Raw genomic sequence first — 71,782 nt, 5'->3', positions numbered from 1 at the left:
CTTTTAACAGAAATCTAGCTGACTCCGAAGCAGGGAGGCCCAAATACCGAACCCCAAACCCAGAGGCCCCGGTTTTAAAAGGGGGGAGGCGTTAAGACCCCCGGTCGTCGCTTCCCCTTTGCGCTGCAAGGAGCTCATCACCACTCGGAGGCAAGGAACCAAGTACTCCAGGCCACCAATCCGAAGTGCCACAGGAGACTGACTCCGGGGAATTGTAACACCGAACGAGGCCTGTCTCCGAGAGCAGCCGCTCTAATTAGCCGGCGCTGGCTCGCCGAGGTGCCAGGGATGACGGGCCACTCAGCCCAAAGAGACAGAGAGTGGCAGTAGGGTTATTGAAATGTGTGCAAAGCCCCCTTCAAGCAGGCTTTCAAGATAATTAGGAAGCAGAAGGACAATACATTAGTGGCCCGAGTCCCCGTAGCATTGGCTTCTCCTGCGTTAACACGGGCTTCCGCCTCTGCTTGTATTCGCTCTCTCATTTCTGGGCAAACAGTATGTAGTGTTTTTCAAACTTGTTGACTGTGGCCCACGGGGTGCGTGTGCGTGGGCACATACCCACAGACGCTGAAAGGAAAGTTCCGCGGTCAGACTCCCCTTTCTATGCGCGACGCGCTCTGCTACTTTCTTTTCTATGATATTCTATCCCATTTTTTTTAAATTTTTTTTAATGTTTATTTATTTTTGAGACAGAGAGAGACAGCGCACGAACGAGGGAGGGTCAGAGAGAGAGGGAGACACAGAATCCGAAGCCGGCTCCGGGCTCTGAGCGGTCAGCACAGAGCCCGATGCTGGGCTCGAACCCACGAACCGTGAGATCGTGGCCTGAGCCGAAGTCGGACGCCCAACCGACTGAGCCACCCAGGCGCCCCTATTCCGTATTTTTTTTTAACGCCAGCCATGGGCCCACGAAATTGAATTCGCCACCCACGAAGGGGCCGCAGCTGAAAAATACTGCTCTATAAGTGTACCCGTTTGCCGTGATGTTTCATCTCTACCCAGCGGGTTTCCGGGTAGGCGATGTGTTTGGGGTTTTACACTCCGATTATCTTGAGCTTCTTATATCTGAGATCCAAGATACAGAGCGGCATATTGCAGGACTGTTGGGACTGAGTCATTGTTATTATTACTTCGAGTATTATTGCAGTTATAAATAGCCCCGTGATGTCTGGTTAAAAAAGGCAGTGGGGATGCAAACACAATTTCCAGTCAACTAAATGGAATGGGTGGAATTTCTAAAGAGCAAGTGCTTCTTCTGGGTTCGTCAAGGAGCTCCGTCTTTCTGGAAACGGGGTCATTACAGAAAGACCGACGTAGCCTCATCCTCGTAAAGTAAGCTCAGAGGTACGTGTCAGGACACCGGGGTCCTAGACTGACTGGCTAGCGCGTGATCCTGAGCAAGGCCTCGTCTGCTGTGGTGGGTGCGGCGGGTTGCCTAATTCAGCGCTGGTTCCCTCCCTCCCTTTGCCACCTCCCGTGATGCAGCTGGAAATCTGATTCTTCCTTGCCTCCCCAGTGTCCTTTGCAAGCCGGGAGCGGCCACGTGACACGGCTCTGACCAATAAAAGGTAAGCAGAGGCCTAATGAGGATTGGATGGTCCAGGGGAGGTGGGGGCAGGGGGGGGGGGGCTTTTGGTTGCCTGATAGAAGGTACAGGGGTGCCCGTCTCCAAGCTTTCTCTCCATTCTTCCTGCTTTGACTGGACACGATCTGGGCACCTGCAGCAACCTGCTCCCAGCTACGTGATGACAAGCAGAAAGATAAAAGCCGGCCCAGGAGGGATCACAGAAAAGAGAAATAGAGCCGAGGTTTTCGGGTGACTTCACTGAGCACATAAACAGCCCCAACCACCAGCCTCTGGATTTCTGGCTATTGGAGAAAAAGAAATGTCGGTTCAGTCATAGCCCGGGCGTTTGGATTTCTGTTTCTGCAGCCAGAAACCTTCCTAGTTAATACAGCCTCTCTGAGCAACGTCCGATAAGGACACACATAAGAAATGTCTCCAGCCCTACTTTCCGCACAGCGATATCGTGAGGGTCAAAAACAGGAGTCCTCGCTGATCAAGAGTAATGATGGGTGTGACTGTACTTGAAAGGTTAAAATTTCCATGAGAGTGGAAGATAGTATTGTCAGCGTACGGGATTTCATTTTAGATTTTTCTCAGTTGTTAAGACTCCAGGTTTCTTTTCTTTTTTTAGATACGTTTTACACGCAGAGTAGCATTTCCTTGCTAAGTGGAGAAAACACAGCAGAGTTCCCGGGGATCAGAAGAAAAACCCAGCAATACATCCAACAGGATTTCGCAGAGGAACAAGAGTTCGTGGCCAAGGTGGCCAATAGGGCTGTTCTAGGACGTGTTGCACATTGATTAAAAAATGACATCGTTGGGGCGCCTGGGTGGCGCAGTCGGTTAAGCGTCCGACTTCAGCCAGGTCACGATCTCGCGGTCCGTGAGTTCGAGCCCCGCATCAGGCTCTGGGCTGATGGCTCGGAGCCTGGAGCCTGTTTCCGATTCTGTGTCTCCCTCTCTCTCTGCCCCTCCCCCGTTCATGCTCTGTCTCTCTCTGTCCCAAAAATAAATAAACGTTGAAAAAAAAAAAAAAATGACATCGAAGCAAGGTCAGCCTTGCCTCCTCCTGCGCTTCCACAATAAGAGTCTGGCAAATCTATGTGCTTCAGCAATGTCCCACTTCTCCAGTACCCGGGATACTAAGACCAGGCGCACTGTTTGCAAGTTATTCATTCAAGGAGTTGCCGCAAGACGTCGAACCTTGGGCAACGGCTCTCTGTCTTTTGAAAACAAAAATCTGGGGGCAGCTGGGTGGCGTCCAATTTCAGCTCAGGTCATGATCTCGGGGTCCGTGAGTTCGAACCCCGCACTGGGGTCTGTGCTGATGGCTCGGAGCCTGGAGCCTGCTTCGGATTCTGTGTCTCCCTCTCTCTCTCTGCCCCTCCCCTGCTTTCTCTCTCTCTCTTTCTCAAAAAATAAACATTAAAAAAAGAAAGAAAACAAAAATCTGTATGTCTTCTGGGTCTTCCCCACACTTTGCCCCCACCCCGCCCCTACCTGGCCCCATTTCTCACTCCGTGTGGTTTGGGAGGAGCCCTTCTGTTCTAAGCGCCGGCCGTGCCATGAGACCCAGGTACGAGCCAATCAGCACACCCCATCTTCTGACCATTTGGTTCAGAGATAGGCATATGACCCATCCTGAACCAATTAGAGACACTCCCCGACCGTTGGGAGAAGAGTTGGGAGCCGGAAGCCGTTGCACCAATTAAGGAGTCAGCGGGCCTGAAGGGAGAGCCAACAAAGAGACAGAAGAGGAGAGAGACCAGATCTTGTTAACATCATCTGATGAGAGGTTCAGCCCGGATCTAGGCCACCCCACCCCCACCCCGCCCCCGGGCACTTCTTGGCTGCACGAGGCAATAAGTAGATTTCCCATTTTTGCTTAAGGTAGTTCCGAGGGGGCCTTTCTCCTTCATAGCTAAAGCCAGTGCAGCCACAATGATTTCACGGAAGGTGGTCCTTCTTACAGAACAGCCCCCCCCCCTCCGCCAGGCAGGGAGAGAGGTGCTGATGCACTGGGGTGATGTGTTTCACATTCAACTTACTGTGAAACCTCTCCACAGACTTAAAACCTCGAAGAAGAAGGAGAAGGGAAAAAGGGAGAGAGGAGCAAGTTCAAAGCGTAAGGAACGAACGCAAAGAAACCCAGCAGTCCGTGTGCCCATGTCCCCCTCCCCTCCCTGCAGGAGATACCGGAGATATATGGGAGACTTGACCCTAAAAAGCCACACTCTGGAGTCAGCCATTAATAAAGATGTCTTTGGGGGACCTAGAAACTCATAAAACAGGATCTGGCTGAGTCTCGAGGTGTTGGTGGCTGCTTGCCCAGAGCACCGTCAGGAAACCCTGAAGCTTCTGAAACTCCAGAAATACCGGTTCTGTCTCATTCCCTCTCGCTCTCGCAGAGGAACCTTGACCCACATAACTCGGTCTAATGGCATGCGTTGAGCTTGCTGGCAGAAGTTCCAGGCGCCGCACCTGCCGTATTTTTGCCACCGTGACAAATAGGGAAGCCACAGTCACTTGGGTCCAGGCCTGGTGCGGCCACCGTGCCAGAGCACGCAGCTTCCTCCTTCTCGGAAGCCCTGGAGGAGTGTGTGCGGGCTCAGCTTCGCGCCTGGGTCAGGGCGGCCCCTGGGAGACCACCCTTCCGGCCTGTTCTCGGACACACTGGCTGTTTCCTGGAATTTTCCATCTGGTCTTCACTGATTCCCTGATTCTACGCTGCCCTGTATCTCCTGGCAGAGTGTGTCCTCTTTAAGATGCCACGGGTTCGGGGGGTGGCGGGTGGGCGCTCCTGGGCGGCTCAGTCGGTGAGGCATCCGATTTCGGCTCAGGTCATGATCTCGTGGTTCACGGGTTCGAGGCCCGCCTCGGGCTCTGTGCTGACGGCTCCGAGCCCGGAGCCCGCTTCGGATTCTCTGTCTCCCTCTCTCTCTGCCCCTCCCCCACTTGCACTCTGTCTCGTTGTCTCTCAAAAAACAAACATTAAAAAAAAAAAAGAAGATGCCACGGTTTTGTGATTCCTGCCTAAGTCATTAAACATGGTTTCACCCACTAGGGGTCTGTGGCCTTCTGACAACTAGGCTGAGAAATGTCCCCTCTGTCCCAAGGAAACCGATTGGGGGCGATAAAAATAACTCAGTCATAGCAACTAAGTGCCAGAATACCATTCTTTCACACAGAAAGACTTGGGTTCTGGGGCACCTGGTGGCTCAGTCAGTTGAGTGTCCAACTCTTGATTCCAGCTCAACTCATGATCTCGTGGTTCACGGGATCGAGCCCCGAGTAATGTTCTCCACTGAGAACAGAGCCTTCCTGGGATTCTCTCCCTCTCCCCACCCCTACCCTGCATGTGCTCTCTCTCAGAATAAATAAATAAAAACTTTAGAAACTTACATGTTTCCAATATCAAAATTCCTCATTTAAAAGAAGAAAAAAAAAAAAAAAAGAAGAAAAACAAATAAAAAAAAAAAAGAAGAAAAAAAAGAAGAAAAAAAAAAAAAAGAGGGGCGCCCGGTGTCTCTCAGTTGAGTGTCCGACTTCCGCTCAGGTCATGATCTCACGGTTCGCGGGTTCGAGCCCCGCGTCGGGCTCTGTGTTGACAATCGTGGGGCCTGGAGCCTGCTTCAGATTCTGTGTCTCCCTCGTTCTCTGCCCCTCCCCCACTCACACTGTTTCTCTCTCTCAAAAATAAATAAACATTAAAAAAATTGAAAAAGAAAAAAGAAAAGAAAAAAAAAAGACTCAGGTTCCAGCCTCGATCCCGAGATCTTGCGTAAACAGACTAACCTCTTAGAGCCTCTGCCTCTTTATCAGAGAAAAGAGGCCAATAATCCTTTCACTGAGATATTGTAAGAACCCTGTGTCCAGCGCATAGAACCACATGCTCGCTGCCACCAGGGTGATTATTGCCACTGTTAAGGTTCTAGCCCAAGTTCTGGATTCACTTCTTTGCCAACCCCACTGCAGGGCGGAGGTCAGAAGGGCCGGCCCAGCCGCTTCCCTTGGTGCCCCTTCCAGAGGGCAGCCTGAGCGAAATCAAACGTGGGTTACAGCGGTTTGAAATATGCAAGAGGTTCTTCCCAACAGTCACCCCAAGATGAGAGGGGATGGCTTTTTTGTGCCCACCCCGCCATCACCCTTCGCGTGGAGCAACTGCACTTGGCAACGAGACGGTGGTGATCGGTTACAAGTTACCAGGGGGGATCGCAGCGTCGCCTCGGGCCAAGGGACGGGCCGTGATGGCATTTGAGTAGGTCTCGGGGCCCCCCAGGTGTGAAGTGCTCATTCCCTTCGCCAACCTAACGTCGGGCCACAGATGCCAAAAACGCTCCATCAAGAGCGCTGTTTCATAAATAATTGGTCAGATACAAGTTTGACTTAATCAAGAAAGGCTATGTAAAGCAGATTAATGACATTTTGATGAACTTTTCAACTCAATTTGAAAAGCCATGGTACGTTAAGCACAGTTTCCAATTACCCTCCAGGAAAAACTCTGGGGAAAGTCGAGACCTCCCTGAAGTACAGAATGTGCTCGTAAGAGAGATGGCGATCTAAACCACAGTCATCTCCTGAGATCCTTTCTACGTGGACGGTCAAGGGAAAAAGACCTAACTGAACCAAACACATGAAATGAGTTATCTTTCTTCAAGGGAACGATCCAATATGATGCAAATCAAGGATGTAAGTTAGAACTATTTGATTTGTGATTGTAATCGAATGCGGCCAAATCAGGAGAAAGGACCAGGGTAAATCCTTCCACCAGACGTGACTCAGTTTCCTCTCTTCCAATGGCACTTAAGGGTAAACCTGTTGCCTTCCGGGTCTCTCCCCTGAACTGGTAACAGGCAGTGTGGGAGGAGTCAGGCGACCAGCCTCCCCAAGGGAAATCTAAAGTTCCCCGATGGCAGACATCTTTGTCTTATTCATTCATCGCTGAGAAGTCAAGTAAGGGGAGGGACGGGACCTGACTTAAACGTTCAAACGGTCTGTGTGGATGGTAAATAAACGTGATTTTTGGTTTCTAGAAAAACAGTAAAGGTATAATCAGGTCCATTGTATTTCCTCTCTCATTGTGGCCCTAGATGAAATGGTAAACAGAGGTTTTCATTATGTTTGCGGGTCCATGTGACTCCTGTGGCCAGACTAATTTCTGAGCACCCTTTGGCATTCGTGTCTGTCCAAACTCACATGCAGCGCGAACAGAGCCCTAGGTTGCAGCATTTGGATGATGGCGTCAGCAACAGTGTGGCCCGTATCCTTGCTGAGGCTGGGTGCACGATCTAGTGTCACGTACGGTCTTCTACAGAATCATCTAGAGTCGCTCTCCTCCTAGCCCACAGCCTGAAACCAGCTTCGGTGGACGGAAGCAGGACCGTAGGAGGGACACGCTATAATTTTTACTCTGACGAATTTTCTGAAGCATATGTCCCTTTCACAAAATTGTTATTACTTTTTAATTTTATTTTTTTAATGTTTTTACTTATCTTTGAGACAGAGAGAGACAGAGCATGAGCAGGGGAGAGGCAGAGAGAGAGAGGGAGACACAGGATCGGAAGCAGGCTGTGGGCTCTGAGCCGTCCGCACAGGGCCCGTCGCGGGGCTCGAACTCACGGACCGCGAGATCGTGACCCGAGCCGAAGTCGGACGCCCAACCGACTGAGCCACCCAGGCGCCCCTCACAAAATTATTTTAAAGAAACGTTACATTAAACATTTGCTGGCAAATATCTCCCTTGCTGCCTCCAAGCCTTTGGGCCTAGAAACCCTTCTTTCTCCCACATACTGTCCCCTATACTTCATCTGTTAAAGCAGAAGTAAGAAATAAAACAAAACAAAATAAATACAATACAATACAATACAATACAATACAATACAATAAAAGAATTTAAAAAAGGAGACGTCTGTCGGGGCGAGGCCAGGACTCACGTGAGTGAAGCAGGCTGGGTGGGTGTAAGACGGGACCCAACTCCTTACCTGAGACTCCCAAACGCGCAAGCCTTTGGACGCGGCACGTTTTCTGTAAATCCTCTGTGGCAGAATCTGTTCTGACCAACTCTTATTTGCCAGCAAACTCTGACCAGACCAGATGAGAGGCCACCTAAAGCCTTCATTTATCCCACTCGGCGTGAATGTTCAGACGCTTTACTCCAGAAGTGAGAGTTGACTCATTACGGGGGGTGCTGCCCCAGACGGCGTTGGGGTGTAAGGTCATAGAAGGTAGACACCATATCGTCTCTCCGAAATCTCGAAAGGTGTGAATTTGGATATGCATCTTCCTGCTAAAGTTTTGGACACGGACTCGTGGGCCTGCCCCATAGGACGTGGTAAGGACTCTGGAAAAGTGAAGCTGGGGGCTTCTAGACAAAGCACCCACCAGCCAGCTGCCACGGTTTGGGAAGGGCCAGCTCAGTATCGCCAAAGCTTTCCATTTTTCAAATAAGCGGAATACTGAGGTGCTTTCTCTCCCCATTTTAAAAACACTGGGCAGGGTCGCCCGGCTGACCCGTCAGTGGAGCACGATCTCGCAGTTCGTGAGTTCGAGCCCTGCGGTGGTGGGCTCGCTGCCCTCAGCACAGAGCCCGCTTCGGATCTTCGGTCCCCTCCCTCTCTGCACCTCCCCTGCTTGCGCGCTCTCCCTCAAAAATAAATAAAGCAGTAATAAATAAATAAAAATAAAAGCACGGTTGCAGAGCAAACAAAAGCAGTCTGCCTGCCTGCAGCTTGCTTGTTCAAATCATTCGTTCAGCCTCCAATGCTCCTATCTCCAGCAGGTGTTCCCAGAGGCCCCATTTGTTGTGGGCTGACTTGTGTCCCCTCCGGAATTATATACTGAAGCCCTAAGCCCCAGTGTGGCCGTATTTGGAGATACGGGCGTTTGGGAGGTCATACGGGTGGGGCTGTCATCTGACTGGTATCCTCAAAAAAAAAGACGAGACATCAGAGCGCTGTGTGTGTGTGTGTGTGTCTGTCTCTCTCTCCCCTCTCTGTGCTCCCACTCACGTGCACATGCACATAAAGAAAAGGTCACGGGCGGGGGTGGGGGGGGGGACACGGTGAGATGATGGCCCTCTGCAAGCCAGGAAGAGACGCTTCACCAGAAACCAGGCAACTCGATGGCACCTTGATCTTGGATTTCTAGCCCCCAGAACTACGCAGAAATAAATCCATTGTTCAAGCAACCTAGTCTGTGGCATTTCGTCATGGCGCCTAAGCTGACCACTACACCATTCCTCATTAACCTTCTCCTACCTCCATCCTATGTTCCCAGCAATGGCTTGTTTTAGTCCACATTTGCAACATTTTTTTCTCTTTTGCGTTGTCCCATCTATTGCCAGTGGATTACACACGTAAAACCCGTAGCACAGTGCCTGGGGCATGATAAAGCATCTACAATTAGTGTTTACTATTACTGTTATTATCATGTATTGTTGTTTTACGTTATTCTGGGGAGCACAGACACATCTCACGCTTGTGTGACTTGATCCCTTTGGTAACAAACCTCGCAAGCCTTCCAGCTCAGGGAGGGGTGTGCGATAGTGTGAGAAGACGTCTCTTGCCTGAGAGTCTCTTGGAGGGGTCGACCCAGATCCAGAACCCTGGGCAAGTTCTCTGTCTCTGAGTTCTTCCGTCTCCCTGACGATAAATCATCCCGTTCCTTCTCTGCCTCCCCCTCCCCACAACTATCCTTCCCACCGTACGTGTGTGCACACGGCCCCCAGCACCCAAATACACAAATACAAACACGCACGCGCACCTGAGCACACACCCAGCGAGGACACGCGAGATTTAACCAACCGAAGAACGTGGAACTAACCAAAGACTCCCACAGACAGCTGGGGAGCGAAGGGGCAAGGAAAGAAATTGGGCTCAAAGTGACTTTGGGGGAAGGAAGGTGACCTCGAATGAGCTGGTGGGAGTGGCAGTGCCCGGCAGGGCAGATCAAGGCGATGCGCAGCCACGGTCCCCCCAGGGGGGGGCTGGAACATTCTGACGGGCGTGTAGCAGAGTGATGGCAGGGTGACCCAGAGTTCTCGGGTTCAAATCTCAACTCCTTGACCTTGGAGAGATTGCTGAACCAATCCGGGCCTCAGTTTCCTCAGCCGTAAAGTGAAAATTAGAGCCTACCTTCTTTACAGTGTGAGTATGAGGTATTCATGAATTGATGCTCAGTAAATACGGAGTAAATAATGGGCAAACGGTCCGAAAACACCAGCTGTTCCTGTTGAGGAGCCACGCGATCTGTTACTTCTTGTTAAGCAATAGCTGCCTTCCAGCTCGTAAGGTACCCTCTCAGTGTATTTATCTTCCGGGTGGCCATGGGATTCAGCTCTATATGCAAGTATAGTGTCACAATATCAGGGAGCATCACTATTATTTTTTTTAATTTTTTTTTAACATTTATTCATTTTTGAGAGTGAGAGAGACAGAGCACGAGTGGGGAAGGGGCAGAGAGCGAGAGGGAGACACAGAATCCGAAACAGGCTCCAGGCTCCGAGCTGTCAGCACAGGGCCCGACGCGGGGCTCGAACTCACGGACCGCGAGATCGTGACCGGAGCCGAAGTCGGACGCTCAACCGACTGAGCCACGCAGGCACCCCAAGGAGCATTACTATTAAATCCGTATTCTTCTAGGGGCACCTGCATGGCTCAGTCGGTTGCGCGTCTGACTCTTGGTTTCGACTCAGGTCATGATCTTGCAATTTGTGGGATCGAGCCCTGTATCGGGCTCTGCATTGATAGCTCAGAGCCTGTTTGGGATCCTCTCTCTCCCTCTCTCTCTCTCTCTCTCTCTCCCAAAATAAATTAATAAACTTTAAAATCTGTATTCTTCTTTAAAATATTAGTATAAATACAAGTTTATCATGTAACTGTGCCAAGGAGGAAAGAACAGCTTATTAGGGGCCTGGTGGCCCAAAATCCTACTGCTGGTTCGGCCACCCAGCCCACAGGGGGACAGGGGACAGGAAGCACATTCTTCCGGCAAGAAAAGTCGTCCTGGAGAAAGTTTCCCGCCAGAGTTAGTTAATGCGCCCACAGCACTTACTTACCTCCTTTCCTCATTTTTTCTCATCTGTAAAATGGGGATCAGAATTGTAGCTACTTTATAGGGTATTTGTAAAAATTCAACAAGTTGATACATGCGAAGGGCTAAGAACAGAATAAAAATGCCTGGTGCATGTGGGTACCCCCAGAAATGCTAGCTAAGCCTTATGTTATCTTGTTTGGGGCTAAGGAGAGGTTACCAAAAAAAACAAAACAAAACAAAACAAAACAAAACACCACCACCAACAAAAAAATCCGCTCTCTCTGGGATCTTTGAAAATTCCACAGCTCCCATTGTGGGGACCCTGACAGCTGATTCCTCCTGATTGTGGGGCGTCTCGAGAATCGGTTATTTTCATTTTTTTAAAATGTTCCTTTACCGCCCTTCGGCCAACCTGACCAACCCCACCGCAATCCAGCCGGGCGATTATCCCGGGATAAAAGCTTTTATCATGAAAAGTTTTGTTTGAGAAAGCGGGAACTGTGCATCTCAGTGCCGGCTTTCCCGCACGCCGGGATTCTGTCCACACTCCTACAAAGGCCAAGATTATCTCTGTCTGTTAAGGGTTTAAAATCCTACAAGCCGGCCATGCAAGTGACCAGTATCAGATTATGATAACAAGATCATGTCCAGTTATAAAAACAAGTGTCCAAACTTTTCTCATGTCACTTTCGCCCGGGGGTCCCTCCTGAGGGGGGTGCTCGGCTCATTTTGAAGGCAGCTCTTTGAACTGAATTCATGGGGTATTTGCATAAGAAGATTTGAGGCTGAAGAATGGGTGCCTATTGCATGGGCCCATTAATATGCCTGCTAATTCAGCACATTGTAAGCCTATTGACGGCCCACAAAGGGCTCAAATTCAAGGACAGTTATCCTATGGCCATTGTGAGTGCTTCAAATCAAGGAATATGTTCGCTCGAGGAATACAGTTGTTACAATTAGATATTTTTCATGAAACATCATAAAGAACTAATGACAACTTGGAACACAATGCTGCAACAACCACCAAAAAACATTCAGAACTCCATGGGTAAGCTTGTCTCTCTCTCTCTCTCTCTCTCTCTCTCTCTCTCATAATCTCCCACACACTTACTTTCCCAGATGCAGCAGGCTGGAGGTGGATGGAGATCTCTCGATGTGAAAGCACACTTATCTGCTCCCTAAATTTAAATAAAAAGCGAAATGAAATAAACCGATCCCGGCAGAAGAGGAGAAACCCACATCGCCGGCATAAATAGTGGTTAATTTAATCCCGTTTATGAAAAACATCACACCGTCGCCTCCAAGGGCTGCGCGAGGCAATATTTTAGAGCCAGGAGGAATTATTTGAGGGGAGAAAGCCTCTCTCTTTGTCAGAAGTTGAGAAAAGAGGTTTATGCAGATCCAGGAGAATTTAAAACAAGTGGGGGGAAAATGGGGCTAAGTGTGGCTTTGTGTACGCGGCTGGGGGGCAGGGGCATTTTAGGGAGAAAGTCGCAGCTCTCAGAAGGGTCCTTGTAAAAAGGTCTGGTCGGGAAGGCAGCCGGTTCAGCTGGGCCAGGGAGGCCAGCAGGAACTTTCTAAGAAACCGGGGGCTAAAATGCTCTTTCCAGCGGAGTGTTTGTGAACGAATGGCGCGCCCAGGGACGCCTGGGATTGGGGACATTGTCTCGGCATTGTGTTCAGCCCCCACTCTGCCGGCCATTGTCACAGGGGCCCATCAAGCCCCTGGCCTGAGCACCGGTTGTATTTTTCTTACTCTGCATCCCTCAGAAAAGACATCAAAGACCAGGGAGATGTGCTTTTTGCTTTGTTTGGTGTCTGATTCTCAACATGTGGCTTCCCGGGCCAAACTTCGGCACCTTTTAACCTATTCTGTTCAGCTTAGGCCTGAGCTGTATTTGAGCATTAGGGAAACTATAGTAACCAATAATCTGCCTGTTGCTGAAAAGAAACTATGTATCTTGTCACACAAGAGCTGTCGGACGATCACCGTCCTAGACCAGACCCTTTCGGGGCTCCCGGCTTTCTTTCCTGGGGCTCAGCCTGTCCCTCTGAAAAGGCGTCCGAACCCTTTGCCTTCCTGGCACAGAGGACCCGTGTTCATGTTCATTTATATTTAACAAATAAGGCATTGTCCCTTGCAACGTATCAGCATTTGATTATCTATTACAAATGTTTCCATCAAGTCAGAAATGAGGCCTCGCCACAAAAGAGAGGAAAAGAAAAAAAAAAAAAGAAAGAAAGAAAGAAAAACCTTTGGTGCGACCCAGGGATGGGGCAGAGAGTGGGATTTGCTTGGTGGAATATTTGGGTTCTTTGCCACATCACATTCGCATTAGACCTGTTGCATATGGAGCCACCAAAAGGAAAAAAAAGAAAAAAAGGTGCCAGGGGCATCCCGGGGTATGACGGCTGAAGATGCAGTTACATGGGCAAATGCGGGCTCAGCAGAGCCACACGGGGTATCTTTTGAAGGTATAAGCTCCAGGGACTGACTCCAAGGGCTCAAGTCCCTCCTCCATTTCTTACGAGCTGTGCAACCCTGAGCAAGCCTCTTGAGGTCTCTGAACTCCGAACTTCATGTTGCCCATATTTATTTTATTTTATTTTTTTAATGTTTATTATTTGAGAAAGAGACAGAGAGCCGGCAGGGGAGGGGTAGGGAGAGAGGGAGACACAGAATCCGAAACGGGCTCCAGGCTCTGAGCTGTCAGCACAGAGCCCGACGCGGGGCTGGATCCCACGGACTGGGAGATCATGACCTGAGCCGAAGTCGGACGCTCAACCGACTGAGCCACCCAGGCGCCCCGTCATGTTGCCCATCTTAAAATGGGGATATTCACCCACCCTAGATGGAACGGCTGTAGAAAGGTTAGCTGAGCTAATCGCTGTGACAGCACAGGGCCCAGCACACAGGGAGTGCTCAAAAGGGCAGGGTTATTTCACAGAGCAAATACTGCACCACAGGGCCTAGGCAGGTTGGGGGGGGGGGGGGGGCAGGCGACTCCACACCGGGGATCCAAATGGGTAACTGTGTCCGTTTTTAGTGTCGTACATCTTTCTTGGTACCCGATGGATGAAATAAACATGAGAGAAAACGTGAAAGAAAACCAAACAACAGAAATGCAAAAATCATCGCCAGAACAATTCTGTTGTTTCAATAGACAGCTCTTTAGTATTATGACGAAGAGTAACCCCACGCAGAAATAAAGAAAAGGGTGAAAATAACTAGAAGAGTAAACAATGTGGAAAACAGAGAGAAGGAGCCACCCAGGCGCCCCAGAGTGAGTGAAAGTTTGCAGCAGGTCCTGTGGGACCCTGAGCCTGCAAGGGAATGGGGGCGGGGGGCGGGGAATGCGGCAGACAGGGGACACGTTGAAGGACGCGCTAGCTCCCAGGGTGGGGCAAGTGCAGGTTGTGTGCCCTGGGACCGTCACCGGCCTCCCCGTCCTGTCCCGGTCCTGCTCCTGAGATCCCCACTGTGAGAAGTGGGACCTATTCCTTGGCGGAGATTTTTCATTTCGCGAGCGAACCAGCGTTTCATTTGGCAACTTGACCTCCCACCCTGCGGACTGTTGGTGAGCTCACTTTTTCACTTTCCCAAGAGATTTTGGACATCTTTCCATGCAGAAAATATATAAGCCCTGCCCCATCCTTGTGCTCTTTTCCTTCCTTAAAACAAAACAAAACAAAACAAAACAAAACGACGTAAAAACAACTCACCTTTTTTGTTTGGCTCGCACTTATGTAATACAAACCATTGGTGACCGTGGTTATCATTTTGTGACAAATCCTGCCCCACCCCCCGTTTTTTTTTTAAGCTTCTATGGAACTCATGACAGCTCACATTTTACTGGATGTCTTTTAAGAGCCTGTGTTGAGAACCTTACTCTGTATTAACTCAGTTTTTATTTTTATTTTATTAAATTTTTTTAATGTTTTATTTATTTTTGAGGCAGAGAGAGACAGAGCACGAGCAGGGGAGGGGCAGAGAGAGAGGGAGACACAGAATCCGAAGCAGGCTCCAGGCTCTGAGCTGTCAGCACAGAGCCCGACGCGGGGCTGGAACTCACAAACCACGGGATCATGACCTGAGCCAAAGTCGGATGCTTAACCGACTGAGCCACCCAGGCGCCCCGACTCAGTTAGTTTTTATAACAACTAGATGAGGCTGCTAGGCGTCCATATCACCCCCATTTTACAGAAAAGGAAACTGAGGCCAAGAGTGAGGTTAGGTAATTTGCCCCATCCTGGACTTGCTGAGAGTACAGATAAGAGCTCCTTGCGCTTCCTAAAGCCTATGACCTCACAGATGCGTTAAAGACGTGAACTTGCTCTGTTGTGCGTGCGCGCACACACACATCTTGCAAAACCGCCATCGGCCTCTGTATATTGTCTGGAAACAGACAAGAGCATCTGATGACGGCAAAACGGTCCGTCGCACGGACGTACCGGAGTGTACTTAGGTTGTCTCTGGCGTTCAGTTCCATCGGGCGAACTTGCTGCCTGTCCGTCTGGGAGGGTTTAGTTACCCTGTCAGCTCAGCGCCTGTGGAGAAGCGGCCCAAACAAACAAATCAAACACTTGTGCTGGCAGAGGCAGGTGTTGATTATGTTTCTTCCCGAGGTGGACACTGAGGCTCAGAGTTGGCGCGACAGGTTCAAGGTCGTGAGGGAGTTAGCGAGGCTGGCTGGGTAGGAGAATACCCAAGAGGCATTCCTGGCTCTCCAGGGAGGCCTGGCAGAAATGGCATTGGAGCGCCCCCTCACTGAGCAGGCTACGCAGGCCGAACTTAGGGCTGGGACTTGAGCAGCAAACGCCCACTCCTGGTGGTGCCAGAGGTAAGGCTGTTCACGATCACCCAACTCGACGGACAGTCATATCTGTTTCAGCCAACTCTGGTCTTGGGATTCCAAACCCATCAGGTTCTCATTCTTACCCACCTCCCTGAGCTCTGGAAGGCGGTCCCGCGGCCCTTCTCCAGCCCCAATGGGCAGACAGGAACCAGAGCTCCAACACCACCCATGTGCCCCCCCGCCGTGAGTCCTGCACTCCCCTGACCCCCAACTCAAGCTGTCTGGTGAGCCCATCTGGGCAGCTTTCTGATGGCTCAACAGCATTCTGAGCCTTTTCCTGCTTCCCGGGGTTGGGAAAGACAGCCGTCTCATCCTGGTAGCTACTCGTCCCCTGGCCTTGCTCTCTCCACCTCAATCTTTGATTAAAGGCCAACTCACAGTCTCCCTGGAAATCATCCAGTCCAACCCGATGTGCTGCAGAAGGGGAGTCTGACTTGTCCGAGGTCCAGAGGGAGTAAGTGACTTGTCCAAGGTTGCAGAGCATAGAAGGGGTCAAACTAGGACAAGGAAGGGCCCAGGGCTCTCTTGACATGCAAAGCCATGTCTTTAACAGGTGTTTAACGAGCATCCACTGTTACTCCAGGCAATAAATGCGCGAAGCCCCCAGTGTACCAAACCAGATGAGTCATGGGATCTATCGCCAAAGACCTTCAGAGCCTCATTGAGAGGATGGACATATAAACAATAAGAATAGAGAACTTTAACCGGTTGGTGCATTAGTCAGCTTGGGCTGCCATAACAAAACACCATAGACGGGGCGCTTAAACAACACAGATGTATTTTCTTGCACTTCCGGACGCTGAGAAGTTCAAGATCAAGGCGCCAGCCAATCGAATTTCTGGTGAAGACCCTCTTCCGGGTTTGTAGATGGCCGCCATCATGCTGTGTCCTCACGTGGCTTCTTCTCCATGTGGGCAAGTGGTCCACACGAAGGCCCCAATTTTACGGGATTTGTGTCTCACCCTTATGACCTCCTGTAACCTTCATTATCTCCTGAAAGCCTTAGCTCCAAATGCAATCGCATTGGGGGTGGAGCTCCGACATGAGAATTTGGGGAGGGCACCGTGGAGCTCATAGCCGTTAGTAACAAATATGGTAACAATAATAATAGCCCGCGTTTACTGAGAACCTCTTATGTACCAGGCGCCGTGGTAAATACTTTATAGACATTTTATCATTTAATCCGTACAACAACCAGGGGTGTCAGAACTATAATCCGTGCCCATTTCACTGATGCGTTCACTGAGGTCCCTCGACAGGTTAGGTAACTTGCATACAGGCCTCACAGAGCGACCCCAGAGCGCACCCCCTCCACCAGTTCTGGGGGCGGTGGGGGGACGGTGGGCCAAGCTTCAAGGAGGAGGTGATACCTGAGAGAAATTTTGAAAGAGCGAGTGTCAACCCACGCTCTGTCCCTCTGAATCCAGGGACCAGGTCGTTTTCCCAGTCCACCTTTTCCTTTAAAAAGTTGGTTAACTGTGGCCAGGCCAGAGGGAAACGCTGCATTTGCAACAAAGTCCCTGGGCTCCAAACTTAAGTTCGCCTGCATTAAGTGCTTTCCCGGTGACCCAACACCGCCTGGCAACTGGCCGCCTTCTGCTTTTGACAGCTTGGCATATTTGGTCATTTACTGGGTGCATGTGAAGATCAAATGGGTTAAGATTCTTCTCTTTAAACAGCAGGGAAAAGAACATCAAAAAGGTGTACATTTCATTTCCCCAGTTTTGATTAAGTCAAGCATGAAATGAAATGTAATACCCTCAAGTGGCTGGGGTTTACACCATTCAGGTCGTTACTTCTGCTTCAGGAGGCCCAGTCAGCCCTGGGCCAGGCGAACAAGCTAACAGCGTTTTAGGGTGGCCAGATGGACGGGGTTTACCGTGGTTGAAAAGGCAGCTTAGTGCTTGCCTCTTCAAGCCAACTGTGTGAAATCCTGGTGTGGCCCCTTCCCCCCCCCCCCCCCCCCCGGCTGGCCCTCCAGCAGCCCCCCCCCCCCACCTCCTTCTTTCTCCGCCATTCTGGAAGGAACAGCCAGTTCCCGGATGCCATGGAGAGTCCAGAGTTGCTCAGCCTGCGATGTTTCCTGCCGCGACAGGGCACGAAGGACATCCCCCTGTGGTGTGTCTGCTGGGGCAGGGTGGCCCCAAGGAGGAGTTAGCCTTCAAGGAAGCAGTACGAGCCTGGGTACTGCCGTCTCGGGATGCCGTCTCGGGAACTCATTACTGAGTAAAAATCATTGTGTGGGAAACGGATAGGGACACCCCCTTGGTGCCTGGTACCGTGCCTGGCCCTGAAGGGGTGAACCCAGTCACCTGACTCTGTTTGGTCTAGCCAGATCCCGAGAGGGAAGCTCGGAGCGCCGAGTAAAGGTTTGAAAGGCTGCCTCTGGGGTTTACCAGCTGACTCAACTCGGCCTGAACATCACATCGAATTGGTATCGGGCAACATTTTTGTGCGAGTAGAAGCCATTTTATTTTTTATTTTTATTTTTTTTAAGTTTTTTTTTTTTTTTTTATTTATTTTTGGGACAGAGAGAGACAGAGCATGAATGGGGGAGGGTCAGAGAGAAGGAGACACAGAATCTGAAACAGGCTCCAGGCTCTGAGCTGTCAGCACAGAGCCCGACGCGGGGCTCGAACTCACGGACCGCGAGATCGTGACCGGAGCGGAAGTCGGACGCTCAACCGACTGAGCCACCCAGGCGCCCAGAAGCCACTTTAATCAGCGGCTTGAGAGCCACAGACTTGTTTCCTCCGGGGAAGACAAACGTAGAGCCCTGGCTTCAAGTTATACAGAAGAAAAACTTCAAGACTGAACTTACCAAGGGTTTAATGAAATATCTAAAGAGGGAGGATTGTGTCGATGCCTCTGAAGTCTAACCCTTGTCTGATGGGAGTAACCAATGAAGACTAAATCGGAAGCTTTATTATGCTTTATTTATGATTTTCTCATGCATACTGAAATGATGACAATATTCTAAAAAACGCTTTCAGAAAAGATTTTTGGAGGGAGGAAGATTACATCTAATGTGAGATGGATGTGGTGCATCTTATATATTGGATAGAATGGGGGGGGGGCGGGGAGGGTTCCCAAATTCAAAGCTTTGGGGCCTGCTGAAATTTGGAAACAGCCGTGCCTGGCAGCCGGGTCGATGTTTCTGAGCTGGGCGCTACGGTCAACAGGCCTGAAATCAAGGTGGGTCGAATCTTGGGTTGGAGGAGACCCATTTTCCAGAGGTGCTTTCTGGAAGATTCTGCCCCAGGCTCAGCTGAAAGCTTCAGGCTTTCAACAGCTGGAGGAGACTAGCAGGGCTTTGGGAAGAACTTACTAGAATCCTTAATGCGGCTGACAATCCGCTGCTATTGAACTGCATTAAGTAGATATTATGGAAGGACAAAGAGGTAAATAGCTCGACATCACCCTCATTCGCATGCGGGGCCCCCCCGGGCCGGGACCATTTTATGGCCACCGCCATTGTTACCGCGCTCCCCAGGTTAGCTTTAACTTGCAAATGATCCCCTGAAAAGGAAAAGAGATGTGGTTTTCTTTTCTTCTCTCTTTCCCTCTCTCTCTCTCTCTCTCTCTCTCCCTCTCCCCCCCTCCCTTCCTCCCTCTCTTTCCCTCTCTGTCTGTCTCTGTCTCCCTCCCTTCTCAAAATGGCCCTCACAGAAAGAAAATCATTTTAGGCCATAAGAAAATGAAAGGCATTGTTGCCATGGCTTGGACCGTAGCAAATGAAATACATCACGGGCTCGGGAGCAGAAAGCTACACCCGAGCTGTTTTATTTTGGTGCTTTGGAATGTGGTCCACATGAGAACATAAACAATGCCAAATCTGTATGAATTAATAGGCCGGGCTTGACATATTTCCCTTTGTTTGAGGCCAAACAGGCGGGGGGTTGGGGTGTGGGAGGAGAAGGAGACGGAGAAGGGAGAGGAGAATCTTATTTGATTAAAAAAAAAATCCAATAATCCAGCTGAATAGGAGGAGTGAGCGCGTGGCACCCCTTCTTGAGATGGGCCTTCGGAATCAATGGCGAGCCAGCGGCCAGCCCGTGGAGCCTCATCACTTGCTCTGATCAAAATGCTTTTTTGAGGGAGGAAAAAAAAAAAAAAAAAAGTCTCCATAGGATTGTTTGCAAACTGCAAAGTGCTTCAGCGAGTGACAAGAAAATGCTGGAAGCCGGAAACCTATTCCCAGGCAGAGGCCTTCCCTGTCACCTTGGTGGGTGAATAATTGTGCCTTTTGCATACGCCTTGTCATCAGCAGCAGGAATGAGGGGGCCCCAAGGACCGCCCTGGCAGGCGCGGGTGTTGCACCAGCAGAGTAAATTAAAACACGGATTACAGCAAGTATGATTGGGGCTGACAACCAGGGCGGGTGTAGCCACAGAACGAGCCGTGTTGCCCATATGGTCCTCGGGAAACCCACGCAGCGCGGCTTGCTCCCCAGCCTGCTGCAGCTGCCCGTCTGAGGGGGGCATTTAGGAGGCCTCAAGCCATTTTCTGGAACTGGGGAAATTCGTTTCCCTTCTTTGCGAGTTCAGAAATGCCAGCAGCTGCCAGCAGGTACTTGGAAGTTTATGTGGCGACACCCGTCCTCCCCACCCCTACCTGGTACTCAGTGGAAGGTGGGCGGGGTGGGTGGGCTCTGTGATGGGCAGGGCCACGCCTTTTGGGTTCCCTTGCTTGAATTCAGAAAAAAAAAAAAAACTTTCCGGGCCGTGGGAACCCCTGCCAGTGTGGTTGCCATGATCGCGGGTGCTTGCTAAACATTTTTTTTTTTAATGTTTATTTATTTTTGAGACAGAGAGACAGAGAGAGAGCAGGGGAGGGGCAGAGAGAGAGGGAGACACAGAATCCGAAACAGGCTCCAGGCTCTGAGCTGTCAGCACAGAGCCCGACGAGGGGCTCGAACTCACCGACCTCGAGATCCTGACCGGAGCGGAAGTCGGACGCTCAACCGGCTGAGCCACCCAGGCGCCCAAACACGTACCCTGTTCTAAAAGTTGCAGCTTTATTTCCAGGTCCTGTGTGAACAGCTTGGGTAGACAGCACCTTGTCGAAGCTGCCCAGGAGGGACCAAGTAGGGCTGAAATAAATCTCCACATTCTCTTCACCAAGCCATTGCCCCCCTGCGGGGGAGCGTCCCCAGGAGGAAGGGGCGTCTTACCCATTTTCCACCAATGCACCGTATGGGCATACAGCGGCCCCGTATACTGCCCAACTTGGCTACGACTGTATGGACAGGTCTGATCATCAGTCCCATTTTACTGATGAAGGAAACTGAGGCTCAGAGAAGTTCAGCGATTTGCCTAAGGCACCTAGCTAAGGAGCGGAGAGAGCTAGGACTCCAACTGTGCCTTCTGAGTCCAGAGCTTGTCCTTCTTCACCACTGAGGGGGAGGAAGGACAGGGTGAGAACTGAGAAGACTCCCCTGTTCAGAAGCTCTGTCAGCACAGGGGCCTGGGAACACGAAAGGCTGTGGTGATGGCTCCTGGAATTGGGACACGTGGGAGAGGAGGAGAGGTTGGGGACACAAGTGGGCGAAGCAAGGTGAGCCCCTGCAGAGACAGTGAGTGAGTGGAGGGTGACATCCCGCACAGCCCTGTCTGATTTCTGCACGGCCCACACCAGAGCCCGGGGGCACTCACGCACACGCGCGTGCACCCACACACACACACTCCCCCATAGAGCCCTTCTGAAACCAGCACCAGTGGATCGCACACTCACCTGCCCTCCTGGGCAGGAAGACTTGTCATTTACATCCTCAATGACAGGGATCATCTCAGGGCAGACTTATCCCTTTCACTGCTCCTGCTAAACTTAGTACATGAAATAAACCTGAGCCTATCAACGTCTCGTGTAGAGAAAATTCCATACGACCAGATCTCTCCTTACCCGTCACGTCACGTGTAAACTTCGACCCCGAGAAGTCGCTAATTATGTATTGTTGGCCCGGTTCCTGGGATCGAACCCTGCTGACAGTACGGAGCCTGCTTGGGATTCTCTCCCTCTCTCCCCAACCCGCTCGCTCGCTCTCTCTCAAAATAAATAAACGTTAAAAATAAATAAGTCGATATCTGCAAATGTCAGAGTCTGGGAGCAAGAGCCACCTCTTTTCGCCACTTGGACGTCTACTAAGGGTCTCAGAGTGCTCACAGATGAACTTCTGATGTCCGCTCTGATCTCAACCTCTCACCGAAACCTGCCCCGGCACCTTCCTCATTTCTGTAAGCGACAAGCCTGTCTTTCCGGTGGCTCAGGACTGACTTCCTGGACCCCTCCATCAGTGACCATGGCAGTTCTTCCTTCAAAGCATGGCTGGCCGTCCCCACCGGTCCAAACCCCCCTCTCGGTCTGGATTGTTGTAATAGCCTCCCAATGGCTTCCTGGTTTCTACCCGCTGCTACATCACGACCCTGGAAGAGATCCCTCTGCTCGGAACCCTGCCATGACTTCTCTTGTCACTCAGAATAAATGCCAGAGTCCTCACCAGGACTTACAAGACCCCCCTGGCCACCCGCTGTCCTTTCCTCTCCTGTCACCGCCCTCCCAGATCACTGTGCCACAGCCACAGTGGGCTCCTCGAAGTGGCTCACATACACCGCCCTTACTGGTCCCTCTGCAAAGGCTGTTTTTCCCCCAGATATCTACATGCTTCAGGCTACCATTTCCTGCCTCCGGGGCTCTTGTCCAATGCCACCTCAGCAGAGAGGACTCCCCTGGCCTCCCTAAAAGCAATAGCCATGCCCCTCCCACATCCATGTCACTTTCTGTCCCCACCCCTTAGCCTGCTTTGTTTTTCTTCCTAACACTTCACACCCGAACTCTGTTTTTTTTCTGGTAGCTGGAGACGGAGACCTGGGGTGCCCAGATGCTTTGTGCCTTTTACAACCCCAGGCCTGAATCACGGGACTGGGTTCAAACACGGAGATTCTTGGAAAGAATGAGAAAACGGGCTCCTGAGCCTCTCTAGAAGCGCCTTCATTCTGTGCTGGGAGAGGAAAGGAGGCCTTGAGAGAAGAGGCAGGGTCAAAAATAGCCCCCTGAGATCACCTCGCAGAGCGCCTGGCACCTAGTAAGTGACCAATAAATGTTTACTGTAGTACTGCGGTTATTTTCATTCCCTGATTCTTAGATCCCACATACATCAATTACAAACTTTGGTAAAAACTTAAACTTTAGGTATCTAAATTAAACAATACAGTCATTTACTAAATATAAAATATATATTTTATAAATAAATATAAAATAAAATTATAAATAAAATATAAATAAAAATATAAAATATATTTTATAAATATATTATATATATATATATATATTTTTTTTTTGCTACTAACAACAGTGCTTAAAATGGATATAACTTTCAAAACATTGTTCAAGGGCACCTGGGTGGCTCAGTCGGTTGAGCATCCGACCTCGACTCAGGTCACGATCTCGCAGTTCGTGAGTTTGAGCCCCGCGTCGGGCTGTGCGCTGACAGCCCAGAGCCTGGAGCCTGCTTCAGAATCTGTGTCTCTCCCTCTCTGCCCCTTACCTGCTCATGCTCTGTCTCTCAATAATAAATAAACGTTAAAAAATTTTTGAAAACATTGTTCAGGGGCGCCTGGATGGATCAGTCCCTTAGGCATCTGACTTTTGGTTTTGGCTCACGGTTTGTGAGTTCAAGTCCCGCATCGGGCTCTGCGCTGACGGTACAAAGCCTGGGACACACACACACTCTCTCTCTCTCCCAAAATAAATAAATAAACTTAAAAAAAAATAATAAAAGCATTGGTCAAACTGACAAGGGTAGAAAACCCAGTGCAATACCCAATCCTATCCTGGGTCTTGCCTTTCGGGGCGGCGGGGGGATGGTGGGGAATTGCTTGTAAAGAACATTACTGGATCCACTGGCAAAATGGAAACACAGATGACGAACGAGATAAAAGTTACCATATCAAGGTTCACTTTACTGATGTTGAAAACTATATTGTGGCTACGTGACCAGAGCATCCCTGCTGGTAGGAAGTCGCCACCAAAGTATCTGTGGGCATGTAACTTGAGCTACGGAGGCCGAAAGAAGCACATTTGGGGTGTTTCTGTGCATGAGATGTACACAAACAATAAAGCAGAGTGGGATTGAACGTTAACAGTGGGTGGCCGTAGGCAAAAGGAAAGAGTGTTCTTTATACTGTTTTTTAGTTCTGGAGAATTTCTGTGAATGTGACCTTATTTCCAAATAAAAAGTTAAAAGAAACACAAAACTTGGTGCTGAGGATTGTGACTTGCATGTTAATTTTTAAAAACAGGAGTGTAGGGTCCCTGACCACACTGGCCGAAGAGACAGGAAATTCGCTTATCAACCTTACACCAACAAAAGAAGATAACGTTCTAGCCTTCTAGCCCGTAATGAGCAAGGTGGGTGCTTTTTGTTGCTCGGTTGGCGGTGGGGCGGGTTTTGTGGTTTTGTGGGATTTTTAGGAGTGTTTGCAAGGCTCTTCAGACTCTGAAAAATGAGATTTCATCTTAAAGTATCAGAAAACTTTGGAAGGTTATTAAATGAAGCATGCATTTAGAAGCTTCTAGAGGAGGGAGCTTCTTTGAAGTAGTTTAGCATTTCAGAGCTTCGCATGTTAATTGTATGCAAAGAAATAAAACAGTTAAGCAAACTTCAATCTAAGGAGATTTGCATAAAGGATTAGGACCCATTGGTCCTCGAAATGGGTGCGCCTTGCTCTCAGATCCCCCAAATTTCTTTGTGCTCTCATTGAAGTCCGATTTAATCCCGCTTTCTTCATTTACACCTTCTCCCCAAACCTCCCAGGCCTGAGTTTTGAGAGCCCGGGATCATTCTCCTCCCCAGTTGAGGGGGGTTTTTCCTTCATTAATTTCTCTAAGAAGATTACCGAATGCTTGTTTGTTGTTGTTGAAGCAACTAATTTCCCTAAAGCTCTTTGTTTTGCCAACTGGTTTACACTTTAATGCCCTTGGATTGAATTTCAACAACAAGGGATCCGCTGGACCCACCAACTGTCTTTAGGAAGAAAACAAAAATCGGGAACTTGCTGTAAACTATTTTAACCGCAGGCCTGCTTTAAAAATACGCATTCCGCCATTTCGACAGTTTTCAAAGAGATGTGTCCTAATTAGCATATCATTCAGGCCTGGTTTCCTTCCTAAAGTCAAGGTGACCTTCACTGAAACCACATTTCTCTAATTCCTCTGGCTAAGTGATGTGAAAGGCAGCATCCCACAACATGCTGTCAGTGCAGCGGGATTTTAGGCGTTTGGCTGGTGTTTTCTTTTTCTCTCTTGGTTTCTTTGTGCCTCTCTAATACTTCTTGCCTTCGAGAGTCTAAGGAGGAAGCAGAATGGCAGGTCCGCTGCTAAGAACTTTCAAGATTGTTGCTGTCATCTTGCAAAGTGATCAAAAAATGTTGATGTCAGTTTGTTTGGAAATCCCTTTTGACCAGGAATGAATTGTATGGAAGCTGAGTGGCAACCCCCTTCCCTCGGATTCACAGCCATTTAAACATTTGTGCCAGTTAATTACCATAATTGGTTTGTTTAATTAGCATGAGGAACACTGGCGCTTTCACCCAGGGACGCCTTTACTTACTCGGGGATGCCGCCACAGTCACGCAGCCCAGGGACACCAGCCTGGCTATTGAGGCCCGGGCTTGGCTGCAGGTCTCTGGGGGAGTTTCTCCTGCCTTAAGCACCTTGAAGATTGACCCCTGAACTTTCTAAGCCTAAAATGCTATTGATATTCTGTACTTGGTCAGAAGAAAGGAGGTTGGGGGCGGGGCCGGCAGCGATGCCCTGGGGGAGGGTGGAAGTCAGTGGCCGCAGCTAATTGCAGGGCTGGGGGCTCACCAAACTCGCAGGCGGGGTTACGGGGAGCCCCTGCTGAAGGCAGGATCTGGGGGACCCCGTGCTGAAGGACTGTTAGCCCACCCATAAGGCCCAAACGAATGGCCAAACTATAAAGCGCGGGAACAATCACTGAGTGCCTACTACGTGCAGGCTCATCTACGAAACGGAGCATCACAGGTTGGGAAAGATCCCAAATGCGAAATTCAGATCATCCAGGTGTAAGACCCCGCATCAAGCCCTGCCCTGAGTGAGAATGGCTGGGAAAGTTGGTTCCCGAGAATTCCGTTGAAATCATCCAGTTTCGTGTTAATTTCAAGATTTAATCGGAGGACTCCGCTGGTAAAGGCCCGGGATGCTCAAACTGTTGCGAGTCCTTGGTCTCGCATTGTTATGGATTTTGGAGCGGGTTCCTCCTTAAAATAGCAGAAATGTGCTAAAGAGAGAGGATTATTTAAAACTAGCCCAACAAAAGGAATCCCACATTCCAAAGGGCAGCTCTCCTAGAGTCACAGTGAAGGACTTTTGGCTTCCCCTAAAATTATTCCAAGGGAGAAGGCCGGAGTGCTCAGAATTCCAAAGGGCCGAAGTGTAAATCAAGGACAAAGCACCTTCTTAGGTCTCCACCAGGCAAAACCTGCAGATACATATATTTAAAAAGCACATGGAGGTAAATATCTCTAAGGACCTCTAGAAGAAAAGCCTCAATTGGAAATCTATTGGTCGTGATTTTGGTTAATAAATGAAATGAGAACATCCTGTTAAGGAATAATTTTTGTGTCTTTGGGTGGGACGGTAATCACTTTACTTTTACTTTAAATTTCTGTTGTTGTTTTCCATTTATTTATTTATTTTAATGTTTTGTTTTATTTCTGAGAGACAGCGCGCAAGCCCCGGGTAAGGGCAGAGAGGGAGAGGGAGGTATAGGATCCGAAGCAGTCGCCGGGCTCTGAGCTGTCAGCACAGAGCCCAACGCGGGGCTCGAACTCAGGAACCGTAAGATCATGACCTGAGCCGAGGTGGGACGCTCAACCGATTGAGCCCCCCAGGCACCCCTGCTGTTGGTTGTTTTTTGTTGTTTTGTTTTTTTTTTTTAACGTTTATTTATTTTTGAGACAGAGAGAGACAGAGCATGAACGGGGGAGGGGCAGAGAGAGAGGGAGACACAGAATCGGAAGCAGGCTTCAGGCTCTGAGCCATCAGCCCAGAGCCCGACGCTGGGCTCGAACTCACGGACCGTGAGATCGTGACCTGAGCTGAAGTCAGACGCTTAACCGACTGAGCCACCCAGGCGCCCCAGTTGTTGTTGTTTTTTTTTAAAGGAATCCGCCATCGTAATTTTGGCTATGATGCAACTTAGCTAAAGGTTCATGGCTGACCAACAGCCTTTTGTACACTGTCATAGAATTTAATGAAAGCGAGTGCACGCCATCTTTCAAAAACTGCACCAGTGCCCAGCTATTGATCTGACGTTTATCCAGGCGTGTCTTCTTGTCCAAGTGTTTTAATCATCTAATTTTAAAATAGGATCCTTCTTTGAGACTATCTGAGTTTGACCCCCACGCTTCCTGCAGCCTATGGTAATGTGGGGCTAATATCATTAGGAGGTAAGCTAGCATCTGCCTGGTTTATGAGGAAGTGGGAGGGGGGCGGGGCATCATTATTGGACAGTTATTATAACTTTAGAAAGAGTCCCCGCGAACTGGAGGTGTCATGAATAATTAAGAGACGCGTTTCGCCCCCGCCCCCACTTTAATTAGATCTCGGTGCGTTTGAAAATGTACTTGTGGAGGGCTGTGTGTGACAACCAGATATCTCTTACTTGGGCGGCCGAAGATAGGTGGGCATTCGGCTGTTATTACATCTCAGCGATAAATTGCCAGTTCCTGAAAGGCGCTGCCGCGAAAGGCAACCTCCACATTGGTGCCCCTTCTGCCCGCCTCGCCTCCCTTGTCAACACCAGGCCCTCAGCATCTCCCACCCCTTCCATCTGGGCCAACATCAAGATGCGGTCGCTTCTCACATCATCATTGTTATCAACCGGCGCAAAGTCAATGTGCAAAGCGACCGCTGATAGAGCACTGCTTGACATCGCATCTTGAACCTGAATAAGCAAATAGGCCAGTCGAATCTTCGGGGTCAAGCTTTATAGTCATTTTTATGACCCAGGAAATCATTTTCGGTGACAGTGATGACAAACGCTGAACACGGGGCCTGTGGAAGTACATCCATGAATGTTGCATTACAAACCCTCAGGGTCATTGTCTGCCCAGGGCACTCCCACCAAGACACCTGCAGCCGGGCTGGAGCCTACCCCACTGGAAGAGAAAAGGTAAGCGAGATCAGCATGTTGACTCTAAGTTTCCAACAGTCTGGTGTAAGAGCGGGAGAGAGCCCTGCTTAATGGGGTAGTTAATGAGGTGGTAACACCTTCGAATTTTCCTGATACTGCTGTTGGCCCAGAATAGCTGGTGACCGAAGTTCTCAAACTTGGCCACCTCCTGGAATTATCCCTAAAAAGAGTCATTAGACTGGGGCGCCTGGGCGGCTTAGTCTGTTAAACGTCTTGATTTTGGCTCAGGTCACAATCTCACGCCCGGTTCGTGGGTTCGAGCCCCGCGTCAGGCTCTGTGCTGACTTGGGATACTCTCTCTCTTCCTCTGCCTTTCCCCCCCTCCGCTCATATTCTCTCTCTCTCTCTCTCTCTCTCTCAAAATAAATAAATGAACTTTAAAAAAAAAAATGACCCATTTAAAAAAGTGAAAAGAATCTTTATAAATTAAAACAATCTTTAATTGAGATCATCCTAATTCAACTTTGAAATGTACCTTCATGCCAAGCTGCCACCCCTGACCCATTACGTCAGAATTCCTGGAGGCAGGATCCAAGCACCGGAGTTTTGACAGTCTCTCCCAGCGGCTCCACACGCAGTCGCCACGTCGGAGAGCACGTGGTTTAGGAAACATTTTGAAACAGGCTGCTGAGGGCAATCGTCTTATTTCAGGACCTCAGGTTTTGATGGCGACCTTGTAGTTCTCCAGAAACAAACAAAATAATAACGACCGGTTACAGCTATGGACACGCGATGGCCTAATTACACAAATATTGTTGGTGCCCCGACGCCTCTGCTCGAGAGCCTCCTGTTTTCCCCAACACGGTATGTTTGTGTTGCTCCTAATGGAAACCCTCCTCCCTCCCGCCCGCCATCTATTGAACGGGTTGGAGCAGGGGCCGTCCTTTATCTCATATTTAAAACACAAGCAACGACTGAAATTCATTTTCAATTTATTTTCCAATCATATGAAAGGAAGAGACAGAAAGATTATTCTATTGAATCTTCTTCTGGCTGGTAAAAGGTTGGTAAGGTTTGTTCGGGAGGCAGGCAGAGAGCTCCCGGGATAGTCTATAGGGAGCAGAGTTAATCGAATAAACTAATCTTGGCTGTGGAGATTAACTCTCAGTGGCTGCAGGAAACGAACGAGGAGAGGCAGAATGCAAAAAGCAGAGATCTCAAGGTGCTGGAGGCGGTTCAGAATGTCCCCTCCCTCGTCCCCGTGCTGGGCTCGCGTCACCCTGTTCCTAGATTTGGGGAACGCGGTGGCAGTGTGGTTTCTGCCCGCTTGCCTGCTGGGGGGAGTTCAGCCCCCCGGGTGTGGAGCTTTGAGGCCGGGGCCCATGTGGGATGCTTTCTGGGCTTTTCTGAAGGGGCGGGACAGCTGTCCTGGGGAGCTGGACCTTGGCCAGCTGCAGAGAACCCAGGCTGTGTGTGTGCCGCGGGCCTACACTACGTGGAGGTGAGGGTTGGGTTCAGAGCTGGGCATCCTGCCCCCCCCCCCCAGGAGGGCCGTCTTCCTGTTTGCACAGTTCTTGGGCAAGCCATCTGAGTGCTGGTCTCCTGGGATCTGCCTGCTCCTATAACCCCCAGCCGGAGCGAGGAGGTGAGCCCCTCACCCTGACAGGAGAGCCAGTGGAAAGTGACAGCAAGGTCCCTGGAGGGGCTCTCTGGTGAGTCGAGACCTCCCGCCTCCCCGCTAAGTGCTGAGGCAGTCAAGAGCTAATTCGTTTATGCCACAAATAAAATTGGGCTACGTGCAAAGGTGGGAACACCTAACATCCCTAAAACTGCCTGCTTCTCCCCACCCGGGTGCCAGGTGGGCTGGCTTTGCCACCGATCGGCTGTGTGATGCTGGACGGGTCACAGAAGCCTGTGGCGAGCACTGACCACGGGGACGCGTTGTGACCCCCCCCCCCCGTCAATACAGGCTTAGAAGACAGGCTGGCTCGCGGCACGTCTGCTGTCACGACTGTCACTGCCACCCATTCGCTGGCTTTCTATTCTCCAGCCACACTGGCTTGCTTTCTGCTCTTCCCGCCTCAGAGTCTTCGCACATGCCGTTCCCTCTCCCGCGCCTTGCATCTTCCCCCAGTTAGACAAGAGACCCGGAAGGTCCCTGGGCTTCCCCATCATCAGCCCTGATTAATGCTGAAATGTGGACAGATTCTTGCCTGCCCTCAGAGGAAAAGCAGCTCTCTCCCCTCCCAGAGCCCCGAAGCCACCTTCAATGGACTTGGCTAAATCTGCGCCCGAAGATCTTTGCAGGCTGACAGCAGGGGGCCTCCAGGGAGTAACCTGGGAAGTGGTAACATTTCATCATCTCCGGAGAAGCGGGGCTCTGGGGGGGGAGTGGGGGGGTGGGGAAGGGCTACAGAATGAAAGACAGCAAAAGTATTTACAAGCGATCCAACCCAGGGCGCGTACCTTGGCTCTCGTGAGCACGAATCTCTGAGCCCTCAGGATGTCCCTGTGCCTACCAGACATTGCTCTGTGTGCTCTCTCTGTAGAGGATTCCCGTTCATCCTCAGGGGAGTTTTACAAGGTAGTTATTATTGTGTCCTTTTCCGAGATAAACTGAAAGGGCGCCGAGAGGCTAAGCGACTTGCCCAAAGCCACACAGCAGAGCTGAAACCTGGACCAGGTCTTTCTGATGGTGGAGGCCGGGATCTCAAACACCACTCTGCACTGATATTCAGGGTAGGCTGTGGTCCCGACTGAATGCCCCCCCCCCCCATAACTGAGCTTGGCGTGGAAATGCTAAGTCTTGTCTTCTGACCGTGAAGACCCTGAACCATGGAGTTATCCGTGTTTCGGGGGAAAGCTAAGACCCAACAGTGTCTTCAGGTTTTCACCGCAGCCTCTCTTTCAAATCCCAACTCCGAGGGTGCTACTTCCGGGCAATGGTCTGGGGCTCCCCCAGGGCAAGGCTTGTCTCTCAGGAACTCCTCTGTGTTTCTGCCATACCCGATGGTGGAAGGTAAACTCCCCACAGCCGGACAGTGGGGACTGTTCGGGTTCAAGCCAGCACCTCCCTGTCTTTTGTTGCTACAGTGCCGGGTTCATGGGGAGTGTTTCGCACACGTCCGTGGACCAGGACAGACAGCAGACTGTCGCTGGGGGCTTCTCCATAGCAAGCCGCCGCCGTAACAGGAACATCCTCCACAGCCTCAAAAGCAGGTGTATGAGAATAGACCTTCATTCCCTGCTGATGGCACTGAACTTTGCTCTGCACTCTACCCAAGAGCAGAAACCCTGATCTAGCAAACAGGCATAAGCCCCGGCCAGATTCCCCCCCCTTACTCCCTTTGGGATAAATACATCCCGGCAAATGCAGGCACGCCCCCCTCCCTCCTCTTCTTGCCAATGTTGATTTAAGTCCCAGGCGCCAGGGACCCCAGAAGGGGGGAGGGGGGGTTATCAAGGGCATCCAGGGGACGCCTCTGGTCGAGCCTTAGCAGCAGCTGTCCATTCTGGGTTCTGCCGTTGGCCACAGCTAAGTAGCAGTCACTCCTGGTGGTCTCCACACGGAGGGATGTGGCGACCCCTTCGATGGTAGTCGAGACTCTGTGCTCCCAAAGAACGGGTGCCCAAGAGCGGGCAGGAGATAGGACGGAGGAATCTGCCTTTCACACTGTAGATCTTTCTCTTCCGTGTCTTCAAGAATAGGAACGTGTATTTTTTTTTTTTAGTTTATTTATTTATTTTGGGGGGGGAGGGGCAGAGAGAGAAAGAGAGAGAGATAATCCCAAGCAGGCTCCGTGCTGTGAGTACAAAGCCCGATGTGGGGCTCGAACCCGCGAACCGTGAGATCGTGACCTGAGCCGAAATCAAGAGTCAGCCGCTTAACTGACTGAGCCCCACCCCAAAGCGCCCCAGGAACATTTTTCTTTTTTTTTTTGGATATAACTTGGACTCTACACACAAAGCAACCGTTTCATAGGATACTCTACCGAATGACCAGTGATGTTCGCCGACACGAAGTCTATTTGGAAACTTCTCTAAGTTTCTACACTGTAGTTACCTGCTCTTCGCCAGCTTCTTTGGAATAAGGCTCTGTTCCCACTGCTCCTGCCCTTCCCACTGCTAAAGACTGACAGGGGTCAGGCCTGGTGCTGGGGCACTAAATGTGCAGAGGCATAGGGTTCTCAACCAGCTTATGAGGAATGCTCGATCGTTATCCCTCCATGCACAGAGGAGGAAACTGACGATCACTGACGGAGGCTAAGGGTCACGGCCGAGGCCCATAGATGATGGTAAGTGGCATCACAGGAGTTAACTGTTACTTCTCAACAGCGGAGAGGATTTAGCAGTTCAGGGGCAACATGACCAAACCTGCCCCTGATCATGCCCCCAAAGCAGCTCTTCTGGGTGAAAGAGCCCCTTGAGGGGCACCCTCAGCTCCTCTCAACCTCACACTAAAACCCTGGTGTCTGGGGCGCCTGGGTGGCTCGGTCGGTTAAGCACTGGACTCTTGATTTCAGCTCAGGTCATGATCTCATGGTTCGTGAGTTTGAGCCCCGCATCGGGCTCTGCACTGAGAGGACGGAGCTTGCTTGAGATCCTCTCTCTCATTCTCTCTCTCTCTCTCTCTCTCTGCCCCTCTCCTGCTCGATCTCTCTAAATGAATGAATGAATGAATGAATAAATAAACATTAAAAACAACAACAACAACACTGGTTTCCTTTACTGGTCATTCCTTTGATTACCGGTCTCCATTCCCATTTCCGCGCTGCCCAACCAGCTGACCAGTGGCCCGCCTGGCTCGGGTCGGATCCCCAGGTCCTGGGACAGCAGGTGTGCACTAAATATCTCCCAAATAGATGCATCATGCCGTCCCCTCCATTCTACATGTTTCTGCCTGATTTCTTCTCCCCAAGACAGTTGTGTGTGTGTCCCCTTTGCTCAGACCCCTCTGGTGGCTCTGCAATGACCCACTAGTGAAAGCTGTGCCCTTCTGTCTGGCATTTCACGCCCCTGGAGTCCCTGTGGTACCTCAGTGTTCACTCTGCTCTCGTTCAAATCCAGCTTCCCCTGGGGGCCACTTCTTTAAGCAGGTCCATACGGTTCCTCCTTCCCCGTCTTGGCCACGCTTTTCTTTGGGGCTGGAAGTTTTGCCCTGCCTACCTCTCACTCCCTGCAGAACTGCCCCTACAATCCTCCAGTGCTGTCCCCTTAAGGCCACATCTTCCGATCTCCCCATCCAAGCCTCCAACACGCTGGTGTCCTCCCCTATGGTGCAGTCATTGAGGGGTCAGCTCTGGGGTCAGAGAGTCCTGTGCGCAAATTCTGGCCCCTGTCACTTCTGGCTTTGTGTCATTGGTCAAGCCGTTGAAGAAATTCAAGAGCAGGAAAACGGAGACAATCCGCCTAGGTTAACTTGGCACTTGAAGAGAGATGGTGCTCTTTTTTTTTTTTTATTTTTTTCAAACATTTATTTATTTTTGAGAGACAGAGGGACACAGAGCATGAGCAGGGGAGGGGCAGAGAGAGAGGGAGACACAGAACACGAAGCAGGGTCCAGGCTCTGAGCCGTCAGCCCAGAGCCCGACGCGGGGCTTGAACTCACGAACCGTGAGATCATGGTGTCTTCTGCAGAGAAGTGTCTATTCAAGTCCTTTGCCTGTTTTTTGACTGAGTGGCTTATGATCTTGCTGCTGTTGAGTTGTAGGAGTTCTTCACATAATCTGGATATTCATCCCTTATTGGGTACATGACTTACCAATTTTCCCATGCAGTCAGTTATCTTTTTTCCTTTCTGGATAGTCTCACTGGGTGCACAAAAGTTCTTAATTGGGGTCCAACTTACCTATTTTTTATTTTGTGGTTTGTGCTTTTGGTGTGGTATCCGTGAAATCATTGCCAAATCCAATGCCATATGATGATTTTCCCTGATGTTCTCCGCCTACGAGTTTCATAGTTTCAGCAATCCAACTTAAATCTTTCTTTTATCTTGAGTTTATTTTTGTATATGGTTCAGGGGAAGGGTCCAACCTGATTGTTTCGCAGGTGAATATCCAGTTTTCCCAGCACCGTTTGTTGGAAAGACTGCCCTTTCCTCATTGAATGGTCTTGGCCCCCTCGTCAAAAATCAACTGGCCATATGTCTTCGTTTGGGTTGCTGTACCCAAATGCCATAGATTGGGTGGCTTGACCACAAACGAATATTTTTCACAGTTCAGCAGGTTAGAAGTCCAAGATCAAGGTGCCAGGGTGGTTGAGTTCTGGATGAGGGCTCTCTCCTTGGTGGGCAGAAGGATACTTTCCTGCTGTGTCCTCACATGGCAAAGAAAGACATTGTCTCTCTCATGTCCCTTCTTATAAAAGTACTAATGACACCATGTGGACTCCACCTTCATGAACTGATCACCACCCAGAGGCCTTACCTCCAGGTACCATCACACTGGGGACTGACCAAACTTTCAGTCCATAGCACCATAAAAGTGAGTGTTTATTTCTATTATATTCCATTGGTCTGTATGCCTGTCCTGATATTAGAGCTTTGTAGCAAGTTTCAAAGTCGGGCAGTGTGAGGCCTCCAACTTTATTCTTCTTTTTCAAGATGGTCTGGACCATCCGGGGCCCCTTGCAATCCTGTATGTATTTGAAGACGAGCTTTTCCATCTATACAAAAAAAAAAAAAAAAAAGGCTGTTGGAATTTTGATCGGACTCTGTGGAATCTGTAGATCATTCTGGGAAGTACTGATATCGTAACAAACGTTACATCCTCCTATCCATGGACAAGGGATATCTTTCTATTTATTTAGATCGTCATTAAATTCTTTTGACATTTTAATTTTTTTGTAGCTTTCAGCATACACGTCGTCTGTCCACCTGCTTGGTTAGATTTCTTTCCTTTTTTTTTTTTTTTCTTTTTTTTTTTTCAATGCTTATTTATTTTTTTTTATTTTTAAAGAATTTTTTTTTTCAACGTTTTTTATTTATTTTTGGGACAGAGAGAGACAGAGCATGAACGGGGGAGGGGCAGAGAGAGAGGGAGACGCAGAATCAGAAACAGGCTCCAGGCTCCGAGCCATCAGCCCAGAGCCTGACGCGGGGCTCGAACTCACGGACCGCGAGATCGTGACCTGGCTGAAGTCGGACGCTTAACCGACTGCGCCACCCAGGCGCCCCCAATGCTTATTTATTTTTGAGAGACAGAGAGAGACAGAGCATGAGCAGGGGAGGGGCAGAGAGAGAGGGAGACACAGAATCCGAAGCAGGCTCCAGGCTCTGAGCCGTCCGTAGCGCCTGGCAGGGACCCTCACACTGAGTCACTGGTTAGTACGTCTTTTTGGATGCATGTATGCACAGCTTCCTTCTTGGAAAATACAGTTTTTAATTTTAATGTGCTTTATGCCCCCCCCCTTTTCCAATATCTGTCAGTCAGCTCCCAGAGGGAAGGACTATTTATCACTGACCCCTCTGCAAGACTGGGCTTGTGGAGGGAGGGAGCTGATATTGCCTACAGGGCCTCACCTACTGGGGTGGAACTGGGGACGCCCCCCAAAGGAAAGCAATGATGCCTGATTTCAGCCAGACAGTCCCCGCAGAGAAATGACCCCTGGGGACCAGTGGTAGTGTGGCCAGACTGGTGGATGGAACAGCTGGAGGAAGGAGGTGGTTCGCTTTTGAGGAGACCAGAACGGGCCCCCCCACACCACGATGCACATATAAACACCCCTTGCCACCACCTTCGTTCACATCTATTACAGGCTCCCATCATGACTTGTGTCTGGGGCCCCCCAGTCCCTCTTACTCGGGGACGCGTGGCCTTCTGCCTCAAGGTTTCCGGTCAGGAATTCACAACAATGAGGACTCCAAGTTCACCAGCCTGATTGGCAATGCTCTCTGAGAAACCCAACAGATGGGCTCTAATTGCAGACCTGTTGTGGGGACATTGTTAACAAACACACAAGTAGCAGTATACAGGGCTTTCTGGAACCGAATGTGACTTGGCAGCTGGGGACGGCAGTCTAATTACCAACATCTGAGTTTCTTGTTTAATGAAGGGGAATGTGGAAAACGGCCGTGCTTGAAGCAGCCGGGTTGGAGGAAGATGCCAGGCAGGGCTGTGACAACAGGGCCCGCACACTCTCTTGGTGGCCAGGCGCCTCCGTGTCAGGCGGGCGCGCCCCCTGCCTCTTCCCGGGAATCCGGGCATCACTTTTGGGAGACGGGATGGAGTCCCCGAGATCCTTAAGTATCAACCCTCGGACCATTAGAAAATAGTGCAGGGCCCGGGGGGGGGGGGCCGGGAGGCTCAGTCCCTTAAGCGTCTGACTCTTGATTTCCGCTCAGGTCATGACCTCACAGTTGGGGACAACTGGAGCCTGCTTGCGATTCTCTCTTCCTCTTTCTCTTCCCCTTCGCCTCTTGGTTTCTCTCTCTCTCCCCCTTTCTTTCTCGCTCTCAAAATAAATAAATAAACTTAAAAAGAAAATAGCGCAGGCCTCTGGTATTCATTAGGTTTTTCTTCTTAAATCATCCAACTGGCACTCCAGGAAAATAAACCACGCTTAACCTGTGACCTCTTGTATCCTTTTACACGATGAAATACACCTTGAAATACACATACCCCGGCCCCAGAGTTCACAGCGTGCAACCGCATTTGCTCAGGCTCACTGCAGACTCACTTGGTCAAAGTCCTGCTTTAAGCACCTGACCTGATCAGCCCATTTAATCCTTTTCCTAAGCTATTTTAAATTTTTAAAATTTTTTTCCTAGCTTTATGAGTTATGATGGATAGGTAATAATTGTATATATTTGGGTCGTATGGTGTGATTTTTTTTTTTCGTTTTTGAGAGAGAGAGAGAATGAGTGGGGGAGCGCGGGCAGAGGGAGAGAGAATCCCAAGCGGGCTCTGTGCTCGTCGCGGAGCCTGAGGCAGGGCTCGATCCCACCGCCCTGGGATCATGACCTGAGCCAAAATCAAGAGTTGGGTGCTCAACCGACTGAGCCACCCAAGTGCCCCCATATGCTGGGAAGTTTTTAAAGGTTTACGACATGATGGTTGAATGCACGTATATATTGTGAAATGATCCTCACAATCGAGTTAAATAACATATGCATCACCTTACATGGCTCACATTTGTGTGTGTGAGTGCGGTGAGAACACTTAAGATCTACTCTATTAACAAGTTTCAAGAACACGACATAGTATTGTCAGCTATAGTCGACATGCTGCGCATCAGATCCCCAGAACTCACTTGTCTTATAAATAAAATTTGTATCCTTTGACTGACATCTTCCCGTTTCCCCCTCACTTCGCTGAATTCTTTAAATGACCTTAAGTGATAGATCTCCTTTTGATTTCCACTGTAGAGATGGGAAAACTGAGGCACAGACAGGTTAAGGAACCTCTCAGGGAGAAGCTGGCCCCAGGTTGCATTCTGGCCACAGGCTGGCCTGTGTGACGTTAGTAATAACTGGCACTCCGGGGGGTGTGTGTGGGGGGGTTTGCTGAGTCCCAGAAACTGTGTTTTCCAGGCTTGTCCTCACTTATTCAAGCCTGAGAGCGACCGTGTGAGGTAGACGCTATCGTTGTCTCTAGGACTGAAAACCGACGTTGAGAAGACTGAGTAATTTGCTCAAGTCCCAGAACTCCGGGTGCACTGAGCTGGGACTCAGACTCAGACTGTCTTCTCTGGGTCACACTGTCCCTTCGCTCCGTGAGAGGCCCTGACATGCAGCCGCCCTGCAGGGATTCTGTTTTGCTTTTCACATCATGGACCATCTATCTGGTCACGGTGTCCTTTTAAGAGGGTCCACGGAAGAAGCTTTGCTTGGGTTTCAAGACCAGGGTAAAGCGAATCATCTCTGGAGAGATTCAATTGCTTTTCCTTTATGGACACGGGGAAACTTAGCAAACCAACCTCTCACGCCAGGATACAGATTCTAATTTCTTTCTTTGTTATTACCTTTTGTGGCCGATTGTATTTTCCCAGATTGAAGACCGCCATATTTCTGGTCTCACATGTGCCTTCAGAGCTTGGCCACACCCTCCCCCTTGAACCAGGATGGGCTTTTTGTAGGTGCCTGGACTGACGGGGGGTGGGGGGGGGGGCGGAAGCGACGTCACATGACTTGCAGGGCGAAATCATACAAGATGAAATGGGTTGGTTCTGTTTCTAGCCAAGATGGGGTAAGCACACCTTCCCTTGTCTCTGTCAATGAATGCCGCCACAAAACGCAGATGCACTTGGAGCAGATATGTGAGGGCTCTAGAGGGTTAAGACTAGCAGGCAGATTCATGAAGACCAGAATTTGAAGTATCCCTGAACTGGGAGTGAGCGTTATCATTTTTCTTTCCCACTTGGCTCTGGATATAGGTGCAGTCATGGAAATATATAGCAGATTGGGATAACGAAAGCCCCAGATGCTAGGATAGAGAACAGAAAAGAGATTCCTCAGTGTATTAAAAAGTACCAGGGAGGGGCGCCTGGGGGCTCAGCCGGTTAAGCATCTGACTTTGGCTCAGGCCGTGATCTCGCGGTACATGGATTTGAGCCCTGCATCGGGTTCTGGGCTGACAGCTCAGAGCCTGGAGCCTGCTTTGGATTCTCTGTCTCCCTCTTTGCTTGTACTCTGTCTCTCTCTCAAAAATAAATAAACATTAAAAAAAAAAAATTAAAAAAAAAGGACCAGGGAGATAGGAAAGAGAGTAGAGTTTAGGAAAGCAACTCCATAAAGTGATTTATGAGTTCCTGGGCTTCCTTCTGGGCTATGCACAGGTGGAGCTGAGCCCAATTAGCATATCAAAGACTTTGAAACGGAAGTGACACATGGACCGCGGCCCAAGAGCCAGACTGGCCCCTGGGTGGTGTGCACACAGAACCAGAATCGAAGAGTGCTACGAAGACTTTCAAAACTGAACTTTAAAAACCTACCCCCCGGAAGACAGGTTGGCACTTGCGGCCCTAACTAGACACGTCAGTTGTGTGCTAAAACAAAATGGCAGCCTTCTCCATAGGGTTTATGTAAACCTTAGAGTTTCATAATAGAACAGTCGAAATGTCCATGAGAGTGTCCACAATCACATGCGATGTTAAGAACTAGAAAAGTCTCAACTTTTATGAGGAAAAGACAATCAACAGACGCCAACACTGAGATAACAAAGCTGTTGGAATTACCTGACAGAGAAGCCATTATACAAAAACTCCAATAAGCCATCGTGAACACATGTTTGAGGTAAATGAAATAATAAAAAGCTCAGCCCCGTCCCACCCCGCAAAAAGGTATACAGAGTAAAATGAAGATTTTAGAATTGAAAAATATAGTAACTGGTGGACACTCAGATGGGCTCCATGGCAGAGCGAGATGGCAGACGACAGAGAAATAAGCAAGGATGAGACAAAAACCTACAGATTCAAGATGCTCAGTGATCCTCAAACAGGTAAACCTAAAGGAATCATAAGTGAAAGGTGAAGCACTAGATCGAAGAAAAAAAATCTTCAAATGAACCAGATTCAGATTCAGATTCAGGTGTCCCCTGTCACCTACAGGGGACAACGATTACAATAATTGTGAATTTTCCAGCAGAAACCAAGGAGGCCAAAAAGAAGTGGAACAGCATTTTTATTTTTTTAATTTTTAAAAAATGTTTATTTACTTATTTTGAGAGAGAGAGAGAGAGAGCCATCCAACACGTGGAGAGGCAGAAAGAGAAGAGAGAGAGAGAGAGAGAGAGAAAATCCCAAGCAGCCTCTGAGCTTGATCAGTGCAGGGCCAGACATGGGGCTCGATCCCATGAACCTGACCTGAGATTATGACCTGAGCTGAAATCAAGAGTTGGAGGCTTAACCGACTCAGTCACCCAAGCGCCCGTGGGATGGGCATTTTTAAAGTGCTAAAAGAAAAATACCAACCCAGAATGCCATAACCAGCAAAAATATCCCTCGGAAATGCAACGGAAATAAACATATTTTCAGAGGAAGGAAATCATGAAGAAATGTATACTACTCTTCTCCTTTTAAACTCCCTAACATATGTTTGATGTTTCAGAGCAAAAATGATAACATTGTCCGATGGGGTTTTTAGTGCATATAGATATAACATATACAACAATTATATCATAAAGGAAGGTGAGTAAAAGGACCTGTATGGTCCTTTTTTATGGCTATTGATTCTAAGTAGACTGGAAAAGTTAAGTATGCATATTGTAATCTCTACAGCAACAAATAAAAACCTAAACAAAGAACTATGGTTAAAAAAAACACGCAATAGAAAAATTAACATCAAATACTGAAAATGTCCAAACAGCCCAAAAGAGGGCAAGAAAATGGAAACAAAAGAACAAAAACAGAGTTAACAACAAAGAATAAATGATAGACTTAAATTCAAACATCAATAATTACATTATGCAAATGGTCTAACATCATCAACTAAAAGACAGAGGATGTCAGAATAGATAAAAAAGACTTGGCCTACCTATATGCAGTCTACAAGAAATTTATTTCAAATATAATAATAAATTTTGTCTTAATTGACAAAAAGGGAAGAACACCTGGGTGGCTCAGTTAAGCGTCCTACTTTGGCTCAGGTCATGACCTCACAGTTCATGGGTTCAAGCCCTGCGTTGGGCTCTGTGCTGACAGCTCAGAGCCTGGAGCCTGCTTCAGACTCTCTGTCTCCCTCTCTCTCTGCCCCTCCCCATCTCGCGCTCTGTCTCTCTCTCGCTCTCAAAAAATGAAAAAACATTAAAAAAAATTCAAAGATAATCAAACAGGAAGGTTAAAAGTATAAAGATAGGGGAGGATGTCATGCAAACACAAATTAAAAAAACAGCTATATTAATATCAGCAAAGTATATTTCAGACAAAAAAAATTGACTAGAGATAAAGATGGATGTTAATTAATGGTAGAAGGTCAATTCACCAAGTAGAGATATGATCCTAAGTGAGTTTGCACCAAACAACACAGCTTCAAAAAAACATGAAGAATAAATTGCAGGCATATCTCCTTTTATTGTGCTTTGCTTTATTGCACTTTCCAGATGGAAAATGCATCTGGAAAATGCATTTGGTTTTTACAAGTTGAAAGTGTGTGGCAACCTTGCATCAAACAAGCTTGTTGGCACCACTTTTCCAACAGCGTTTGCTCACTTTGTGTCTCTGTGTCAGATGTTGGTAATTCTCAGGATATTGCAAACTTTCTCATTGTTCTTATATCTGTTATAGTGATCTGTGATCACGACTTGCCAAGAGCTCAGATGATGGTTAGTATTTTTTAGCAATACGGTATTTTTTTTATTAAAAAATTTTTAACAATTATTTATTCTTGAGAGACAGAGCACAAGTGGGGAGGGGCAGAGAGAGAGGGAGACACAGAATCCGAAGCAGGTTCCAGGCTCTGAGCTGTCAGCACAGAGCCTGACGTGGGGCTCGAATTCATTTGGCTTGCTCTATTGTAATATTTACTTTATCATGATATCTCTGGAATGCCTGTTTTAGCACTGAAAGGAGAAAAAGAAAAATGCACAACTATAGTTGGAAACTTTAACACTCCTCCCTCACTCATACATAGTAGACACAAAACCTGCAAAGGTATAAACACATAAAAAAATTCAACCAACTGGATCTAAATGACACAGTTTACTCTTTCACTGATAGTATGTTCTTCTCAAGGGCACATGGAACATCCATCCAAATAAACCATATAGTGGGTCATCAAGCAAATTTTAACAGATATACAAGAATTAAAATCATACAAAATATGTTTTCAGGTCACAATCGGATTCAACTAAAAAATGAATAGCAAAAATAACAGAAAAATCTCTAAACCCTTGGAAATGAGACAACACAGTCCTCGAGAATCCATAGTTCAAAGAAGGAGTGTCAAAGGAAATTAGAAAATATGTTGAACTGAATAGAAAACACAGTATAACAAAATATGTGGGATGCAGATAAAGCAGTGCCTAGAGGAAAATTCATAGCATTAAAATGCTTACATTAAGAAAAGGAGAAAGGTCTCAAATCAAAGCCTATGCTTCTATCTTAAGAAACTAGAAAAAGAGCAAAATGAAACCAAAGCAAGTATTAAAAGGAGATAAGAATGGTAAAAGCAGAGCTCAGTGAAATAGAAAACAGAAAATGATAGAGAAAATCAATAAAACCAGAAGCTGTTTCTTTGAAAAGATAAACTGTTAAAACTATATCAAGGTCGGCAAAAATAAAAATATTAGAGATGAAAAATCATAGACATTAAATTGATAATAAGGGAATACTGTGAAAAAAATCTAAGCACTTAAATGAAATTACTTAAGTAAAAATGGACTGATTCCTCATAAACCATAAACTACCAAAACTCACGCACAATAGTCCTATAACTTAATCAGTCTTAAACTGGCAAATAAATTAAATTTATAGTTTAAAACCTACCAGAGAAGAAATTCCCAGTCCCATAGAGTGTCACTGGCAAATTTTATGAAACACTTAAAGACGATGTAGCACTATTATATCTACAACCTGTTCCAAATAATAGAGGAGACAATAATTCCTAACTTAATGCTGAGACCAGCATTACCTTGTTTCTAAAACTAAACAAAGAGTATGAGAAAAGAAATTCAGACCAATATTCCTCATGATGAGACACAAAAGTCCTCAAATAAATACCAGCAAATTGAATCCAAGAATATATCAAAAGAACAGTATGTCATAAGCACGTGAGGTTTATTTGGAGAATGCAAGGCTGATTTGATATTCAAAAATGAGTTGGTGGGTTTCATCATAAATAGAGTCTACAGAAAAAAAATCACATGTTTATATAAATTGGTGCAGACAAATACGTTGACAAAATTCAGAGTACATTCAAGATAAAAACTTGCAACAAACTAGAAATAGACATTTTCTCAATGAAACTACAGGAACCTACAGAAAATCTGCATCTTAGGTAACATTTAATGGTGAAGAGCTGATATTTTCCCCTCCAACATTAGGAACAAAGTAGGATGCCCGATCTAACCATTCCCATTCAACATCACACTGGAAGTCCTAGCTGATACAAAAAAGGAGGAAAAAGAACTAGAAGGCATCTGTATTGGGAAGAAAAAAACAAAACTGTCCCTGTTCTCAGACTACATTATTTTCTATATAGGAAGCCCCAAGGAACTTCTAGATTCTTCTAGAACTAATCTTCTAGAACTAATTCTTCTAGAATTCTTCTAGATTCTTCTAGAACTAATAAGTCTGCTTAGCAAAGTCATAGGATACCAGCTGAACCCAAAAATCAATTCTATTCTGGTAGACTAGCAGTGGACAATTGGAAACTGAAATAAAAAAACTTACAATACGTGCCTCCCTCCACCCCAAATGAAGTATCTAAGTATCAACCCAACACATCATACACAGGTTCTATGTGCCAAAAAGTACAATGCTGCTGAAGGAAACGTAAAAGGACCTCGATAAATAGACATGTGATAGTCAGGGACTGGAAGACTTAACAGAGTAAAGATGCCAATTTTCTCTAAATTGCTCTTTAGAAGTCATGACGGGATTTTCATCATTGTTGATATAGACAAGCTGATTTTATTTTATTTTTTTATTTTATTTTATTTTTTTTTTTAATTTTTTTTTTCAATGTTTATTTATTTTTGGGACAGAGAGAGACAGAGCATGAACGGGGGAGGGGCAGAGAGAGAGGGAGACACAGAGTCAGAAACAGGCTCTGAGCCATCAGCCCAGAGCCTGACGCGGGGCTCGAACTCCCGGACCGCGAGATCGTGACCTGGCTGAAGTCGGACGCTTAACCGACTGTGCCACCCAGGCGCCCCAGACAAGCTGATTTTAAAATTTGCATGCAAAGCCGAGGAGCTAGAATCGCTAAAACAATGTGGAAATAAAAGAATATTGTCTAAGGAATCGAATTATTTGATTTGAAATCTTGCTGTAAAGTTACTATAATTAAGACAGTTTGGCCCAGATAGCCAAAGCAACGTTGAAAAAGAAAATCAAAGCAGGAGGCATCATGATCTCGGACTTTCGCCTCTACTGCAAAGCTGTAATCATCATGGCAGTATGGTACTGGCACAAAAACAGACTGGTGAATAGAATAGAGAACCCAGAATTGGACAGAACCCAGAATTGGACCCACAGGTGTATGGCCAACTAATCTTTGACAAGGCAGGAAAGAGCAGCCAATGGAAAAAAGACGGTCTCTTTAGCAAATGGTGCTGGGAAAACTGGACAGCGACATGCAGAAGAATGAACCTGGACCACTTTCTTACCCCAGACACAAAGAGAAACTCCCAATGGATGAATGACCTAAAGGTAAGACGGGAAGCCCTCAAAACCCTAGAGGAGAAAACAGGCAACGACCTCTTTGGCCTCAGCGGCAGCAGATTCATGCTTGGCGTGTCTCCGAAGGCAAGGGAAATAAAAGCCAGCTTCCGCCTGGCCATCTCTGAAGTCATGAGCCCCCATGAAGCCACCCCGGGGGATAGGGAGAGATGCTTGAGGTGTCCTACCCGTTCTAGTTCCCACGTGTTCTGTCTCTTTAGCTCGGCACCCGCTATGGGAATGAGCTAGCCTTCAGATGACTCCAGGCTCAGCTGTCCGTCTGCAACCGTATGAAGAGCCTGAGTGGGGACCACTTGGCTGAGTCCCATTAATCTTTGGAAGCGATAATGGAATGGTCATTGGTGTTTTAAGGTGGGGTGGGGGGGAGGTGTTATACGCATCACAGATAACTGAAAAATCATTATTTTTCAAATCATTTTAAGCTAGCTCAAATCCTTTCAGGTACCAGGTAGAGTGGAAACAATTATTATTATCTAATAAGCTATGATGTTGTAAAGGCCACCCATCCCGGCTCATGGGTGGATGGTGACGTTACAACCTATGCTTAGTCCCAGCCATAGTCCTATGCCAAGCTACCGCACCCAGGGACGGAGCTTCCCCCTCCTAATTCCTGGCCTTACTAAGGGGCATGTTAAATCCTGAAAGAAAGAAAGAATGAAAGAAAGAAAGAAAGAAGAAAGAAAGAAAAAGAAAGAAAGAAAGAAAGAAAGAAAGAAAGGGAAGGAGGGCGGGGGGAAGGAGAGAGGGAGGAAGAAAGAAAGAGAGAAAAAGAAAAAAGAGAGAGAGAGGAAAAAAGAAAGAAAAGTAATGAAAGAAAGAGAAAGGAAAGAAAGAAAGAAAAAAAGGAAGAAAGAAAAAGAAAGACAGAAAGAAAGAGAAAGGAAGGAAAGAAAGAAGAAAAGTAATGAAGAAAGAAAGAAAGAAAGGAGGAAAGAAGGGAAGAAGGAAAAAGACACACACACTCCATATATTTACATATAGTTAATGTATGTAACCAGCCACGCAAGAGCTAAGACCCCAGGCAGGGTCAGTGAGAACACACACAGCTCAGCAATAAGAACTTGTTGCTGCCTCCAGGGCTAAGGGACAGGAGAGTAGATGGCATTGCAGAGTCCAGGGCTCAGGGCCGTCGTGTAGAAGCCACAACCTTGGACAAGGCAAGGAAGCCTGGGAAGCGGTTTATACAGGTCGGTGCCCTGCGAGACGCAACAGAACAGGGGGAGAAGGGTGGGGTGGGAGATCGAATCTTCCAAGCAGACAGAGCGAATGACCAGGCTGGAGGGTCGTCACAGTATCTTTCGCATGGAATCCTCGGTAAAGGGCTATCTGAGTTAACAGAAGAACACTTGGAACTTACTTATAAAGGACAGCTGCTATTCCTAGGAAGGAATTATAACACCCCATCGACCGAAACGGGAGGCAAAGCGAGGCTTCCAGAAGCTGATCGATTTGTCATACAGTTAGGAATGTCTTTATACCAGGAGAAACCAGACACGATGGAAGAGAGTACAAAATTGGAAGAGTACAAAGTGAAACACGGATGGTTTAACGGAAGGGGACAGAGGTTGCAAGATTGATGGGAGGAGGAGGGAGGGCCAGGTCTGGGGACATGTCTCACGGCAAGAGCAGCCTGGTCTGGAGATGACAGCTGGGGGTCACTTTTTCCTCTCTCACCACCGTTGAGCTTACGACAACAGCCTCTGAGCATCACTGCTATTCTAGAGGCAGGGCGGGTGCGGGGGGATCTAATTTGGTGACCTCACGTCACACACGAGGAGCAGTTGGAAAGATGCCTCTCCTTCAGCCCAACCCTTTCCAAGCTTCCCTGGGAAGAGGTCACTTTGGGATCTGGGATGTCTTCCTGGGCATAGTTCTCCTGCCAGATCTAGCTTGAGTAGAGGAGGTGAAATTCTCCATAAGCACCAAAGGGTGACGATCAAAGGACACGGGCTCCAGAGTCACACTGCCTGAGTCCAGATCTTAACTCCTGTAGCAACCAGACGCTGCAACCGTGGGCAAGTCCCACTCTCTCGGCCTCCAGTTCTAGATCTGAGAAATGGGAATAAAGTAGTTAAATGAGCTAGCGCGGGCGAAGGGCTTGGAATAGCCTCTGGTCAGGAGAAACGGCTCCATGAATGAAGGAGGTCATTAATAGTAGGAAGGGGAAGAGACTCTGAGCAGCTGCACGTTGATGGGGGCGGGTGTATCAGTTACCGCCCCTAATATGCCACGTAACAAACACAGAACACGGCGACTCAAAAACGGAAAGCTTTTAGTTCGCTCATGGACCTGGTGGTCGGATGGGTGGTTCCGCTGGGCTAGGCTCCCTCAGGCGTCTTGCTCAGGTGACGAGTCACCTGCAGGCTGATTTCGCAGCTCTTGGCTCCCATTTTGGGAGTTGGCGGGCTCTGGGTCAATTTGGATGGCTTCCCCTCCGCTCCACGTAGCCAATAGGCTAGCCCAGGCTTGTTTCCTGCCGCTATGGCACTGGCGGGGCTCCGGAGCAGTCTTGGGAGGCCTAGCCTTGGAGCTGGCCACTTCTGCCACGTTCTCTGGGCCAAAATGTGTCACAGCTTGAGCCCAGATTCCACACACTGAGATCCTAACTCCTCGTACTCAGAATGGGACCATATTTGGAGAAAGTGTCTTTATTAAGCAGGTGATTTAGGTAACATGAGGTCATGTGGCTTATGTCCTCATAAGAAGAGGAGATTCGGGAGTGGGAGCACCTGGGTGGCTTATGTGGTTAAGCGTCTGATCCTTGATTTCAGCTCAGGTCATGATCTCACGGTGCGTGGGATCAAGCCCCGCGTCAGGCTCTGTGCTAACAGCTCGGAGCCTGCTTGGGATCCTCTCTCTCCCTCTCTCTCTCTCTCTCTGCCCCTACCCCACTTGCTCTCTCTCTCTTCAAATAAATAAACTTCAAACAAACAAACAAAAAAAAGAAGAAGAATAGGAGATTAGGACACAGACATGTCCAACACGGAAAAGAAAACCATCTGCAAGCCAAGAAGAGAAGCTTCAGAGGAAGCCAACCCTGCTGAGACCTTGATCTTGGACTTCTGGCCTCCAGAACCGTGAGACCGTAAATTTCTGTGGTTGAAGCCACGCAGGCTGTGGTCCTCTGCTATGGCAGCCTGAACAGACTAGCACAGATTCTGGTAGAATCTTCTACCTCTGGAGGTGAGAAATTACGGCAACATCGCAAGCAACGTGTTTCCGGGGAGGTGTGAAAAATGGGGGTATTTTTGCCATCACCTTCCTGCGCCTAGGGATGGCGGTGGGCAGCTGAGCCTATAATCAATGTGGCAGAGTGCTGGGTTGGAAACCAGGGGGCTTGACTATCCTTCCAGCTCCGCCTTCTCTGGGCCTCAGTTTCCTCAACCGTGGATCGGGTCTTGCAAGGATGCCCCCGCCCGCTGACCCAGGTCTCACGGCCGAGCCTCCAGTCCCAAACTGGGATCCTGCCCACCTCTCTGCTGCCCAGCTCCAAAGTGGGAGTGAGGAGAAGATGTTCCTTCACCTGCCCCAGGGGCACCCCTCTCGGGGGACTTCAGCCCCACCAATAACTGCCTCCTGCTTTACAGACAGAGCGCACCTGCCAGGGAATGTTTACCTACAAGTGCCTAACAGGGAGAAGCTCTGCTCAAAAGCCCCGCGTAAAGGAAAAAGCAACAATGGTATCTTTCTTGTTATCTCCCGGACTAGTCCCCTTCCCCTTGGGAGGGCAATTTAATGAGTATGGATTTGGGGGAGCTTTGTTTGTGGCCTTTGGAGAATTTGGCTGACAGGAACGATAAGAAGGGGAAACTCAGACAAGCAAGAATTAATGAAATCCCAGCAAAAAAAAAAAAAATAGCTATTAAAGAAGGAGGGGTGCCTGCGGAGGGGACGTACTTGGCAAATCTGGAAACACATCCATCAGGTGACCTGGAGGAAATGAGCGCCTGGGGGCGGGGCGGGGAGCGTTCCCCCAGCAAACCTGGCAGAATCCTTAATCCTGTGACATCGTGGATGGAGGAGACAAACCAGCCAGAACCTTTGAAAGAGCAACAAATGGAAATCAATCCTTCCATAATAATAATAATCTGAGCTCTTGATGTCTGCCAAGCACCGACCTACGTTTTTTAAAGTGTGTGAACTCACTGCGCTCTCACAGAAGTCCTAGGAGGTAAATACTGAAATGCTTTTATCACTCGTCTTACAGACAAGGCAAGAGGGAGTACAGGGGAGATTGATTGTTGCGCCCAAACTCTCACAGCTAATAAGTGATAGAGCTGCCCTTGAACTCGGGCAGGCTGTGTCCAAAGGCCAGATTTTAACTGCTTTTGCTGTAGAGTCTCCCCATTTTCTGGAGGCTGCTACGTGAGAGATGGAAAAATGGCTCATTTTACAGACGGGGAAACTGAGCCCCCGAGAGGGCTCCCAGTGACACCAAGGGTCTGCGGTGTGCTTGAAACGCGACGTGCTTTTGCACCTGCGTGCCTCATCCTCTTTGTCCACCTGGCAAGCTCCTACCTACTTGCCAAGGTTCTCGAATGCTGCCTCCTTTGGGAACTTTCCACGCTCACTTCGGGCTGATCAGACTCTCACGGGCAGGATAGCATGTGTCCTCATTAGAGTGTTTTGCATAGGCAGTGTTTTCTTTCTTCTTTTTTTTCTTTCTTTCTTCTTTCTTTCTTCTTTCTTTCTTTCTTTCTTTCTTTCCTTTCTTTCTTCTTCTTTCTTTCTTCTCTTTCTTCTTCCTTCTTTCTTTCTTCTTCCCCTTTTTTATTTCTTGTCTTTCTTTCTTTCTTTCTTTCTTTCTTTTCTCCTTCCTTCCTTCCTTCCGTTCTTCCTCTCCTTCCTTCACTTCCTTCTTTTCAGAATCAAAAAAAAACCAAAATTACATAAGTAAAGGTTTTGAAGTATTCATGTTCCATGAACTAGAATTTATGTTGTTAACATTCTGCCATAGTCACTATATCTTCTTAAATAAAAGAACTCCAACAAAGCAAATAAAATGGAGGTATTATTTTTTTTTCTTTTATTAAGAGACAGGATATTACAGGTGATGTTGAGCCAACCACACCTGCCACCTACGTTCCTTCCTTCTCCACTGGCATGAATCTGTGAGCGTCTTAAGGATTTCTTTCTTTCTTTCTTTCTTTCTTTCTTTCTTTCTTTCTTTCTTTCTTTCTTTCTTTCTTTATTTTTTGTCCCCCGAGCGGGGGTGCACCATTCCTGGAAGTACTGCAATACCAGGTCGATGCGTGGAGTGGACGGAGCAAGCTCCTATTCCTTCTCCCAGCTCCAAAAATCCATTTAATATATTGTCCTCGGATAGAGGACGTATCAGATATTAAACTGATAAGAACAGATACTACACGTGATCTTAGCCAAAAGGCCGAGAAGCGATAGGATTTCTTTTTAAATTCAGATACATCTCGGGCCGCCTGGATGGCTCAGTCAGTGAAGTGCCTGACTCTCGGTGTCGGCTCGGGTCGTGATCTCACGGTCTGTGAGCTCGAGCCCCCTGTCGGGCTCTGCACTGACAGCACGGAGCCTGCTTGGGATTCTCTCTCTCTCTCTCTCTCTGACCCTCCCCCACTCACAAGCTCGCTCTCACTCCAAAAAATAAATAACTAAACATTAAAAAAAAATTGTTTTTAAATCCATATACCTCTATTTACCAACCCGCGTGCGCGTGAACTATTCGGAAAAGAACCCATAAAGCAGGGATGTGCAGGTGGACCAGGAATGGATAACCACCACCAACGACAAAAATCAGCACCACAAGTGCCTCAGAGGCTCACTGCACTTCCTTCCTGATTGAAATCCTTCCCTTGTATAACCTGTAGATTCTTAGTATAATTTAGTTTTTCCTGCTTTTTGAGCTTTGCCTAAATGGCACTGTTCCGTAACTATTCTCTTGTGCCTTGCTGCTTGGGCTTAACCCGTGACGGTAAAGCATTGTTGCCTGCATCGTCTGGTATTGAACGATACACCTTAATTTCTGTCCCCGTTTCTCAGGTGATGGGAATTTGGTCTGTCCCCAGTTCGAGGCCACTGTAAGCACCACGGAGCTACAGACGTTCTTGCTCGCGTCTCCTCGGGCACACGGCACGTTTTTCTAGGACACGTGCCTCGTGGAAGAATTGCTAGGTCAGAGGGCAGGGGTAACTCTAGTTGCCTTGCACGACACTAAATTGTTTTCTAAGAGCTGGAACTCCTAACCATGGTGTCAAGCTGCCTTACCAAACGCATGCGTTGAAGGAATCGATGGTTTTGGGGGAAAAAAACGACATAACGAATCCAAGGAAGGGATCGCCTTAACTAGAATCCAAGCATCTGTCTGCTGAAGTCTGCGTCTCCCTGTGGCACGTGCGGGCTCAGGACCCTGGAAATGCCTGGAATCAGCTGCTCTGGAGGGTTGTAAGGCGCCCATCGCACTCTTCCAACTCTCCGCCTGGACGGCGTCTGCTGACAAAGCAGAAGGATAGGTGTTACCAGTGACGTGGGCTTTATCTCCTCTGCACTGGGTGGCCCTGCCTCGGTTTCCCTTTTGCTTTGCCGGGACTCCCGAGGACCTAGAATGATGGTCGTGAGCCAGACCCCAATGTCCTCTTGGGGACTGCTCTGGTACACACCCATTCCACCTTCATCCACAATATTAAGTGGGACCCCATCAGGGTCCCCCTGAACGACCGAGAAGCCCCTTCATTATTCCGCTCAATATGTCAGCCAGGGCTGTTTACAGATCCAAGGATTCTCTTGCCAAATGTACAGCCTGCTCCCCAGGCTTTCGTGTTATAATGAAATGAAGAAGAAGCAAGACATCTTAATATCCTATCCAGTGAGAAAGTGAGATCCCCCCCCGCCCCACCCCTCCTTCTCTCTTAATAGATAAATTAATATCATCAAACATGCTGAAAAGATCCTTTATGAAAACAAGTCTCTTGCCAAAAAAAAAAAAAAAAGTTTATTATAAACCTAAAGAAATTTGTTTCAACTTGGTTAAAAGCCCTATTCTCAGCCACGAATTCGGTTCCCACTTTTTTTTTTTCCTCCTCTTCAATTAATTTCACACTAATCCATTTCTTTATCAGACGGTGGAGTGGATGCAGTAGACTGAGTGATGAAGATAAGGGCCAGTGGAGGTGTTTGGCTCTGTAATTTCATCCTTGAATTTTGTGATTACTAACAGGACAACTTTTTTAATTTGCTCTTTTGTCTGGATTCCCTGGCTGGCAATCTGCTCGGTGAGCCCGGCTTTTTAATCAATCACCTAGATAATCAAATGTCACTGGCTATCTGCTCCGTGTAATTACTTTTGCAATTAAAAATCAACCTCAAGTTGCCTCATCTAATTAGAGGGATGGGCAGATTTTCATCTAGATTGATTTTTTAATAAATATTGACTTAAAATGCCATAATCTCATCATATTCTTTCATTTTCTTTGTACCAAAAATCAAACAAATGGGAGAATTAGCAAGCAGAAGGAATCGTGGGACTTCAAAAGCTTCTGGTGCAGACACACAAAACTATGCTGTACAGAAGCCCAGCTTAGCCAGCCTAATAACACCACTCAATGGTTTCCACCTTTTATTGGAAAAAGGAACAAAGCAATTCAATGATTATATTTCACACTAACATTGTTGCAAGTGCAGAGTGTTAAGAGCTTCTAATTTCATTTATTGCGCTGCCCGGGACAATCGTTTCTGTTAATGCTCTTATTTCTTTCAAAGCAATCTCACATTTGCTATTAGAATTTTTAGCATTAAGGGGGAAAAAAAAATGTAGTATGTTTCCTACTGGAGCCGCCGCCCCTGTGAGTTTTCTTAAATACACCGATGCCACTCCGAGGCAGATAATTTTCTTGTTTTTGCTGTCTTGTATCTTTTACGTCTTGTAATTAAAACATTGTCAATAACACAGTTCGTTGCTTTTTGGTTGTAGTGGCTGATGTTGAACATGGAGAATCCACAATCTGGTAAGGGATTACCTCCAGGAAAATAACACACTTTGCTCAGAGAACAATCGTCCCGAGATGAAATGTAATGGTATCTTGTGTGCCTGTTTAAAAAAAAAAAAAAATCATGTCGGTGACCCCGACAGAATTCCATTTAAACCTCAGCTGATTGGGGAGATGATGAAGAAGTAATAATCCTTCTAGCATCCTTGCTTTATTCCGGCACAAAGAAGGTATTTCTGTCTCCTTGTGCGTTCACACTATAAGGCAGGAATAGCGAAATGCCCGCATCTGATTGCACAATTCAAAAAAAAAAAAAAAAAAGCCATAGAAAATAGAATAGAAAAAAAAAAAAAGCCATAACTAAGGCAAGTCAAACTTTTGGCTCTCGTTGGTGGCAAGACAAACAGGGGAGTAAGGACAGACCCAAACAAAAGAACCAATAACTATGAGAAAGACAACAGTGATGTCACTCCAGGCCTCCCTCTGCCAGGGAGAGAAGTTTCCGCCTGTGTGAATATGTCATCTGTAATGTCTGCCATACTCCCAACTTAGCATCCCGACCAACAGTTCTGGAAAGGGTACTCCTGGGCCTATCAGTCCCAAAAAGCGTCGCTCCAAAAATGAGGGCTCTGTGGTCGAGTCAGTTTCAAAAAAACCCACACCATTCTCTACCTCCTAGCTGGAGAGAGAAAAATACGTTGCAATCCTAGAAAGTCTCTGAGAAGTCCTGCAAACAAAGAAGCCTGCTTGGCTCAGAAATTATCAAATTTATTTCTCCTTCGACTGTCCGTTCTATTTATCTATCTATCCGTTTATCTATATCAATCAATCAATCAATCATTTATTTATTTAGGGGTACCACGTAGAAACAGTCTTTCAGTACACACTTTGGGAAACGCTGGTTTTTGCACAGCATGTGCACAAAATCTCCTTTCCGGCACCACCTGCCTCTCTGGGGGACGATGCTTGTCTTCCGGATGCCTCACTGATTATGCTTCCTGAGTGCAAAGTGATGTCTGAGTTTGCTCATGGCCATTTCCAGGGACCTACCGAAAACGAGGCAGGCAGTGGGCGACCCTGAGCTTTGTTTGCAGCCGGTTCTGGCCAGAGGGAAGTTCTGCCAAGAGTGTGCTTCCGCATCATCAAGCCTCACGCAGGTGGCAAGGGTTGTCCGGGTGCCCGCTTCTGTGGGGAAGCTCCACCAAGGGTTCGAGAAGGTAATCAGGAGAGAGAAAGGGAAGGGGCGCGAGTGAGACTAGTTGTTTATTGCACACTTCCCGCGTGGCAGGCGCTGGGTTACAGATTCTGCCATCAAGTGACTTCGGATTTAGCCACTACAGGAGCCCTGTGAAGTAGGCACCATTTGGGTTATTATTCTCCCCCTAATAACAGACGAGGGAACTGAGGGTTCCCAAAATGAAGTGCTCTTGAAAGGCGAGGGAGCTGGGAATTGGCAGAGTGGAGTCCCAGACCCATGTCTGAAGGCCACACGACACTTGGGGCTCTGAACTTCATCTCCTAGGAGGAAGCCTGGGGACAGGAGACGGGGCCGCAGGCCAGGGGACTGTTGCCGCGGCAGAAGAGACATCATTGCGAGGCTGGGGATCACAGTTCACCCGTGTCACAAACCACTCCCAAACTCGGCGTGGCCTAAGCAATCGGCTCTCGAGTCTGCAGGTTGACTGTGGGACTCTTCTGGTCTCCCCTGGACTAACTCCCGTAGATGCGGGCAGCCGTGGGCTGGGTAGGGGACTCTGCCAACGTTGGCCGGCTCTCTCCCTCGTTTCAGGGCTCGCTGGCTGCCATAGCTCCAGGATGGCCTTGGCTTGCACAACCAGGCAATGTGGCTCCGCTCGGCGAGCCATAGCTTCCAACACGCGGGCTTGGGGGGGTTGGTGTATGGAGAAGGCAGAAGATGAGGAAACGCACAAGCACGTTTCACGCCTCTGCTCGCTTTGTGTTTGCGGACAACTTCTCGACCAAAGCGAGCCACACAACCAAGCTCAGGGTCAAGGGGCTCCCACGGAAATAACGGAACGAAGGGCATAGATCCAGGGAGGCCGAAGGCTCGCGGAGGAGGAGTGGCCTGATTGCCAAACCGAGGCTGCCAATTGACCAGAACTCATTTCATCAGACCGTCGGCTACACGGGATGTCTCATCTGTGCCACACCGAGGCCCGAGCCCCGACTTTCTCCCTGGGCTGCCGTAGGGCGGGTTGCCTCGTACCACTGAATGATGCACTCCCCCTTCCGGAACGATCAGCCAGTGCCTGGAGGCTGGCCTTCAACAGGCCCACTCAGGAGCCCAAGTGAAGCTCTACAGACATACGAAGCCTAGGGTACAAACTCAGACGGCAGCAGAAACACTGAATAAATGAAACCGAATTCCCTGAGCGCAGGCACACTTTTGTTCATACGTAAAGTACAGAGAAATAGTCTTTTAAGTCAACGTGGCAATACGCCCTCTACTATTTTCCTTAAAACGTGGTCCCTCTGGGGTCTGAATGTTGCTTTCCACTTTCGTTAGTATCGTGGTTGTCGTGGTGTATTTCCTCCACCCTAGGAAAGAAGACATACAGACACGAGGACAAATGGCCGTTATTAGTCGGTGTTGGTGTTGGGCACCGACAGAGGGTGGCGGAGACTGTGACACGTGGACAAGCACTCGGTTCGTGTGGACGATTCATCTGCTTCGTGGGAGCCACCTCTGGCTGGGGGCTGGGGGGGGGGGGCTGGGGGAGCCATCTCTCATGGCTTCATTTTCTTTTTTTTTTTTTTTTAATTTTTATTTTTTTCAACGTTTATTTATTTTTGGGACAGAGAGAGACAGAGCATGAACGGGGGAGGGGCAGAGAGAGAGGGAGACACAGAATCGGAAACAGGCTCCAGGCTCTGAGCCATCATCAGCCCAGAGCCCGACGCGGGGCTCGAACTCACGGACCGCGAGATCGTGACCTGGCTGAAGTCGGACGCCTAACCGACTGCGCCACCCAGGTGCCCCTCATGGCTTCATTTTCAAAAGAAGCTACAAGTCTGGATTTTGATACGAACTCTTGGAGGGTGGCCCTCAGTTAATGAGAGGAACATGTAGACCAAAGGAAATGCATTTGTGGCCAGATCTAGCCCGTGGGGCACTGGTTTTCAGTCTCTGGTCTGAAGGACTCCATCGCACTGATAGGGAAACTGAGGTTCAGAGATGGGAAAGGCCTTGCCTGAGGTCACAAATAGTCCATTTCAGAGATTTATTGACTTAAAAAAATGTTTAAATGTTTATTTTTTTTTGAGAGAGAGAGAGAGAGAGAGAGCTGGGGAGGGGCAGAGAGAGAGGGAGACACAAAATCCAAAGCAGGCTCCAGGCTCTGAGCTGTCAGCACAGGGCCCAACGCGGGGCTCGAACTCATGAACCGTGAGATCATGACCTGAGCGGAAGTCGGACACTTCACCGAGCGAGCCACCCAGGGGCCCCGTCAGAGATTTCACTAGCATCAAACTCCTTAGATTGTCTCATGGCCTGGCCTTTGATACTTTCCCAGCCTTAGTTTCCGGAAGTTCTGTCTTTCTCAGTTATGCAAGTATCCCTCACCATTAAAAAGAGAAGCTAAATGCTATTCCCCCTTCAGCAATCCCAAGCCTTGCTCAACTCCCCAAGGATAACCCAGGCAGCAACCCCAGATGCACCAAACTCCGAAGCCAGCGCGGTGCTGGGACAGGAACCCACGGCTTCGGGCCTCCGGCACAGCCCTCCTCCTCCGCCCCTGCTTTGAAGTAAGACTCCTTGCAAAATCAGCAGCCTCTTCAGCAGCCCGAGACACCAACACAGCCGTGACTTTGCTCATCGGGGCCTTTCCCACGTAAGCCTCGGTAAACACGTCCCCGAGAGCACCTGAACTCAATATCAGCCCGGGCCCGGGGATTAGCAGGCAGAAGGGGCCGCAGAAGTGGGATCCTTTATACGTTTTCATATCTCTCCTCTCCAGGAAAACAAACAGCCTCTGCTGAGTCTCAATTGTCCTCTCCGGCCGGGTCTGTGATCATCCTAAGAAGGCAGCCAGCGCATCAGCCACGGAGGCTGTCGTGTGCTAATAATGCAAGATGCTCCTGGAAACCTCCCCATACGTGGTAAGTTAGGTGTGGGGTCCGCTTCGACAAAATGTTCCCTTTCCGAATTCAGTTACGGCTCTTTGATAATGATCATTATTATAACGATAATTATTTTTATTGTTCTCACTTCGGTATTATATATCATAAGGCAATCCCCCAGGTTGAATTTATGACCAAATAAATCAGCCGACAAAGGAGAACAGCCTTGCCTTGTTCGGTATAATATTTTAGTTGTATTTGCATTTGGAGGAGGATTTGTGGCGAGCTGAAGGATTAAATCCCATGAAATCATTATACAAATTTCAAAATGTCAAGTGCTCTGATGGAGATTATGATTTTATCTTCTTATTTTGACAGGAAACCGCGTGTGGCCACCTCTGTCTTAGAACAAGCGAGGAAGGGAGGCCAGGGGAGACCAAATAAAGATAGAGGCACTTGCAAGTTTCCTGATCAGCTGTCTTTTTATTCTGCTCGCTTGTACGACAGAGCGTAATAGACATTTTCCTTTGCACAAAATAATAAAAGCAGTACTTATCGCGCGGTGCCTCCAGCCAGTGGCAAAAGGAAATTAGAAAAGTCCAATGAAGCTGAGAAGTAATTAATCATCATACAGTGGGGCCTGTCAAATCAGAAGGGTCCTTCCAGCTGATAATGCTCCCCAACTCAATTTAGACTGATAGAAATTAGAATTTTTTTTCTCCTCTGGCAAAAACAAAAAGACTGTGGAGTTAGCACAAACGTGGCCAGCTGTTGGCTTTCTTGACTGCCTGACCCATTTCCAGCGATGTCTGCATCAAGTTTAACTCAAGCCAAAATTGAGGCAACGCCGTTTACTCCTCAAGGCAAAGGGGAATCAAAACTATACTGTTTTAAGACGCAACCCCCCCCCCCCCGCCGCCTTCTTTTTCCCCTCCGCCCTCGCCATCTAGCCCCGGCTAGGTAAGAAAAATTAAAGTTTGGGTCTATTGATCAAGTCAGCTGATCTCCCTCCCCATAGAGCTGTGGGGAGGGAAGCCTTTACCACCGTCTATAATGAGGCCAGACTCTTTGGAGATTGAGGAGAACAAATAAAATGGGTCCAGCAGAAAGCGCTGAGGGCTCCAGGCAGAGCAAAGAGGATAGCAACCTGCTTTCAGAGGTTCTTGAGCTCGGGGGGGGGGGATGGGGAAGATGGCACTCGCTCGAAGGAAGACATCTGCCTCTTGGAACAACGTAAGCAGTTTACCCCACAGTCCGCTGCTTCCCCCACTCACCACCGGCACTAATCCTGGTCTCACCGTGATCCAAAGGGCCAGGTCGTATTTTTACTGCCTCCTCCAGGTACTCCTGAAGGTGAGGGTCTCTAAGAGGCCAGGGCGGGGATCTTGAATTCAAACGTCTGCGGACGCCGGGATGGAAAGGACGTAGGTGAAGCTGGCAGAGGCTGAAGAGTAGGGAATGGTGGGGACTGTGGCCAGTTGGAGCTGGTCTGTCTTTCCCGAAGCAAATAGCCTTTACTTGCCTCTAAGGAATCATTGTCGAGGGACCGTTCATACACTACGTTGACGGGTCTTCTGATCGGCCACGATAAGCTTCAAGTCTAGAATTTAACATAACGTCTTCTAGTTTTTGAATATAGGCAACTCATGAAATGAAGAAAAAAAAAATACGTGAGGGCATCCACCATCGCCTACCATTTGTGGCTTTGGTCTACAGTAAAGTGACGGCCTCAGCAGACACCGTGTTTCAGATGAGGCTTTGGGTCCTGCGGGGCCGGGGTTTGAATCCTGGCCCCACCCTCAGCAGCGGTGAGCTGCAAATCGAACAGCTTCGCTGTTACTACCTCAATTTCCTCATCGGTCAAAAGCGGGCCACAATCAGTACCTACCTTATAAGCTGGTGAAAAACGCAGTGCCCAGCCCAGTGCTGGCACACGTCAGCGTCCAACTCAGGGCAGCCGTTCATTGGCTCATCACCCTGAGCCAACCACTCACCCTGCCTCCATTTCAACACCGTCTCCAGGTACCCTGCTACGGATACCCCGTCCCCTTAGCACTCACACGGACTTTTTGTTACCTCCTCACTTGGAACTTGCTATCCCGATACTAGTGATTTCTTTCCATTTGAGAGGCAAAGCAGGAACCCACCAAGTTGTCAGAATCATGGGATTTCAGATTCAGCAGTTGCTCAGAGCAAGCCTATTCTTATGTAGGAACCATAGGGTCACCACCCCCCCCACCCCTCCCCAAGGGGTGCGCTCTCAGTTGCATTGTCTTGCTTACCATCCCCAAGGGGTGCGCTCTCAGTTGCATTGTCTTGCTTACCATCTGAGGACTGGGGGCGCAGGTTAACTTAGAGGGCAGTATGGTGACTCACAGGAAGATCATTTCCTATACGTGGTATTTACCTAGCGAGCCTTCGGTGCCAAAGTTCTCAGCGATACCCACTCCTTTGGCTTTCTTCACGACTGATGGCGGAAAAACCACCACATTGGTGACAACCACCATGGCCGACAATCACGGCCATGTCTTTCACATCGTGATGGCAACACCGCATGGTTAAATGTTTCCATCCCCTTCTTACCGATGAAGAAACTGAGGTTCAGAGACGTGAAGTAACTCGCCAAAGGCCACACGGCTAGCACGCGCCAGAACTAGGTTCGGCCGCATTCACAACTCATGCTACCTCCGCCATTTTACTTTGGGGAGAACACCCTGGTGGATTGTCTTTCTCCTCCCTCTCGACTTCTTTCTTTTACGGTTCTGCTCATCCACTCACTCACTCACCCAATATTTACAGAGTGCCTGCTCTGTGCCAGGCTTCTCCTTACCAAGTCCCAGTATGGTTTCCAGCCATAGTGACCAATGGACTGTGGGGCCTCGGGGAAGAGCGGACGGGAGCCAGGCCTTAGGGTCCCCTCCGAGGCAATTCATGGCAGCTGGCGCTGGGGCTCCGCTGCTGTCACGGAGACTCGCCAATGCAGACGCCGAGAGCACAGAGCACATACAGATACAAACATCTGACAAGAGTCCTGAGGAGTGGCCCCCAGCTCCGCTCCATGTGCTGGATCGGAGCTCGGCTGCCTCTCCAGTTGCCTTGTCAACCCCTAGGGAAGGGGTCAGCAAACTTACTTTGTAAAGGGCAGACAGTAAGTGTCTTTGGTTCTGCCACTTACCTGGGCTCTGTTACAACTCCGCAACTCCCAAGCAAGAGCAGTAATCAAATGGTGGGCGTGGCCAGGTCCTCCGGGGGCTGGATTTGGGGTGGAGTTTGCCGACCCAGCCCCAGGGCATTGCCTTTGCCTGCTGAGTCTCCACCTAGACCAGGTTCCAGCCAGCCCAAAGTGGCACGCCTGATGTGTTAAAGCCCGGAACTCGAAAGTGGCACACATCGCTTGGCTGATGTTTGATTGGCAAAAAGGAAGCGGGTAGCCAACAGTCCGCTGCAAGGGAGTCTGGGTAATATAGTCTAGTTGGGCCGAAGGATCAAGGGAGAGAATGGACTTCGTGTGGACAGGGTGCAGATCTCGCCGCAAACCTTAGCCAGAGCCAGGGAGTCTGCAGGGACAACGATGCTCTTTCCTCAGTGACAGATGCCCTCCGCCACCCTTCTGGTCCCACGTTCGCCTGGGGCTCATGAAGCTGCAGGTGACTGCAGGAGACTGCAGGTGAGTGTCGTGCAGCGATGCAGCTCTCATTTAAGAAATCCTTATGATGCTGGGACGCCTGGGTGGCTCAGTCGGATGAGCGTGCAACTTCAGCTCAGGTCATGGTCTCAGGGTTCGTGGGTTCGAGCCCCGCGTCAGGCTCTGCGCTGACAGCTCGGAGCCTGGTGCCTGCTTGGGATTCTGGGTCTCCCCCTCGCTCTGCCCCTCCCAGCTCACACTCTGTCTGTCTCTCTCTTTCAAAAATAAACACTAAAAAAAGAAAAAGAAAAAAAGAAAGAAATCCTTATGATTCTGATCACCTGAGCTGTGAATTACATTCCAAATGAGTCTCATTTCACTATAGGTCCTTTCAAAAAGCCAGCTAGGCTTGAGCATGTAGGGGGAAAAAAACGACATTCACAGTTTCTGCTTGTAGGCGAGGAGTGATGGATGCGCGCTGCTTTTTTCAGACTCAGTCTGTTCTCCAGGGCTGCTCCTGCCCTAGCAGAACGAGCTCCAAAGAGTCCTGAGAAGACGCTCTCCATTGGGTGCCCTGGCATCTGGGGCCAGCTACCCCTCCGGGCACCGGATGTCTGAGAAGTACGCACAGAACTTTCCTCTAATAGCACCATAGATGAGATATGGGAGGCAGAGTCCCTCAGCCTCCATCCAAACTGCCCTGGGGCTGGTGGAGAATCTGGAGGCCCAGGGTGTGCAGAAAAGAGGGAGGAGGACCTCCAGGCTGTATTTCCCGCCGGCCCTGCCCCTCTGGTCCGGGAGAGCTGGCTGTATTCAGGCCTCCTCTCCTGAGCACGGGGCTTGGCCAGTGATGCGAGCCCCTGATCTGCTACCCTGCCGACAGGGCCTGCTTGGACGAGCCTAAACACAGGGTTCCCCCGCATTTGCAATATCGCCATCCCACAGCCCTGCCATCCTCCGAATGCTGGGGGCACGGAAGACGCTAGGTGAGGCAGCACAGCCGGCCTTTGGGAGTGCAGAGCAATAGCACGCACTGAATTTTCCCTCCATCCATCCTTGAGGGGACGAGGGCGCGAGCACGACCTGTGGGAAATCCCGTCCGTGAAGGGACCCGCGTACCTGTCACCGGGGTATTTGTCCAAGACCACAGGGTGGAGAACCACTTTCAGAGGCACTGCTAGCTCTCTGAAAACAACCTCAAAACTCCCTGCACGTCAATAATAATGATAACGATAATCATAATCATAGTCCCGGCCAAGGCTTTATGTGTGCCACAGGCCATGTGCCATTCAAACTCATTTAATCGCCACGTCAGCTCCACGGGGTGGTGCCGTTACGGCCCCCACGTTACTGACGAGCAAACTGAGGCACAGAGAGGTTATGTGAACGGCCTGAGGTCACACAGCTGGGACCCGCCCCCCACCAGAAGTCAAGCCCAGGCAATTTGGTTTTGAGCCCAGGTTCTCACCACGCTTTACCATGTCTTGCTGCCCGAACTTAAGAAGCCTCCATCAAAAATACGGCCCGTCTCTTTGGGTTTTGAGGGAGAGACCAGCCTGCCTGAGAGTAACCCGCACTCCCACTGCCGTCGAAATCTCCATTTTCTCCTGGCTTGTTTACAGACTGGGTGTTAGAGCCTAATAAATGGGAGGATTTTGAAAAGGCCCTCAGGATAGCAGAGCCAAGCTAAGCAAACGGCTCGTGTACACAGCCCGGGCGAGATGAAAGGCCCCGGCCGTCCAGGACCACTCAGGCCCCTTATCTGCCGCTGGCTGGCCCTCTGTGGGTTCGAGAAAGCCCAAGTGGGTGGCGCTGGCGGAAAGTTCAAAGTCATTTTTGAACGGATAGCGCAATCAAAAGTTGGCCTATCTGTTGAAATATTTAGGAGAACAAGATATCACGTTGACCCGCCTACACCTGGGACCTTTCTGAATGCTGTTAAACTGGGTTTCAAGCTTGTTTGTAGTCTTAATCTTTAATGGGCTTCTGCGTTTTTCAAAGGGTAGAGTTTGGCACAACAAACCCAGCCTCCCCGCCCCCCCCCCTCCAACCCCACCGAGAAAAAAAGATATTTCTTCCCCGTCAAGAGAGGTATGTTTGGTGACCTTCGCCATTCCCATGCCTTCTGGAAATCAAAAGGGAAAAAGACGGATGGTCCTATCTCAGCCTCAGAGTGGTCGCGGTTTCCTTTCTTCAACCCAAAGCGCTAAGATAGGGAGCTGACGCCTGCACCTGACTCCCCCCACCCCCCGGAGACAGGCCTGTAAAGAAGACAGGGAACCCAGAAATGAAGCTTCAAGTTTATGGTGAACTTGTTTTTGTCCTGGGGGCCCTGGGGGCTTTGAAACCAAACGGGATTAGTTTACAGAGTGCAGGGCTAACTCTTTAGAAGAAAACTCATCTAGTAGTTGGAAAAAAAGCAGAGGGTTTAGGTAAAAACGGATATGTTGACTCTCTTCCCTCTAGACCAGGCTGTCCCTGAGTCTTACTGGGACTATATAATGGAGATCATACTGCTAGCATGAGCTCTAAAGATGCAGAGTCTATGTAAGATGTCCACATGGTGTTTGGCATGTAGGAGTAAAACGTGGGTAGCAAAAACAAACAGAAAATGTGGCTCCTTTTGCCTTTCTCCTCCTCCTCCTCCTCCTCCTCCTCTTCATCATCAACCATCAAGATGACTCATATGGGTCTACCAAAATGTACCTTCTTCTAGCTTGATGGTGGGAGGGGGTGCTTTGTCAGGTCTGCCCCTAGTTGGTTCAGTGGAGACCCCTGCCGCCTGGGTGGGACTTCCTCCGTCACAGGGATGAACCGATGGCCAGCTGTCCTCTCCCCAATCCATGAACCGAAAAAGAGAGCCCAGTCGATGACCTTCACATTCCTGTGTGGAGTCTAGACCCAGAGCAGGTGCAAGAGCAATGAGGAAAATGGCAAGCGTCGTTCAAGATGGGAGCTCCAACCTAGCTGCCATAGTCTTTCCAGGTGGTGGTGATTCCAACAAGTCAGCTACGGGTCACAGGCTATTATTGCCCACGACGGTCACCTCCACTGCTTACGTTTCTCTGGACCTATCTTGTTAGAGCTAGTATGTTTCCAGATTCTGATCCTTCATCTATAGAATGGGGATCATCACAAGATTAATCATCATACTAATACCTAACCCTTGACAGAAGAGTTAATAGGTGCTATGCACGGTGATAAGCAATATTGCTTTTTTTCAAGTTTATTTATTTACAGTCTCTACACCCGACGCGGCGCTCGAACTCGCGACCCGGATCAAGAGTTGCACACTCTTCCAAAGGAAGCTGTACGATTTCATCCCAACTTCGTTAGTTAGCACGGCGCTGCCACTTAAAACTGTTGTGTGTTGCCTTTACGTTCCCATCAGTAACCTCAACTTGGAAACAAGTAACCTCAACTCAGAGCAGGCCTTCTCTCTGAGGAAGGGACGGATGGATATAATGCAAGAGAGAGACACGGAGGAGGTCTACCTACTGTATTGTAAAAATCCATTTCTTAAGCTGGGTGGTGGGTATATGAGCGTCTGTCATGTGACTTTTCAAAAATATTTTGGGGGGAGTCTTCAATATTTCATAATTCATTGGTAAAAAGAAACGTGTTGAAATGAAACAAGCAAATGAAATGAAAGTCAGCCTCTTGGAAGACAGAACTTTCTGGAGAGGAACCCGCTGGAGCTGCAGTGGTCACCTGGGACCCGTGGGACCCCTGGGACACCAATGGGTCAGGAGGGCCGGCTCACCTCGAGGTACAAAAGCACGCTGCTCGTGGCCATGTGCCCTGACATGAATTCCAGGCACAGGAAGGGTCAAGATGGGGAGCAGGAAGCCCCTGGATCTACAGAGGTGCCCTCGTGAGTCGAAGGGAAATGATGGACTTACATATTTAATGGGAAGGAAACTGTAGAAGAGTAATAAAAGTATGGTCATGTAGGCAGGTATGTTTGGTGTGTGTGTGTTTAAATCGACACTCTGGAGCTCCTGCTCTGGTACAATTCTTTTGTTAGATCAGGTAATATTTTTGAAAAACAGCATTACAAAAGGTTAAATGTAGAACAGATGTAAGTTATAAAATACAAGCTGATCAAAGCTGAGATTTTGAGACAGATATGTTAGCAAATGATGATAAATCCGTCCCAGTAGGACTGTAAGAAGCAGACAAATGTAACTATGGGAGAGCGAAAGTCAAGGGTTGAAACGGGGGGAAGGGGGGAAGAGTGAAAACAAATGTTGGAACTAATTCCGGGGGGCTCGCGCAGAACATCAATGAATGTGCGCCGAGAGAGGAGACCAACAATGTCCTCCGTTTTCTTTCAAAGAATAATCAGATTCCTGGGTTTTGAATAATCCAATTATGGATTCCGATGCCAGAGCCTCGGCCGGCTTCCCTTATACCGGGTTCTGACCGTTGCATTCCAACCTGCTGGCTTCTGGTTTAAGGCTTTTAAAACTCGGCTTTCGAATTCGGGCTCCTACCCTTCTCATTAAAAAGCCAGATAATTTATAGTCACATCATTAAACCGCTTCCTTTGCCACCGCGATAAACTTATCATTCGGGGTGGAGGCCGGGGGGGGGGGGGGGGGGGGGGGGGGGGAGGGGGGGTGAGATTTCAACAAAACATTACCCCTGCTTGCTGGGAAGGCAGCAGAGAAACGAAATTAAATAAATCAAGCCTCTCTGTGTCAATAAATGAAGCCCACGAGAAGTCAACTATTTACTGAGGCTTGAGTGAAACAGAAAACATTTAAAGATCAAGAAAGAAAAAAAAAGGAGGTAATTGTTCAGGCTGTCAGCAGGGGACCGCTGTGATAATTTGATCTGAACTCCGCTAACAAATGACCGAGCCGTTCTTCCAACTTTAGTATCTGTTTATGCTCCTACAAATTGAAACCCCGCCGCTCAGCTGCACAGAACAGGGCCCCGTACAATAGCACATCAGCCCGTCGATTAGTTCAAGGTGAGGATCCATCCCAGGCCTCCAAGCCCTCCCGAATATTTTGTCTTTCCCTGCTGGGGTGAAAGGGTGCAGACATATGTAACTAATGAAGAAACAGGCTTCTATGGACTGGAGGTTGAATGGAAAGAATGCAGAACAAAACTATAAAATAATAATGGACAAAGGGGCAGTGAGGATGGGGGTGGGGGAGAGGGAGGACTCTATCCCTCCTCTGCTTACCCAGGCACTGCTGCGGCACCGGCATTCCCGCCCCCCCCAAAAGTTTTCAGAATGCAAGGGGGTCTGTTCTGTGTGTGATCCCCTAGCCCACGGCTCCGGGCCAGCCATGCCAATGTGCCGAACTGACGTGAGATCAAAAGCCTGATAAATGAGAGGAAAGGGAATGTTTGACCCACTAAACCATATTCTACAAGAATCCCAGGCTTTTAAAGTAATAAGCAAGGCCATAAATTACAATGTCTGGGGTATATTCTGATATATTCTGGTGCACATGAATGCTATTCGTATATAATATTTTTAGAGAGATCTATGAGCCCTTGAATGCATAAGAGTCTAGTTCTCTATTAGAATTCTGCGTCTAGGGTCCCCATTTGGAGAGAAACAACTTATCTTCCTGGGGTTTCAGAAGCTAAAAGGGATAATTAGGTGAAAAAAATATGCTTTAACGAAATGGGAGCAAATTCAAAATGACACCAGACATCCATACACCGCTTTATTGGATCAATAATGAGTCACATTTAGAAAGGGAACTTTGGGATCGAGTGAAAAAAAGAAGATGAATAAATGAGCGTCAGCACTATAGCATAGGGTGAAAACCAGGCTCTGTCGATTGGAGGCCTCTCTCCACCACTTTGAGCTGGGTGATCTCGGTCTGCTCACTGGGCCTCCTCAAGGCTTGGTTGTCTCTCAGCAGTAATAGTGGCTCCTGAGTCCCAGAGCGATTGAGAAGGCAAAAGTAGGTGGGGTGTGTGGGGCACAGTGACCCAACACGTGGTAGGCGTTCAATAAACATTAGGTAACGTTTCGTTGACGTGGTTATTATAACGGTCGCCGAGAGTGTATAGATGGAAGGATGGACAGAACGTTTTGGTTAATCCATCAAAACAAACAAACAACTCTGCTGAGAAATCAGAAAGCTCGTGGAGACAATTCTAAAGGAAGCCACTGCAAACGTTGCCTACCAATTGGATTGTTTCATCGGCCTTTCTTTTGTGCTTCTGCTGTTTTCTGAATTTGGAAACCATTCGTCCCAACCTACTCTGAGGCAACGCTGACAAACTTTCCAGCAGAGGGCACTGGCCCCATTGAAAGTCGGGGAGACCATTTTGAAAATGGCTGCCTTAACTGCCCCAAAGAAAACACTCCTGCTAGCCACTAAGACAAAAACATTTCTTTCTGTCCGGGCAAATTTGCCTTCAGACCGAAAGCATCTCAAGATGGCCAACGGTCTTGCCTGCTAGGGTGTTGCCAGATAAAACAACTGCTTACTAGGACCAAAATAACTCCAAAAGCCATGTGATGAAGAAAGCAATGCCGAAGGAAAAGCCTCCTTAACCTCAAGCCTTTCGTCCTTCAGCTAGTCGGGTCATTCTCAACCAAGGGTGATTTTGCTTCCCAGGGGATATTGGCAGGGTCTAGAGGCATTTGTCATTGTCATACTGGGGAGAGAGAGGGGTTGCTACTGGCATCCGATAGGTAGAGAGTAGGGATGCTGTCGACGTTCTACAGGATGTTTTGGGACAGGCCTCCATAACACAGAACGGTCGGGCCCCGAATATCAATAGTGCCAAAGTTGAGAAACTCTAGACGAGACACAGGCCCGACACTGGTCTTCCCCCTGGCTCAGCTTGGCTGGGGTATGCGTTAATGCTGGAGTTGTGATGCTATGGAGTGTGAGTCTCAGCAAATTAAAACAAAAAGTAATCATGAGCAGAAGCGGCTCTTGGCCGATCAAGCTTCAATCAGGGAGGAGACAACACAGGTGCTGAGGTCATGACTTTGGTTTTCTAGTCCCAAACTCCAGAGAGCCCGGCACAATCGGGAGATTGTCCAGCTCGTTTTATTTTCCCAAAGTGGAGAAGTTGATGGCCAGAGACTGAATACTTACGGCTATACTCAGAACCCCCGGGGGATGCTGAATACTCTAGAAATTAACCAGAGATGGTAGGTAGATACATTGCGTGGGAGGAGAGTCCAGAATGGCGTCAGTCCAGGTCCGTGCTTAAATCCCAGCTTAGTCTCTTTTTAACGTTTATTTATTTTTGAGACAGAGAGAGACAGAGCATGAACAGGGGAGGGGCAGAGAGAGAGGGAGACACAGAATCTGAAACAGGCTCCAGGCTCTGAGCTGTCAGCACAGAGCCCGACGAGGGGCTTGAACTCATGGACCGTGAGATCATGACCTGAGCCGAAGTCGGACGCTTAACCGACCAAGCCACCCAGGCGCCCCCCAGCTTAGTCTCTTAATAATTGTGTCACCTTGGGCAAGTCAGTTAACCTCTTTGGGTCTCAGTTTCTTATCTGCAAAACAGGGTTAACTCCATCCACCTTGCAAGATTGCGGTGAGGATTAAGTTAAATAATGTATCTAAAGTTCCACATTTTTCCCTTCAAGAACGAAATCCATGCATCAAAGCGCCCAGTAGATGTTGACATTCCATGTTAAAGTTCAGCAACGTTTTCTGAGCCTTCAGTAGGAGCCGTGATTCGCATTGATGACCTCACTTTTGCCTTCTACTATAATCCCTATTTTACAGATGGGTAAACTGAGTAGCAGAGGCAGGGTTTGAACCTTCGCGGTCAGATGCCAGAGCCCACACTCGTAACCTCTACCCCACCTGCCACACTGAAAGAGGTCAGGGCTGCAAGAAATAGCAGAGATCATTTGGACAATCTTCCTAATTTCTCAGATGGACAACTGAGTCCCACAGGGACTGAGCAGTTTGCTTGAGATAAAGCTGGTGTGGAAACTGGGGGTGGGGTAGGGTCCTGACTCCCATTTCTTCCAACAAAGAACAGCTCTGAAAAAAAATTTTTTTTTTTTTCAAAATCAGATACCATTTTCCCAGCACAGGGTAAACACAGGACAAATCACTTAGCATGTGTATCTTAATAACCCAACTTGACTGAGATGAATGGATTCACATTCAGTCATCATATAAGCCTATTAAATATTCTAGGAGGCTGCAGTATACATTTTAATGGATGTTGAAACACTAAGCGTGTGTGTTTATGGCTCTTTTAATCTTGCCAGTTTTACTAATATGATTATTTCAGGAACCATTTCACATTGAGACTCAGGTATCAAAGAGAAACACAGAAGTTTCTAGAATCATTTTGGACCTTGATTTTTTTTTTTTCAACGTTTATTTTATTTTTGGGACAGAGAGAGACAGAGCATGAACGGGGGAGGGGCAGAGAGAGAGGGAGACACAGAATCGGAAACAGGCTCCAGGCTCCGAGCCATCAGCCCAGAGCCCGATGCGGGGCTCGAACTCACGGACCGCGAGATCGTGACCTGGCTGAAGTCGGACGCTCAACCGACTGCGCCACCCAGGCGCCCCTGATTTTTTTTTTTTTTAATGGAATATTTGGTTCTCACCTAAGAGCTCAGTTAGAGAAGGAAAACACGAGGGGCCAAAATCATCACATCAGTGCCTCTGAGGCCTCCGGGGGTAGAAATCTACCATGGCTCACTGTGAAATGTTTATCATGGTTATCAATTGTGCTACCCCCATTTTGGGGGACCCCAGGACTTCACAGGCCGCTCTCCCCAACTACACCCAAGTTTCAGGCATGAGGGTCCACAGGGCACAAGTGGGGGTACCTCCAACCCTGCCTCCTCACCAGCTGCCCCCGATCTTTAACCGATCACCCACCATGCCATGGTGAATGGCGTCCAAATGAGGTGCTCCGTGTCTGGGAAATGATTTAAATGGCCAAGTGCAACAGTGAGAGTTGTTTGTTCTGGGAATGGAAAGAGGAAATTGTCAGAGGAAGTGAAATCGGAAATGAAGAGATCAAAGGGAGGAGGAAATGAGATTGAATGGAGTCCTTTCTGATTCAACTTTGCACTCTTCGCCCATGTGAGGCAAAGAGATTAGGCTTGAAGCAGCTGGGGTGGGTGAAACACTTTCCAGCGGGTGCATCCTGGCGATGGCAGCCCTCGTGTCCCACCCCACAAAGGGACAGAGGTTGGGAAGCTGAGGGTAAGCCAGACCTACCTCCCACAGAAAGTCCAATGGTGAGTGTCCCAAGCAAATCCCCAAATGCCAATTGAACCACTAACCTATGGGACCTGATGAGTGTAATGCTTGAGCCCAGACTCTCTCTCCCCCAGAAGAAAGGGAGTTCTCACCCAGAACCAGCCATTTTCCTAGTTCCCAGGGTGGGAAAGGGGGCTTCCAAAGGCAGAGTGAACAACAGAAGTTGGGTTCCAGGACCTAATGGGGTTATGAGCTGTAGGGAATCAAGCTCTAGCGATGATCCTTTGTCCTGGCCTGAATGTCTGGTCATTGCAGAACTTTGTAAGGACCCAGAGGCAACAGTTGGCATCTCATTCTAGAGTTAATACCTACTTATCCAGTTGGGGTTCTGGTCCCTCACTCAGCCCAGATGACACAGTCTTTCAATAACAGAGATTTACTGATCCCCTAGAGTGAGACGTTAGGGAGACAGAAGTGAACAAAACAGACTGCTCTCAGGAAGCCGCTGTTCTAGGGGGGGCAGGGGGCAGTCAAATGAGACCAAGAGGTTATAAATATATGGGATGTTTGAAGGTGATAAGTTCTAGGGATCAGATAAAGATAGGAGCTAGAGAGTGTTCTAGAAAAGGTATCCAGGGGAGCTTCCCTGAGAAGGTGAAGTTGAAGGAAAGCCCGGAAGGTGGTGAGTTAATGAGGCTGGGGCGACATCTGGGGAAAGAGCTTCTCTCTTACCCTTCTGTCCTTACAACCAGCACATGGCCACGCCCTTCTTGGGCCTTAAAGGGGTTTTCCTTCTTGCAAACAGGAAAACTGGTAACAGATGGAAACAAAAGAAGGGCTTTTTCCTATTGCGGGATCTCCCAAAGTCCTACTGAGATGCCAAGCACCTGACTTCGGTGCCCATCTCCGAATCCTAAAACCAGGCTGTTCTGCATTCCAGAAAACACAGTGGGAGGGTCTCCAATCCTAGGCATTTTACCTAAGGGAGAGGTGTGGCGGGGTGGGGTGGGGGGGCAGAGGCAGGGATGGAGGGGGATGGGTGAGGAAACAGCCCCGGGGCCTGGAGGAGCATCCATGGGCTAGAGATGGCCTCTGTCCTTCCTCGTCACCTCCTGCGTGCCTCTGCGGACCCTGTCGGCACCTGGGGCAGGGGTGGGGTTATTCCAAATGGTGGAGAAAACCCAACCAAAGCTGGGACAGAAGAGTGGGGCAGGAAGGTGATTTCCAAGGTCACCGCTCTGGGGAGATTATACATGCAGAACGTAAGGAGTGAGGCTCTGCGACAGTAATGGCTAGTGTCCCTTCTCTAGGGGTCCAAAGAGCTGCTTTGAGACACCTGCACTCGACGGCTTTGCACAATACAGCATGAGGAGGTCTGTGCTATCAACAAGCAATACTACGACACACACACACACACACACACACACACACACACTGCTTTCTATACCTAGCAAAGCAGACGCTGTTGAAGGTTTGGGATGACACAAGAGAAGGAATGGGTAGAGACTTAGATCACAGCTGTGCAAATGACTTCCTAACAGCCATCCCCACTTTTGGAAATCCTTCCCAAATGCTCCCAGCCTTGAGGGATCTTTCGGCAACTGAGCCACTCCACATAGCCAGCGCCCAACCGTTTCCTGTTGTCGTCCCCTCCCGTGCTCTCCCAGGGAATTTCTGAGTTCCTGCCCACTCCTGTTCCCACCCTCAGACCCAAGACGCCTACGGTGAGCGGTCCCAAATCTATCGAGGTGGTCAGCAGAACCCGAAGACCTTCTTTTTAGTCAGTTTCACTCTTCTTGGAAAGCCAACTCCCATGGCAGATGATGAGCTCTATAATTTGGGGGCTCAGATGGGTTAGTCACATGGCAGGACAACTTCTCGTCTCTCCACGACACCCCCACGTGGTACCAGAACACGACTACCTCTCGCATAGACTTCCTCCTTGGCTGTTTGGTTAAGCTCAAAATGCTGTTGGGGCAAGTCTAGGGGGAGACTCCCAGGGACTCGGGGAAGAATGAAGACTCCGAGTGTGGGGAGGGGGGGTGGGGGGCAGGCACTAAGCTGTGATGGGAGCCAAGAGTAAGCACTAAGAAGAGATTTTGATGGCCCTTTTCTCTGTCCCTGTCTCTTGGCATCTTACCCACTTGTGGTGGCTATCTTCTGCTTTCTGCTCAGCATCGTTGTTGTTGTTTTTTAGTTTATCTATCTACTTTGAGAGAAAGAGAGAATAGAGAGAGAGGGAGAAAAAGAATCCCAAGGAGGCTCTGCACTCACTGGGGCTCAATCTCACGAACCGTGAGATCATGACCTGAACCAAAATCAAGAGTCAGATACTTAACCCACTGAGCCACCCAGGTGCCTCCAGGGTCTTTTTTCCAAGAGCATTTACACAGGTCTACCAAGGCCGCCAAGAATCACACAGCCTCACCTCCCCCGCTGTAGGGTAGAGAGGTGACCCAGGCCAGCCAGTTTGGCATAGCACAGTGGTTCCCTATCAGGGGCATCTCGAGTCTTCTGCTAGAGTTTGGGGGAGAAGCGTGCCCTTGTCTCTGAACCCTTGCTGAAAGGAGGACGTAAATGTCTTGGGTCTTGTTGTCCCCGTGGAAGACAGGGGCAGGCGTCAGTGTATGTGTGCAGGTGTTGGGGTTTTAAAGTGGCTTCGTTGAGGTGCTCACGCACGCTCAGACTTACTGCCCGAGGTTTCTGCCTTCATTGCCACAAGCCACGCGGCCAAATGGTGCCCTGCTGTCTCTTCTCTCCCAGGCTGGACTCCTCAACTCCTTTTTCCTGTCGCCCCACCCTTCTGTGCCCTTCCTCTGACCTGTCCCCGGTGGTCATCTGCCATCTGGGTTTCATGTTTGATTCTCGTAATCCTGAGTTTCCCAAACTTCACTCCTGTATGTGTCACCTTCACTTTTTTTTTTTTTTCCTGCTACAGCCACCTACCATCGGGGCTACTCATTATTTAATGAGTTCCTTTAAGTAGATTCACGAC

General features: G+C 48.7%; 1 non-coding gene across 1 annotated transcript; it reads right to left on the bottom strand.

The window, feature by feature from the left end:
• Positions 1-49,152: 49,152 nt before the first annotated feature.
• LOC115503598 lies at positions 49,153-49,343 on the bottom strand. The gene has a single exon (XR_003965435.1). It is a non-coding gene; the product is annotated as a U2 spliceosomal RNA (small nuclear RNA).
• Positions 49,344-71,782: the final 22,439 nt, after the last annotated feature.

Source organism: Lynx canadensis, chromosome E2 (assembly GCF_007474595.2).
Source record: "Lynx canadensis isolate LIC74 chromosome E2, mLynCan4.pri.v2, whole genome shotgun sequence".
In the NCBI taxonomy this organism is placed as follows: Eukaryota; Metazoa; Chordata; class Mammalia; order Carnivora; family Felidae; genus Lynx; species Lynx canadensis.
Note: the sequence above shows the minus strand (reverse complement) of the source record. Positions and strands in the feature narration are given on the sequence as shown.